This window comes from Salmo salar, unplaced genomic scaffold (genome assembly GCF_905237065.1).
Source record: "Salmo salar unplaced genomic scaffold, Ssal_v3.1, whole genome shotgun sequence".
Lineage (NCBI taxonomy): Eukaryota > Metazoa > Chordata > Actinopteri > Salmoniformes > Salmonidae > Salmo > Salmo salar.
This window is the reverse complement of record NW_025549375.1, coordinates 2,968-63,546: the sequence shown is the minus strand read 5'-3', so window position 1 is coordinate 63,546 and position 60,579 is coordinate 2,968. Positions and strand designations below refer to the sequence as shown.

The 60,579-nt window shown below is 38.8% G+C and overlaps 1 protein-coding gene and 1 pseudogene across 6 annotated transcripts; both read left to right on the top strand.

Annotated features, from left to right (window-relative positions):
- Positions 1-10,362: 10,362 nt before the first annotated feature.
- LOC123736416 (globoside alpha-1,3-N-acetylgalactosaminyltransferase 1-like) lies at positions 10,363-21,062 on the top strand (annotated as a pseudogene).
- Positions 21,063-25,211: 4,149 nt separating this feature from the next.
- LOC123723771 (uncharacterized) lies at positions 25,212-49,785 on the top strand. Of its 6 annotated transcripts, none has more exons than XM_045713203.1 (13): positions 25,212-25,382; positions 25,780-25,841; positions 26,379-26,539; positions 26,734-26,862; positions 26,980-27,091; positions 27,175-27,241; positions 27,330-27,376; positions 40,480-40,661; positions 40,802-40,915; positions 46,930-47,216; positions 47,348-47,446; positions 49,097-49,168; positions 49,541-49,785. In XM_045713203.1, the coding sequence occupies exons 2-13, from the start codon at positions 25,793-25,795 to the stop codon at positions 49,542-49,544; spliced, it is 1,323 nt and encodes a 440-aa protein (XP_045569159.1). In that variant the 5' UTR covers positions 25,212-25,382; positions 25,780-25,792; the 3' UTR covers positions 49,545-49,785. The 6 variants fall into 6 exon arrangements, with proteins under 6 accessions (XP_045569159.1, XP_045569157.1, XP_045569162.1 ...); XM_045713201.1 differs by having other exon boundaries at positions 25,218-25,413; XM_045713204.1 differs by having other exon boundaries at positions 25,234-25,382; positions 26,391-26,539.
- Positions 49,786-60,579: the final 10,794 nt, after the last annotated feature.

Below are 60,579 nucleotides of genomic sequence, written 5' to 3'. Positions count from 1 at the left end.
GAAGCATACTGTACCAGTCAAAAGTTTGGACACACCGGCTCATTCAAGGGTTTTTCTTTATTTGTACTATTTTCTACATTGTAGAATAATAGTGAAGATGTCAAAACTATGAAATAACACATATGGAATCATGTAGTAACCAAAAGTGTTAAACAAATCAAAATATATTTTAGATTCTTCAAAGTAGCCACCTTATGCCTTGATGACAGCTTTGCACACTCTTGGCATTCTCTCAACCAGCTTAACCTGGAATGCTTTTCCAACAGTCTTGAAGGAGTTCCCACATATGCTGAGCACTTGTTGGCTGCTTTTCCTTCACTCTGCGGTCCAACTCATCCCAAACCATCTCAATTGGGTTGAGGTCGGGTGATTGTGGAGGCCAGTTCATCTGATGCAACACTCCATCACTCTCCTTCTTGGTCAAATAGCCCTTACACAGCCTGGAGGTGTGTTGGGTCATTGTCCTGTTGAAAAACAAATGATAGTCCCACTAAACCCAAACCAGATGGGATGGCGTATCACTGCAGTATGCTTTGGTAGCCATGCTGGTTAAGTGTGCCTTGAATTCAAAATAAATCACAGACTGCAAAGCATCCCAACACAATTACACTTCCTCCTCCATGCTTCACAGTGGGAACCACACATGCAGAGATCATCCAGTCACCTACTCTGGTCTCACAAAGACAAGGTGGTTGGAACTAAAAATCTCAAATTTGGACTCATCAGACCAAAGGACAGATGAGCATGTTTTGAAACTGATCATGAACGTTTATGATGTGTTGGCTATGCTCTTTTGCACACCAGTATTTCTACTTGCACATTATCATCTGCACATCTATCACTCCAGTGTTAATTTACTAAATTGTAATTACTTGCTACTATGGCCTATTTATTGCGTTACCTCCTCACGCCATTTGCACCCACTGTATATAGACTTTCTTTTTTTTCCTATTGTGTTATTGACTGTACGCTTGTTTATTCCATGTGTAACTCTGTGTTGTTGTTTGTGTCGCACTGCTTTGCTTTATCTTGGCCAGGTCGCAGTTGTAAATGAGAACTTGTTCTCAACTAGCCTACCTGGTTAAATAAAGTTTAAATAAAAATGTGATTGGTATTAAACCATGACCAATGAAGCTTTTTGATAATCGGGTTGGTTGTTTAGAAACTATGTGGCTAAGTTCAACATAGTGATTGTTATTTTAGTCCAAGGGCCACAAATACATCGGTAACGTATGTTTCTTCAGGTATTGCAAGGACGGACACCGAACGCACAAATCGTTCTGTGTGCAACAAAAGTAACCAAGGTAAAACGACAACGCCGGAACGTTGTTAAGGAAATAACCCAAGATGCACTATGATTTCCATGCCGCAAATCTCCGCTGTTGAAAACTAAATTGTAGTCTAAAAGAAATGTGAGATAATGTCTAGATGCTTTTTATAGTGGAGATCAAGTTTATAAATTGCCTGGCTGGGTTGATGAGACAGTGGATTGATTGTGCAGTCAGATCTTTATTTAGTATATATTTTTTTAAATAGATTTTTCATATATATTTTTTATTATAACATTTCAAATTACAATACAAACGTAGGACATCAATACATGTATATTTTCTCTGAAGAAACATAAAATGACATTAAAAGTAAGAAATAAAAAAAAAACACAAAAATGTACTTTCAAAAGTTAAAGTTAATATAATCAAATAAAGGCCAGGGGTTACAGTTGTACAAACATATGATAGAGTTGTAAGAATACAGTGTTTTTTTTGTTATTGATGAATTCTAGAAATTTTATTAAATATTGGATTTCAACTAAAAAATGTATTGCATTTGGGGACAGATTTCAAATATTTGTTTTTGTGTATATTAAATTTACCAGAGAGAATGAGGAATGAATGACTAATTCAGTGGTTTTGTTTTCATTTGAATAATAACATTACATTTTTCATTGTAAATACCTGGGTCTTATTGATTAAATAAAAAATGTACATACTTAACTCGCTCCAAAATAACTTCACAGAGTCACACTCATAAAAAAAATTGTAAAACAGTTTCCCCTTCTTTATCACAGAAAAGGCATATTTCTTGTAAGTCCATGAGTAGACAAGATATTGCAAGGGTATATTTTGTGCAAGATTTTAAAGTGAATTTCTTTTACTTTATTTGATTTGAACAAAAAAAATGTGTGCGGGAGCAACCAAGCTTTCTTCCATTAAATTTCAGTAATATATGCGTTCCAGAAGATTTTCCATCAAGGAGGGATCTTGTTGTTGGAGTGAAAAAGTATTATTACATTTCCTATCCAGCAGGGGGCAACCTTCTAACATAAATTGTGCATCTATCTTGACGTGTTTTCCAAAACACAAATCAGATTTAATTAATTGAGTAAATCCTGAAGGTATTGCTTTGCATATAGAATTTAAATAATTTATAATGTATTGGTAAGTTATATGTTTCTAAGACCTTCCTATAAGATAGTATATTCCCTTCTTTATCAAAAAAATCAAGCACAAATATAATATTTATTACAAACCACTTAAGAACAAAGACTTGGTTTTTTAACAACAATATCTTTGTTGTTCCACAGAAGTGCCTTGTGTGGTTGAAGAGTTGTAGACAACATAGTTTCCAGGATAGAAGAGCCAGTTCATGAAATTTGGACAGTTTGATGGTAATTCTGCTGGAGAATAATTGCACATCCACAAAAAATTGAAGACCTCCCCATTTCATAAAAATATGACAGGGAATGAAGAACCATATAGATTCAGAGCGAAGCATACAGCTTTTTATCCAGTTTACCTTTAAAAAGGTATTGTTGATATCAATGAATTCTAGTACATCAAGCCCACCATAAGCTCTATGGTTTGATATTACAGACTTATTAAGTTTGCGTCGTTTATTTTTCCATATAAAGTCTAGGAAAGTTTTGTTGATATCCTTGCTGGTTTGATCAGATAGGGATAGAGCATGGTAGACAAACCGTGACAGACCATCTGCTTTGGACAGTAAAACCCTTCCAATAATAGAGAGAGAAATTGAGATGTTGACGGACAATATGATTTTTCGCCATGTGCACCCCTAAATATTTCACATTACCTTTCACTGGAATATTCTCAACAGATTGGTAATTTGAGTTATTATGGGACAATATTTCGCATTTATTTAAGTTAAGTTCCAGACCAGAAGCAGAAGATAATGATTTGATAATATTAAGTCCAATTGCAACTTGATTCTTGTCTTTTAGAAGCAGAGCTGTATCGTCTCCTAATTGAGATATTTGTATTTATTTTCCAAAAATTGAAATACCTTGTAATTCAAGGGTTGTTTAAAATGCTAATAAATAGTAATTCTACAACTAAAAGGAATAAGAAAGCTGAAAAAGGGCAACCCTGGCGTACACTATGGTGAATATTAAATATTTTAGATGTTCTATTATGATTCATCTTAACACAATTAATATCGTTATAAAAACAGATCGATCACAGAGAAAAGCTAGTACCGAAACCAAACGTGTGCTACGAATGTATTAGGGACTTGTGTTCTATTGTATAAAATGCTTTACAAAAGTTGAGGAATATTATAATACTGTCGGAGTCAACTGAATCAGCGCGAACAATCAAGTCTAAAACTAAACTAACGTTACAGCTGATGTGGCGACATTTCATGAAACCAATTTGGGTTTCATTAATAAGGTGGTTTTTGGCCCATTTTAAGTCTATTAGCTTATGCTAAAATTATCAGTTTATAAACTGTATTAAATAATCTAATAGGTCTCCAATTATCTATGAAAATGGGATCTTTATCAGGTTTTGGTATTAAGGAAATAATCCCTTGTTTAATGATAGTAACCAGCTCACCCTTAGCTAGGCATTCTTGGAACATGTTGAATACGGGTCCCTCTAAATGTTCCCAAAAGTGTAAATGAAATTCCACAGAAAGACTATCTGTTCCAGATGCTTTGCCCTTCTTCACAGATTTAAGAGCATAAAAAGGCATTTTAACGTGATAGATTTAGCCGGTGGTAATTTGTGAAATAGACAAATTCTCAGTAAAAGCGGCTGGAATGCGCTTTTAACCAATCAGCATTCAGGATTAGACCCACCCGTTGTATAAATTCATAACATTATCTCGGTGATGTTGTTGACCTTTTGCAGTTTTGTTACTTGGGTCAAGGAACAACACATTTTTGGTGAGTGTCCCTTGGACTGTTTAAAGTGGAACTGACAGCGTTTTAACTACTTTGCAGTCAAAAATATCAAATTCTCAGTTTATGCTCAGAAACCAGGTTTTACAAATAGGTTATATTTGACGCAACATTCCATGACACACATGAAGGCATTGTTTTTGGTCGGCCAAAACATATTGCTATCACAATGTAAATTACAGCTGCCCTGGTACATTGTTCCTTCCTCCATTCGATATATACTGTTTCACTTTCAACGACTCAATATTTTGGACAGAATTTGACGAATGTAACTAAGGCTGGGAATGTCAATACAATCAAACTAGTAAGGCCAAGGCCAGTGGTCACAAGTCAGTTAAAATGAGGCTGATAGGCTAGCGTATCTATTTATGTAGCAAGCTAAAACACAGAGACTGAACTTAGCTAGATAGCTAGCTGCTAGGAGGATGTCATCGGAGGAGTGGGTGAGTGACTGAATTTACCGGTGGCTACAGAGATGGGGATGCAGGTGTCATTTGGTTAGCTAGCAAGACATGTTAATCGTTTAGCTATTCTGAAATTGAACGACTGTTATCCAGTTAGCATATCTCTTGCGTTTTGCAAATTCACTCTTGACTATCTACTTCGATTTCACAGCACTCTCACCAGAGCGCAAAATAACTGATGAATTTACCAATGCAACACCTGCTGAATATGACTGGTGTCAGTAAATGTAGGCAATGAAAGTAAGTTAGTCACAAACATGCTAAATAACATGCAAACAGCCTAACAAGGGTGTTTGCATTCTGGGGTGAGTCAAAAGGTCAGAGTGAGGTGTTCTCTCATTTGTGTAGCTAGCTAGCCAACTTTTATTTTTTGTTTAACCTTTATTTGACTAGGCAAGTCAGTTAAGAACAAATTCTTATTTACAAGGACGTCCTAGGAACAGTTTGTTAACTGCCTTGTTCAGGGGCAGATTTTTACCTTGTCAACAGATTTTTAACCTTGTCAGCTCAGGGACTTGATCCACCAACCTTTCGGTTACTGGCCCAACACTCTAACCACTAGGTTACCTGCCGCCCAACTTTGGCCAGTTAGCCTGGGTGCTTGGTTGGGACAAGCAGCAGAAGGACGAGGAGGCTACAATTCCCCGTCGCTTATCAGTGCAGTTTTGACGACCAACTTGCTGAAACAGTTTGAGAGGGTTTATCTAATGTTCCTCCATTAGATTTGAGATAATCTTGCTCTGACTAGCATTAGTTGTTGATCTTGTTGTCGATGTGCATATAGGAAAAGATAGCCTACCTTGTCTTGATTGTTTGATCAACAGGACTATAAAAGTTCCCAAATGTAAGAGGACTCCCATGGTATTTACATATTAACAGAAATCCATTCAGGTGTATTTTGTGGCTTTTGGTGAATGTGTTCTATTGATCTAAAGTCGCTCTGTTGCTACTTCCTGTAAACACACAATCCAGTTCATAGTGAATAATGACAGGTCCTACTTCCTGTTAACACACAGTCCAGTTCAAAGTGAATGATGGCAGGCCCTACGCCTGTTAAAACACAGTCCAGTTCATAGTGAATGATGGCAGGCCCTACTGCCTGTAAACACAGTCCAGTTCATAGTGAATGATGACAGGCCTGTGTGCAAATGGCATGTTTGTATATAGTCCTACTGTAGTTCTGATTGGCTATGGTGCACCAGTCTGCATAGACTCTGGTCCTGGTCAAGAAAGATGGTTTATTTACTGCAGTGTCTATTAAATTGTTCAAACGCAAGGCCACTTTCCCACTCTATATTGTAATGGAATTTTCACAAATGACTTACTATACATAATTCCCAAACATTCTATGAATTTATGAAACCGTGAAAATTACCAAATCTAAGTGCTCTCTTGTCAGAAATTCCTGGGTTGTAAATGAACAGATTTTAATATGATTTCATGTTTCTAAAACGCAGTCAGTTCCATTTTAAACCCAGGAAGCAGCCTTTTAATTTGACATTCACCAGCTTTTAAAGCTTAATACTGTCAAAATATATATGGGAATTAGCTTCCAAAGAATGGAGTTTCTCTGAGCAACTATCGTCATTACTGCCGTCACGACCTTTATGTACTTCCAAATAAGGTCTGAATAAAAAGATGCAAGCAACTAAAAAAATGCCTTGTCTGGAAAGAATCTATATTACGTTCTGGGTAGAGCAGGTGGAATGTTATTACGTTCTGGGTAGGGCAGGTGGAATATTATTACGTTCTGGGTAGGGCAGGTGGAATATTATTACGTTCTGGGTAGGGCAGGTGGAATATTATTACGTTCTGGGTAGAGCAGGTGGAATATTATTACGTTCTGGGTAGGGCAGGTGGAATATTATTACGTTCTGGGTAGGGTAGGTGGAATATTATTACGTTCTGGGTAGGGCAGGTGGAATATTATTACGTTCTGGGTAGGCCAGGTGAATTAACTGATTAGATGTTATGTTCCTACACTGTTGTAGGTGATAAAACTGAGATCTTCTTTAATTACGAGATGCTCATGCCTCTGCTCTACCATTAGGAATCGTTGTCACAAAGGCGACAAGCTTAGGTCCAATATAAGCCAATAGAAACGATATCTGGCCATCCAGAAATACGACAATACAGATTTATTTCCCCATTGAAGCGAGCGTGTGGTTTTCGTGACGTTGTCAACTAACCCTAACTATTTGACCGATGTTTGCTGCTCCTCTTTCCTCTTGTATTTCAGCTAGCTATGGCCAGCCTGTCCAACTACGCTGTGCGTATGACACGTCTCAGCGCACGTATGTGATAAAGGAATTTATATGTTTAAAGATAATGACTAAAGTATTCCACCCTGAAACCATATAACTGTTGTGTAAATGTGAGACTGTTTCTGCTTGGAATAGATTAGCACGTTGTGAAAAAAGTGCCCAAAGGTGGCAGGAGCTAAAATATTTCTTGATTATTATGTCCACGATAATACATTTAACATAACCCCAATGATAGGTTTCAGTCCGTGAATGTAGGACTTGTAAGATGTGTTGTTTTTGACTATGTTCCCCGCTGGTGTGCACTCAGAATGGTGTGTCGTTGGGTCAAAGGAGAGATGAGGAGATGCAGCCCTTGTACACTGAACAAAAATATAAACGCAACATGTAAGGTGTTGGTTCCATGAGCTGAAATAAAAGATCCCAGAAATGTTCCATATGCACAAAAAGCTTATTTCTCTCCAATGCTAGACTCAAATGTGGTTACATCCCTGTTAGTGAGCAGTTCTCCTTTACCGAGATTACACATCTACCTGACAGGAGTGGCATATCAAGAAGCTGATTAAACAGAATGATCGTTACACAGGTGCACCTTGTGCTGGGGACAATAAATGGCCACTATAAATTGTGCAGTTTTGTTACACAACACAATGCCACAGATGTCTCAAGTTTTGAGGGGGCGTGCAATTGGCATGTTGACTGCTGGAATGTCCACCAGAGCAGTTGCCAGAGAATTTAATGTTTATTTCTCTTCCATAAGCCACCAACTGGCCTCACTACCGCGCAACAATGTGTATGGTGTTATGTGTGCAAGCGGTTTGCTGATGTCAACGTTGTTAACAAAGTGCCCAAAGGTGGCAGTTGGGTTATGGTATGTGTAGGTATAAGCTACGGACAGTGAAAACAATTGCATTTCATCAAAGGCAATTTAAATGCACAGAGGTTCCCTGACAAAATCCTGAGGCCCATTGTTGTGCCATTCAGCCGCCGCCATCACCTCATGTTTCAGCATGATAATGCACGGCCCCATGTCACAAGGATCTGTACACAATTCCTGGAAGCTGAAATTGTCCCAGTTCATCCATGGCCTGCATACTCACCAGACATGTCACCCGTTGAGCATGTTTGGGATGCTCTGGATTGACATGTGTAACAGATGTTAAACGTACTCTCCTTGTGTTGTGTTTTGTTCAAATAAATCACCCCAGCCAGTGGTCCCAGTTGAGCATTATTTATTATCTGTTGTTAAATAGGAAACAGCATGTTAGTTGTGCCGGGCTTAATGATGTTGATGGCTGTCGATGGTAAAATCTGTAGCATGAAAACAACTGTGTTAGCAGTGGGCTTATGTGACCATTACATCGGTGCATGCTAGCATGCTAGCTAACACACTTATATACAGCAATCATATACCAAAGAACATCCCAGAAAGCCCCTCAATCCCTAACAGGTACCATATACCCACACATGTATAAATCAGCAATGTACAGCAACCTTGTAAACAAAATGTTAAAATGCACCAATAGAAAACCAGTATTCAGAACGTGACCCCTTGCATCACATTTTCATACTGGCGAGACCTGACGTTCGCTATCTCCCCTAATCTGCAAGTGGGGCCAATAACAACACGCCTTATTGTCATCGGAATTGAACCAACCAATAAGAATGCTTGAACATTAAATACACCTTTCTTTAAAGGCAAGTGGCAACACAACCAGCCCTGTTACACGTCACCCATTGAGCATTTTTGGGATGCTCTGGATCAATGTGTACGACAGCATGTTCCAGTTCCCACCACTATCCAGCGTCTTCGCACAGCCATTGATTAGGGACAAATTTCTTTCTTTCAATTGACTGATGTCCTTATATGAACTGCAATGTAATGTAGATATTCTTGCATGTTGCGTTTTATATTTTTGTTCTGTGAAATTGTGGATCCTAATAAATAATATAAATATTTATTATTAAATATGAGGCTATCATATTTGACCTTACTTGACTCCATAAAGTCACAGGGTCTAAATACTTTCCAAATGCACTGTACTGCTCTGTTCTGTGCTAGCTCTGGTCATGGGCAAAGCTAGCTAGGTTTGGCTCACACTAGCTCTGGTCCTGGGCATAGCTAGCTGGGTCTGGCTCACACTACCTCTGGTCCTGTGCATCGCTATCTAGGTTTGGCTCACACTAGCTCTGGTCCTGGGCGTAGCTAGCTGGGTCTGGCTCACACTAGCTCTGGTCCTGGGCGTAGCTAGCTAGGTCTGGCTCACACTAGCTCTGGTCTGCGCTATAAATTATAAGTACATAAATGTGCATAAATCAGCATATATTACCTAGCAACAATAATTGTAACTCTTGAACTGTTCAAGTTAGATACACCAAAACAACGTTCACAGGTTCAGGCTATCCTAACTTTAAATTCTTTAAAACTTGTATCAAACATAACTATATACATTACCAATCAAGTTTGGACACACCTACTCAAATCAAATCAAAACCTAGGAAGAAACCAAGAGAGGAACCAGGCTATGAGGGGTGGCCAGTCTTCTTCTGGCTGTATGAATGAATGTATACTCATTCAAGGGTTTTCCCTTGTCAAGAGTGAGCAAAGCTGTCATCAAGGCAAACACTGGTGCGCTTTAAAGTGGCTACTTTAAAACATCTCAAACTTCTACCATTACCACAAAATACTTTTAGAGTTAAAGCAAGTCTCATAAATTGTACTTCATGTACATTTTACCATCTATTTACTATTATTATTATTATTACTGCTGTTGAACAAATGTCCAAAAGGTTTTGTCTTTGAGAAGTTAGGAGGGATGTGATGTTCATGTTAAATGGGTGTCTGCCCCCTTTAAGAGCCCCTGAGACTGGGATAAGGGAGAGATGACCAGATAGAGAAACCTGTATTTGCAAACAAAGGACAGAATGTACATTTGATATCTGACTTTTTAACTTAAAACAAATAACTTTAACTAGGACCTAAGTTCTCGCCAAGGATTTACTTACTGGTGAAAGAGTTATTTAATATTACACTTGTTGCCAATCCATGGGAGCATCTGCTAAATGACTACATTGTAATGTAAATGTAGTGCTATGTATATTATGTAGGTTATGTATTTGTTGTGTTGTTTCCTGTTTGGTCCCCGAGAAGAGTAGATCATTAGGAATCCTAATTAATGCTAAATATGAGGCCTTATTTGACCTTATTTGGTCATATTTGACCTTATTTGACTCTACTTTCTTATTTGGATGGATACTACATGTACAAGTGGTTAGGGTTGGTTGGTAAAGGACTCTATTTTCAGGTTATTTCTGGTTGGGGTGTGGGTTACCGTGGTGATGTGTGTATATGTCCATGGAGGTACAGTTCAAAGGGCTGAGGCTCCTCCTCCTCATTTGACTAGGCGTGCTGATTAGATCCACTAGTTTCATTTGAGATATCTTCATTTGATTGGACATTGCTTCTAGTGTAGGATAAACTAAATATTTGCTGACACTATTGGAAGAACAATGTGTTTCAGTTCAAATGTAAAGCAGTTTGTTCTCCTTATCATTGTTGGAATCTTCTTGCTTCTGGGGTATGTGTTTTTCTATATTTTATGTAATTACTATGCATGTACTATGTGTGTATGTAAATGGTGTTATTTTGGAACAGCTAAATCTGTACTAAATAAATTGAAGTTGAATTAAAGTGATGTTATAGTACAATTTCATGTCAACTAAGTGTACTGAGTAAAGTATACTGACCCACCTAAAAGTGTTTGTAATACCCACCTTATCTACCCACCTTAAACTGTACTTGAAAGATTTTATTTGAGTGTTCTCTATATACATTCGGTGAATTTGTAGTGGCACTGAAAGATAATTGCAAATAGTAATGTCGCTAGCATATCCCATGTACACTAAAGGTGCACTTTATCTGGCTTTGGTGTACTATGTCAGTATACTTTTCATGGTTGTATTTTTATATACTATGCATGTATTTAATGTTACTTAAATGGTGTTACTTTGGGACACCTACATTTAAAGTAGAATTCAAGTAGTGTTTTTGTACTATTTCATGTCAACTAAGTGTACTTTGCGTGCTAATTTGTCCCACCTTAAAGTATACTTGCAATACCCACCTCATAGAGGATCTGAACCAGAAAAACAACTTCACTGGTTGAAATCATCCTGTGGCATCAATATTAGTCAAACACTGATTCAAGGGCCAAAGTTGACTACAAAGTGTAAATAGCATAATTCTGGTCTTAATAAAGATAGTATCTTCCAAAGATTTGCAATATTTAGGGAAAACTATGATGTTCCTAAATCCTTGCATAATGTCAGTCTCTGTAATAGCGTGTGGTTTCATAGCGTAGTGGGCTGAAATGCTTCCATGACAGACTTGAACTGATTCTCTCCTCTCTCCCCAAAGGTATATGGTCTTCAACCACTTCAATGAAAGGCAAAACATGTAAGCTCAAGTTTCTGTTAATTTATTACACCCTAATGAAGCTATAATGTGATGTGGATTTTCTGATTGATTCTTATTCACAGGGTTTGGTTTGACACTTCCAAAATACATATCCCAGTTGATGAGGACCAGAGGAACACCAGGTTAGTTGATATAAACTGAGAAATTCTGGCAACAAGTCATGGTACTTGATACTTTTAATAAACACTCCTTTCTTTTTCCTTAATGTTACCCGTTAGATCATTTTCAGAGATGACATCACTTCTATGGGCTAGGTGGGACGGTAGCGTCCCACCTGCGGGACACGCCAGTGAAATATCAGGGCGGCAAATTGAAAAACAACAAAATGTCATTCAGCTTTCTCAAACATACGACTATTTTAAACCATTTTAAAGATACACGTCTCCTTGATGTAACCACATTGTCCGATTTTAAAAAGGCTTTACAGCGAAAGCAAAACATTAGATTATGTTAGGAGAGTACATAGACAAAAATAATCACACAGCCATTTTCCAAGCAAGGACATGTGTCAATAAAACCCAAAACACAGCTAAATGAAACACTAACCTTTGACGATCTTCATCAGATGACACTCCTAGGACATTATGTTACACAATACATGTATGTTTTGTTCCATAAAGTTCATATTTATATCCAAAAACAGCATTTTACATTGGCGCCTGACGTTCAGAAAATATTTTGCCTCCAATACTGCCGGTGAATCAGCACAGCAATTTACAAAAATTCTCATCATAAACGTTGATAAAATATTAAACTGTTATTCAAAGAATTATAGATGAACATCTCCTTTATGCAACCGCTGTGACAGATTTCAAAAAGGCTTCACGGGGAAAGCACACTTTGCAATAATCTGAGTACTGCGCTCAGAAAAATACACCAGGCTATACAGATACCCGCCATTTTGGAGTCATTTAAAATCATAAATAGCATTAGAAATATTCACTTACCTTTGATCTTCATCAGAAGGCACTTCCAGGAATTCCCAGGTCCACAATAAATGTTGTTTTGTTCGATAAAGTCCATAATTTATGTCCAAATAACTCCTTGTTGTTTGTGCGTTCAGTAAGCTATTCCAAATGTAGGAAGCGCACAGAAAATTTCACAACAAAAAGTTATATTTACGTTCGTTGAAACATGTCAAACGTTGTAAAACATCAATCTTTAGGGCCTTTTTAACCTGTTAGGGCTAGGGGGCAGTATTGACACGGCTGGATAAAAAAACGTACCCGATTTAATCTGGTTACTACTCCTGCCCAGTAACTAGAATATGCATATTGGCTTTGGATAGAAAACACTCCAAAGTTTCTAAAACTGTTTGTATGGTGTCTGTGAGTATAACAGAACTCAAATGGCAGGTCAAAACCTGAGAGATTCCTTTACAGGAAGTGGCCTGTCTGACCATTTATTGTCTTTCTTTGACATCTCATTCCATTACAAAGGATCTCTGCGGTAACGTGACACTTCCCACGGCTCCAATAGGCTCTCAGAGCCCGGGAAAAACCTGAATGTCGTCATTCCAGCCCCAGGCTGAAACACATTATCGCCTTTCTCAAGTGGCCGATCAAGGGACTGTGGGCTTAGGCGCGTGCACTGGCCGCCCCGTCTTTGTGTTTTTTCCTCTGTTTGCCGAAAAGGAGATTCCCGGTCGGAATATTATCGCTTTTTTACGAGATAAATTGCATAAAAATTGATTTTAAACAGCGGTTGACATGCTTCGAAGTACGGTAATGGAATATTTAGAATTTTTTTGTCACGAAATGCGCCATGCGCACGACCCTGATTTACCATTTCGGATAGTTTCTGGAACGCATACGAACAAAACGCCGCTATTCGGATATAACGATGGATTATTTTGGACCAAACCAACATTTGCTATTGAAGTAGAAGTCCTGGGAGTGCATTCTGACGAAGACAACAAAAGGTAATCAAACTTTTGTAATAGTAAATCTGATTTTGGTGAAGGCTAAACTTGCCGGGTGTCTAAATAGCTAGCCCATGATGGCTGGGCTATGTACTTAGAATATTGCAAAATGTGCTTTCACCAAAAAGCTATTTCAAAATCGGACATATCGAGTGCATAGAGGAGTTCTGTATCTATAATACTTAAAATAATTGTTATGCTTTTTGTGAACGTTTATCGTGAGTAATTTAGTAAATTGTTAGTAAATTCCCCGGAAGTTTGCGGGGGTATGCTAGTTCTGAACGTCACATGCTAATGTAAAAAGCTGTTTTTGATATAAATATGAACTTGATTGAACAAAACATGCATGTATTGTATAACATAATGTCCTAGGGTTGTCATCTGATGAAGATCATCAAAGGTTAGTGCTGCATTTAGCTGTCTTCTGGGTTTTTGTGACATTATATGCTAGCTTGAAAAATGGGTGTCTGATTATTTCTGGCTGGGTACTCTGCTGACATAATCTAATGTTTTGCTTTCGTTGTAAAGCCTTTTTGAAATCGGACAGTGTGGTTAGATTAACGAGAGTCTTGTCTTTAAAATGCTGTAAAATAGTCATATGTTTGAGAAATTGAAGTAATAGGATTTTTAAGGTATTTGAAAATCGCACCACTGGATTACACTGGCTGTTACGTAGGTGGGACGATTACGTCCCGCCTAGCCCATAGAGGTTAACTTAGAACTTCAATAATATTCCAACCGGACGATTCCAGTGTCTTGAAAAACGTTTTGGAACACAGCTACCTCCTCACGTGAATGAGCGTAATTGTGGCCTGTCATTCTCTCGGTCATCAGACTCCAGGAGGTCTTGATCGCTCTCTGTTGACTGCAAAAGCCTGAAAGACGTTCTAAAGACTGTTGACATCTAGTGGAAGCCTTAGGAAGTGCAAACTGAACCCTAAGTCACTGTATACTGAATAGGCCCAGTCTTGAAAAACTACAATCCACTTCCTGGTAGGTTTTTTTTTCAGGTTTTTGCCTGCCATATGAGTTCTGTTATACTCACAGACACCATTCAAACAGTATTAGAAACTTCAGAGTGTTTTCTATCCAAATCTACTAATAATATGCATATTCTAGTCTCTGAGCCAGAGTAGTAACCTGTTTAAATTGGGTACGTTTTTCATCCGGCCGTGAAAATACTGCCCCCTAGCCCAGACAGGATAACAGAGATGTACTGTACACAGTTACTAATGGTGAGCACCAATAAGGATGTGAACAAGTCACATTGTGATATTGGTTCATCGTTGCTGTTACCCTACACTATTATGAAAGAGAGCAAACATGACTGTTCCTGGAGGAACAAAACCATCTCATAGGCCTTCAACGTAGCATACTTAACGGCCTGCTGATGGGCCATCAACAAGCTTCCCATTGCTTTCAAACTGGTTCAGAGGTTCAACTGGATAAAACCAACAAATTATAGTCCCACTAAGAGCAAACCAACAACCATTAGCTTTGGTTCCAACAAACCCAGACCCATCGGAAAATCCCAACCCCATGACCCAACTAGCAATTTGGATCAGTCTGTTGTTATCACAATGGCATGCATAAAAAGGGGCATTTTCTTACAGTTTGTTTGCTATAGTGAAATCAAGGTTTGATTATTTGTTCCATAGTATTTTTTTCCATTTGGTTTGGTTGTTTTCACATTGTGAAAAAATGGTTTAACAAACTACAATACTTAATGAAAACCATATGTGTGTATCAGACGTCACACTACTTGCTTAGTGAGTACCAGTTCTTCCTGACTTGGCTCACACTTGGAGCCTGTTGGACGTACTACCAAATTCTTTAAAACAACATTGGAGGCGGCTTATGTTAGAGAAATGAACATTCAATTCTCTGGCAGTAGCTCTGGTGGAGTCAGCATGCCAATTGCACACTCCCTCAAAACATGAGACATCTGTAGCATTGTGTTGTGTGACAAAACTACACATTTTAGAGTGGCCTTTTATTGTCCCCAGCAGAAGGTGCACCTGTGTAATGATCTTTAATCAGCTTCTTGATATGACACACCTGTCAGGTGGATGGATATCTTGGCAAATGAGAAATGCTCACCAACAGGGATGTAAACACATTTGTGCACAACATTTGAGAGAAATAACATTTCTGAGATGTTTTATTTCAGCTCATGAAACATGGGACCAACACTTTACATGCTGCGTTTACTCACTGAGTGTACAAAACATTAAGGACACTGTCTTTCCATGACATAAACTGACAGGTGAATCCAGGTGAAAGCTATGATCCCTTACTGATGTCACTTACTACATCCACTTCAATCAGTGTAGATGAAAGGGAGGAGACAGGTTAAAGAAGGATTTATGACTCGAGAGAATTGAGACATGGATTGCATATGTGTGCCATTCAAAGGGTGAATGGAAAAAACAAAAGATTTAAGTGTCTTTGAACGGGGTTTGGTAGTAGGTGAGAGGCTCACCGGTTTGTGTCAAGAATTGCAACGTTGCTGGGTTTTTCATGCTCAACAGTTTCCAATGTGTATTAAGGTTAAACCATCATGTATTGGTTCTCTCATTGTGTCTGTGAGTAGGCTATCCATGAACTATCCATTAACAATTATGTTTGTTGAAATAAAGTTATGCCGACAGAAAATTCCCAGTTGTCCTAATGGGAAATCAGCATGCAGTTGTCTGGACTTCATAAAATCGATATGACATTGATATCAGTTTGAAAAAAATGCAACTGACATCGATATAGAGTTTCCATATCGGTGCCCATCACTAAGAGCTACACAGATACTGTATGTGTATTATGTATACTGTACAGCCATAGCTGTCATTAATCATTGTACTATGTCTTTCTACTCATACAGCCTGAGTAAGCCCATATTCAGGAGCAGAGTACAGAACATCGTCTCTCCAGAAAGGTGTGTATCAGTATTTTACTGTCCCATCATTCACCATTTGGCTGGCAACCCAAACTCCATGCTCCTGGCCAAACTCTACGCCACGCCCATGGGCGTTAGTTTCTTCACCGCAATGAATCTGGCTCTGAGTACATCAGCAACAATTTCTAGAACAAAACAATTAGTGGAATTTAAATGTAGTTTTTTTTATCCACATGGATGAAAATCTCTTGCACATTTAACTGCCAACCCAGACCAAACCCCTTCCCCTCCCGAACACAAGGACACAGACAAACAGTTAAATATTCCACCAGACCAGCCATCAAACCGCAGACTCCAATCTCAAGCAGACAAAATCCATTTATCAACAAACAACATGCAAAAAAAAAACTCTAGATCACCGCTATTCTACACACAGAGACACATACAAAGCTCTTCCTCACCTTGCATTTGGCAAATCTGGCCATAACACCATCCTCTTAATTTCTGTTTATAAGCAAAAACTCAAACAGGATGTACCAGCGATACGGAAGTTGTCCATAGCAAACAGTAAGTTTCAGGACTGTTTTGCACTGATTGGATTATGCATCGACAACGTCGTCCCCACAGTGACCGTACGTACATATCCTAAACAACAGTCATGGATTAAAGGCAACATCTGCAGTAAGCTAAAGGCTAGAGCTACCGCTTTCAAAGAGTGGGACACTAATCCGTAAATCTCACAAAGCCCTCAGACGAACCATCAAACAGGCAAAGCATCAATACAGGATTAAGATTGAATCGTACTACACCGGCTCTGTTGCTCGTCAGATGTGTCAGGGCTTGGAAACTATTACGGATTACAAAGGGAAACCCAGACGCAAGCTGCACCAGTGACGCGAGCCTAACAACCAAGCTAAATGCCTTCTATGCTCGCTTCGAGGCAAGCAACACTGAACCATGAATGAGAGCACCAGCTGTTACGGACAACTGTGTGATTACACTCTCCATAGCCAATGTGAGTAAGACCTTTAAACAGGTTAACATTCACAAGGCTGCAGGACCGGGATGGATAACCACGACATGTACTCAGAGCATGCGCTGACCAGCTGGCAAGTATCTTCACTGACATTTTCAACCTCTCCATATTTATGTGTTCCCTGATGTGGAAGAGCCTGGAGGTCACTGTTAAGATCCTCTTTTTCCACAATGACTTTGACTTTGACTTTGGTTGCCATTTACTTCAAATTCCTTTTTCATGTTACACTTCGTCAATCTTGGAAAGATACATACATTTTGTGGCGACAGGTAGTGGTTAGAGCGTTGGGCCAGTAACCGAAAATGTTGCTAGATCTAATCCCTGAGCTGACAATGTAAAGTTTAGTCATTCTGCCCCTGAACAAGGCAGTTCCTAGGCTGTTCCTAGGCTGTTATTGTAAATAACAATTTGTTCTTAACTGACTTGCCCAGTTAAATAAAGGTTAAATAAAAAAAATAAAAAAATTGTCTTATGTGACATTAGATAGTGTGACAGCCATTTGCTCTGATCTGTCTATTCTGTCGAGATACATAATACAAATGTTGAGTTACGTAGAGTACCAGTTTGGACACACCTACTCATTCCAGGATTTTTCTTTATTTTTACTATTTTCTACATTGTAGAATAATAGTGAAGACATCACAACTATGAAATAACACATATGGAATCAGTTAAGAACAAATGATTATTTACAAGGACATCCTACTCCTTCTTCCCCGTCAGGGAATTGAACCCCGGTCTCCTGTCCGCACTACACAGGGTTTCTTTAGCTAAATAGCCCAGTACTGTACTGCCGACCGTCACGTTGTACAGCGCCACATTTTCCGTTCCATCCTAACAGAAACCCAGAGGTTTTTTCATTTTTCATGGAATAGAAAACACCGTAATATTAATCAAATGAATTACTAATTCAAAAGTTACCAACCCCAAGTCAGTCCTCCACAAACATTTCATCGTTTAATCGTCAAATGATTATAAATGACGTGGCACACGCCCGTAGTGTAGACTTTTTGTCTTCCACCAAAACCAATACCAAACCAATCAGGTGGTTGTTTTCGAAGCTTTGGACGTCATTGAACACATGTTTACGATAAAGCGATACAAGCATCGGCACACTGCTTCAAAATAAACTGCTTAGCGATTTCGATGCAGGTGTAACGGTCGTCGTATGAAAGGGACCAAGTCGCAGTGGGTTGAGTGCTCATGTTAACTTTACAAACCTCAATCACTCTAACTTAAAGGGTCTTAACGTAACTATATCTCACAGCCTCTGGAGAACACACCACTACCTAATTACCAACCCCCCAAATCAGTTCTCCACAAACCTCATGTTTACATCCAAGGGTGAAACCACGTGGATTAAAAAACTACACGGAAATTATACAAATGTTATTATCGCAACCACCCTTATACATTTTTTTTAAAAGCAACCTAGATTAGACTGGGTTGACTGGAACGAACTACAAAAATCTCTGAAACTGGAAACACTTATCTCCCTCACTGGCTTTAAGCACCAGCTGTCAGAGCAGCTCACAGATCACTGAACCTGTACATAGCCCATCTATAATTTAGCCCAAACAACTACCCCTTCCCCTACTGTAATTATTTATTTTATTTATTTTATTTTGCTCCTTTGCACCCAATTATTTATATTTCTACTTTGCACTTTCTTCTACTACAAATCTACCATTCCAGTGTTTTACTTGCTATATTGTATTTACTTTGCCACCATGGCCTTTTTTGCCTTTACCTCCCTTATCTCACCTCATTTTCTCACATTGTATATAGACTTATTTTCCTACTGTATTATTGACTGTATGTTTGTTTTACTCCATGTGTAACTCTGTGTTGTTGTATGTTGTCGAACTGCTTTGCTTTATCTTGGCCAGGTCGCAATTGTAAATGAGAACTTGTTCTCAACTTGCCTACCTGGTTAAATAAAGGTGAAACAAAATAAAATAAAAAAAATGAACTACTATCCTATTATAGCATTTTTTAATGAATTATTATCCAAAGAAAGAATAAAAAGGTTCTCCACAGCCCAAAAAAGGTTTCCCTTACAGTGAAGTTAAAACCCCTTTTTGGTACTAGCACCTTTTTATGAGAGAACAATAACATCAGCCCATATCTTCATTAACTAATGAATTACGTTTTCTTCTCCCAGGCTATTGTACAAGCAGCCCAGTGTCTTGGTGGGGTGAGTAGTGTTATCTTATGTTAGTTACTTATCATTGTTAACTTCCACATCAGCGTGTAGCCTAGTATACCACACACCTTTTCAAGGACCTTTATTTGCAAAACTATTGAGATCATAATCAGTACAACACATTCCAGCTTGATCTGTATATCTGTAAACATTGAGATCATAATCAGTACAACACAGTCAGGCTTGATCTTGTTCTGTTTCTTTAGTCGTACTGATGTGGTGGCAGTCACCCCATGGTTGGCACCCATCGTCTGGGAAGGAACCTTTGACCCTGACCTTGTCGACATAATCTACAAGTCCATGAACCTCACCATAGCAACCACAGTGTTTGACGTTGGAAAGTGAGTAGCCTACAACTTTTCCCAAATATTCAAAAGGGAAGTTAAACTATCATTATTTTTACAACATTGAAACTACAGTGAGTGTACAAACATTATGAACACGTGCTTTCTCCATAACAGATTGACTAGGTGATCCAGGTGAAAGCTATGATCCCTTATTGATGTCACTTGTTAAATCCACTTCAATCAGTGTAGAGGAAGGGGAGGAGACAGGTTAAAGAAGGATTGTTAAGCCTCGACACAATTGAGACATGGATTGTGTATGTGTGCCATTCCGATGGTGAATGGGCAAGACAACAAAAAACCACTCAGTGTATGAGAACATAACCAGCTAATGTCACATGGCAGGTAATACAATATCATGATGTCATGATTCACAGCTTGGCTAAGATTTGAGGTGGCTGGTGGTGGCCAAAGGTGGCTCGTGGTGGCCCAAGGTTGCGGGTGGTGGCCCAAGGTGGCTGGTGGTGGCCCAACTCTCTATTAAGTACCCTTTATGTTGATGTTTCCTATATTTTGTCAGTTACCTGTGTGTCTTTAAATTCTGACAGATACGTCCGCTTTCTCCAAGATTTCCTGGAGACAGCAGAGAAGCACTTCATGGTCGACTTCAACGTGCGCTACTACGTTTTCACTGATCGTCCCGATGATGTTCCATCAGTGAACCTGTCCCAGGGGAGACATTTGAGTGTGATCCAGGTCCCAGGTTCAAACCGCTGGCAGGAGATATCAGCCCGGAGGATGGAGAATATTCAGACAGCCATCGAACGTCAGATCAGCAGGGAGGCCGACTACATCTTCTGTCTGGACGTGGACAGCAAGTTCCACGCTCGCTGGGGGCCGAGTCTCTGGGCAGGCTGGTTGCTGTGATTCACCCATGGTTTTACCAGGCGACACGTGACCTCTTCACATATGAACGGCGCCCAGCCTCGACAGCCTACATCCCAATGGATGAGGGAGACTACTACTACGCCGGGGCTGTGTTCGGAGGGTCCGTGGAGGATGTGTACACACTAACGTCACATTGGGTATACAGATGTCTGGCGCCATTCATTTTCTGTTGGTGAAATACATACCCTTTGTTTTATACCCTGATGAAGACAGGGCTCCTAGAGTGTGCGGCTCTCCTTTATTTTCATGAAATATATACTCTAACATAAAACTACCATTTTTAATGTACTATATATATCAGTCACTGTTGTAGTTTAGGGATAATAACATTCTTCATTTATAGGAAAATATATATATTTTATAACCTCATTCATCCTGTATTCTGTAGACTAACTATTGTGTATGTTGATTATTGGGAAAAATCTCAAATGTTTTTTTTAAAAATACGATTATGTGTATTTTTCTTGAAATAAATATTTAACCGCTTTCAGAATGTTTGTGTTATTTCACTACTTGTTATATTTTCTATAGCCTAACTAAAAACAACATCTCCCCTGTTACAACGATATGCGGTGTATGAGTAACAAACCAGTGGTTTAGTGGAGAAATAGGGAATGTTAAATGGATTCCATCTATAGATTTGTACATCAGACAAGACACAGTGGTGGACTGAATTTCCATTAAGAAAAACTTCAGCATAATGTCAAAGTGGACCTGGCATTCCTGTCCAGAAACAACCCCTAACCACAATACATATACTGTAAACTGTAAGAAAACACAGAAAAATACCCTTTTAAAAAGGTAATATGGAGGATTCACTTCCTTGTGTAAAAACATCCTGCCAATGTCAAGGCAAAAGGGAAAATCCTTCAATTCAAGTCATACCATCTAATCAATGTTATGTGAGGGATAATCAACCAGGGGCTATGGGTTCAATGGAAAATAATGAACAACGTGGAAGGTGTGTTCCGTGACCCGCTAGAGGATTAGATTTAACAATGTAAAAACACAATACAACCACAGATGTATAAAATCCATTTAAAATGATTGAAGATGACAAGTTAAAATTGAAAATACATAAAAACAAATTATATACACCAAATTATAATATGAAAACAAATAGTTTCATTAATACTACATTGAACAGAAAATATCAACTCAACATGCAACAATTTAAAAGATTTTACTGAGTTAGTTCTTATAAGGAAACCAGTCAATGTAAATTCATTCATCAGGCCCTTATCTATGGATTCAACATGACTGCAAATACAGATATGCATCTGTTGGTCAAAGATAACTTTAAAAAGGTATGGGTGTGGATCAGAAAACTAGTCCGTATCTGGTGTAACCATCATTTGCCACAAACATCTCCTTCACCAAGAGTTGATCAGGCTGTTGATTGTGGCAGGTGGAATGCTGTTTTTTGGGGGGTTTGTTTTTTTCACCTTTATTTAACCAGGTAGGCCAGTTGAGAACAAGTTCTCATTTACAACTGTAACCTGGCCAAGTTAAAGCAAAGCAGTGTGACAAAAACAACAACACAGTTACACATGGGATAAACAAAAGTACTGTGAATAACAAAATAGAAAAATCTATATACAGTGTGTGCAAATGGAGTAAGGAGGTAAAGCAATAAATGGGCCATAGTAAGTAAACTTTTAGTACAATAGCTGTGTGTTTGTGCGCATAGTGCAGTTTAGTGCAGATGTATTGGAGGAGCTGTTTAATCTCACTCAATCCTACAGAGTTCTCCTGTCCTCTGAGGACTTCCGTGTAGCTGCGTTGGTCCTTGTGGAGTGGACAGGGGCCAGGTCTGGGCCAGGGGGCTTCCTCTCTGGTCTGGTAGAGGTGGTGGTCTGCTGCAGGGTAATAGGCTGGGCCCGGTCCAGTCTGGCTAAGCTGATGGAGGTGATGATACTCTGGTGGTGGGTGGGGACTGTGGGGTGCGCTGGGTCTGGTTGGGGGTCTCTGGGTGATCCTCTGTCCAGTGCGTCATGGGGTGTTTGTCTACCAAGTACCACGTCCTTTAGAGACTTGGTAAATATCCCAACTGTCTGCTTCCTCAGGTGGGAGTGGTCATGCAGGTGCTCTCGGGTGACTGTTGGGTGGTGAGCAATGTGCACGTTCGGGAGTAGGCCACACCCTCTGGTGATGTCAGCGTTGACTTTCTGAATGGTACGGGGATGAAAGTCTTTGCGGGGCAGCAGAGTGGAGATGGTGATGTGGGAGTTGGGGAACCACTCAGAGGCCCTCTCTGCTACTCTGTTGACCAGGCTGCCTACTCTCTCCTTCTCCTCTCGCAGGTTGTTGGTGCAAGTGTGATTAATAATGTGGCCTGGTGTGCCAAAGTCAGGCTGGGACAGGATGTGGAGTGCATCCTGCGTTTTTGGGCACCATATTTTGGACACCTTGTGGTGGGGGAAGAGTTTCTCCTCTTGGATGAATTTCCCATTTGAGTCAAGGAGGATGGCCACCTCAGTGGGTTTTACCAGAGTAGTTGGTTTACGGTCTGGGGCTGGGCTACACAGGGCTTGTGTTTAAGGAGGGGTGTGTGGGGGTGTGTCAGGGGGGGCCAGAGAGCTTCTCTCTGTAGTAGGTGTCCCCATGTGAGCCTCCTTCTTGACTGGGGTGTGTGTAAAGGGTGGTCGGTATGGGATGGTTGTGGGTAAAGGTAAAGGCTGCACTATCTCTCTCCTCATGGTGGCCTTTACCTCCTCCAGAGCTGTGGTAAGGCTCTCTCCTCATGGTGGCCTTTACCTCCTCAAGCGCTGTGGTAAGGCTCTCTCCTCATGGTGGCCTTTACCTCCTCAAGTGCTGTGGTAAGGCTCTCTCCTCATGGTGGCCTTTACCTCCTCAAGCGCTGTGGTAAGGCTCTCTCCTCATGGTGGCCTTTACCTCCTCAAGCGCTGTGGTAAGGCTCTCTCCTCATGGTGGCCTTTACCTCCTCAAGAGCTGTGGTAAGGCTCTCTCCTCATGGTGGCCTTTACCTCCTCAAGCGCTGTGGTAAGGCTCTCTCCTCATGGTGGCCTTCGCCTCCTCAAGTGCTGTGGTAAGGCTCTCTCCTCATGGTGGCCTTTACCTCCTCAAGCGCTGTGGTAAGGCTCTCTCTCAGCTCCTGGACAGAGTTCTTCAGCTGGGTCCTGCACTGGTTGATCTGGTCCTGTAGAAGCTCTGTGTCTAAGCTGGAGGTGGTGTAGCTGGGGGGCTGATCCTTTAGCTCTCTCTCTCCATCTCTCTGTATCTCTGTCTCTCTCTCCTCCCTCTCTGTCTCTCTGTCTCTCTCTCTGTCTCTCTCTCCTCCTCTCTCTCTCTGTCTCTCTGTCTCTCTGTCTCTCTCTCTCTCTCTGTCATTCTCTCACTCTCTCTCTCCCTCCATCTGTACATGTGATTATGCAGCACATGAGCTATTTGTTTTTAAAGTGGGGTGGGAGTGTGGGGAGGTTTTAATGAAATGAAATGAGAATGTATCAGTAAAGAAAGTCTCCCTCTCTCTCCCTCTCTTTATTTCTCTCTCTCCCTCTCTTTCTCTCTCTCCCTCTTCTCTCTCTCACTCACGCAATGTTTTACTTAAAAACTGCACTGTTGGTTAGGGCCTGTAAGTAAGCGTTTCACTGTAAGGTGTACTACAACTGTTGTATTCGGCGCAGGTGACAAATACGATTTGATTTGATTTGACTTTCACTCTCTCTCTCCTCTTGTCCCTTTACATCAGGGTGGGTTTAATAGTAATTTTGGCTTAAGGGCCACATGGGGATTTTGAAAGAGAGAGACCGTTTTTGGACTGATTTGTTTGTCAAAATCAATTTGCAGGTCCATCATCATTTGTCAAACGATCCATCTGGTTTTAGACATTCAAGTGTAGCCCGAAGTCCTTTTTCAATCCTAAATAATAATTTGTTGAGATGCAAAGATGTTTTTTTTTTGCAACCAAGTTTCTTTGTACATTAACATGCACTATAATATGTAAGTGTGATACAGCGAGAGAGCGAGTGTGTGACCTTACTTAAGGTTAGTGCGTGTCTGAGGGGTTTGCTCTGTGTCTTCTGTCAGAACAGGAGATGTGTTGTTAGAACTAGCAGGATGTTGATGTGATTCTAGTCTGTCAGAACAGGAGATGTGTTGTTAGAACTAGCAGGATGTTGATGTGATTCTAGTCTGTCAGAACAGGAGATGTGTTGTTAGAACTAGCAGGATGTTGATGTGATTCTAGTCTGTCAGAACAGGAGATGTGTTGTTAGAACTAGCAGGATGTTGATGTGATTCTAGTCTGTCAGAACAGGAGATGTGTTGTTAGAACTAGCAGGATGTTGATGTGATTCTAGTCTGTCAGAACAGGAGATGTGTTGTTAGAACTAGCAGGATGTTGATGTGATTCTAGTCTGTCAGAACAGGAGATGTGTTGTTAGAACTAGCAGGATGTTGATGTGATTCTAGTCTGACTGATAATGAGAGTGGGCAGGGCTGAGGCTTTTAGGACACAACCACTAGTGTAGAGAGGACGATATGGGCTGGTTGCTGTTCTGCAGTACCATATCATTTCCTCATCTCTTCTCCTCACGTCATCTGAATTCACTCCTCCTCCTCCTCAACAGTGACTAATCCAAGCCAGAAGCAGGTAGAAAAGAGCAGATGCTCTGAGCTATCCTACCAGGACCAAGCTACTACTACTGTCACAGTGTTACTGGCTAGCTCAGGTACTCTCAACATTCTCTGATCTATGTACAGGTAATGTACTATGTTACAGATGGAGCTGCTCTCTTATGTCATGTTAACTTATGTCACTTAAAAGTTGTGTTATGTTTTGTCATGTTATGCAATGTCATTTTAAATTAAGTTATGTTAAATGCATAATGTACGATTCTAGCGCAATGACTGGAAGTCTACAGGTACATTTGCAATGCTACCGTACCTGGAGACTTCCAGTCATTGTACTAATGCTAGATAGCATTTGCTCGTGAAACAACCACTACCTTCCTTCATAATGCACACAGAGACGTTAAAATGGTTTTCATGATCCCTTTAACACTATTAAAGGTTATTAAATGTAAAGCTAAGTTGTTATGTAATATAATATCATTGTTTCCTCTGTAGATCGGTTGGTAGAATGTCTCTGCTGCTTTGTTGGGCAGTGATGGCTCTGCACCTCGCAACAGGCAAATATAAAAGTTGAAACTTGAAATGAAACAGTGTGTGTGTAAATAGTTTAATTCAATGATAAAGAACACCCTCTGTGTTCTGTAATTAAAAAACCATGTAACCTTTATTTAACTAGGCAGGTCAGGTAACTCTTTATCCACAATATAGCAGGTGGTGTAAAGCCATAACACATACGTTTTTCCAGTATCAGACTTTGATTGATAATGTCAAAGGCCACACTGAAGTCTAACAAAACAGCTCCCACAATCTTTTTATCATGATTTTCACTCAGCCAATCATCAACCATTTTTGTAAGCGTCGTACATGTTCAATGTCCACCTCTATAAGCATGCTGAAAGTCTGTTGTCAATTTGTTAACTGTAAAATTGCATTGTATCTGGTCAAACACAACTCTAAATGCTATAAAGTATTTGAGGTGCTACTTGATCTAGTTTATTTTGCACTTTTGGGATTATTCCATTAATTGCTTTAATGTACCAGGTAAACTAAGTCAACCACAGCTCTTTAACAGTACATACTGTCGGTGTGTGTAGTTGTTGTTCCAGGGGTGGATGCTGCCTCGGGGGTGGTGAACACTACAGAGGAGGAGGTGGAAGGGGTGGACTCCCAGTCACCATGCCCAGCCGGGTGGCATCAGAATGAGCATCGCTGCTTCTCCTTCTACCCCGTCTGGGCCACCTGGGCCACTGCAGAGGTAACACTTGTAACAGGGAGAGACAATTACTAATTACTACTACTATTTCACAACCATTGATACTTCAAGACTAGCAAGCACACATTTACATCAGGAAATGTCCATTTCTAGCCTGCATTGATCTTTGCTCCCTGAGGTACTGCCTGGGCTTTAGCTCAGCGGGCTAACACAGTGTTTTCTGGGTGTCCCTCTAGTCGTACTGCTCCCAGCACAGAGGGAACCTGGTGTCGGTTCACAGCCCTGGTCAACAGATGTTTGTCCAGGATCTGGTCAGGAGACACACATACCAGCCGGTCTGGATAGGAGGCTACGACGCAGCTCAGGTAAACTGGGTCAATAATTCATCAGTCAGTCAGTCTGTCAATCAATCTGTCAAATGTCTACAGGTTTAAAAAAAAAATAATCAATTAATCAACCAATCAATGTTTTTCTGTGATAAGGAGGGGATGTGGCTGTGGAGTGACGGCTCAGCTGTTGACGGTTTTTACTGGGAGGAGGATGAGCCCAGTAACTCTGGACAGGGGGAGAACTGTATGGAGCTACACACTGGAGGTACACACACACACACACACACACACACACATCGGAGCACATTGAAATAACTGAAGTGTGATTTGTTGTTGCCTTGACAACAGGTGGGCAGGGTTGGAATGACGTGTCCTGTGGAGAGCTGAGGTTCTATGTGTGTTCTATGGAGACAAGGTAGCAGGATAACACTGTCTTGTATCTGGACATGTTCTTACAGAGACCATATTAACACTAAATTACATTCATGTATTTTTTCTTTTAGATCTAGTTTAGCAGCATTGCCAAGTCAGAAGGAAGCAGACGAGAGAGGTAGGATTGTCTTGGCCCATTGCCTAGGCTAGACAAAACGTTTATTTTGTTACAGGTACAGTTCCTTGTTGAATGGCACTCTGACATGTAGAAGATGACAGCTGTCTGATGATTAATGACGCTTGCGAATGCTATGCCATTTCAAACTTTAAAACATGTTGATCTGGCTAGAATTGTTTTTAAATTATGACACTTTTTGTCCTCCTATAAAATCTCTTCCTCTTTAATGGGATATCTTCAACATTATAAAGCTCCCTTTATTTAAATCTCCCACTTTAAATCTGACTTCCAACATTCTGTTCACTCTAAACAATGTGCCTTTGACACGAATCAGCTATTTTGACCCCTTACCCAGTAGCTTCGACAAAAACGTAGAGCATATTATTAGTCTACTCTGCTATTCAAATCTAAAATTAGAACAGAAATAACTTTTACCAGTCAAACTATACAGCTGTTTTGGTAACTGCATCAACTAGTTTAATGTAGCTAACTTCCTACTGTTGAATTAACTGCTATAGAACTAGTTTAATGTAGCTAACTTCCCACTGTTGAATTAACTGCTATAGAACTAGTTTAATGTAGCTAACTTCCTACTGTTGAATTAACTGCTATAGAACTAGTTTAATGTAGCTAACTTCCTACTGTTGAATTAACTGCTATAGAACTAGTTTAATGTAGCTAACATCCCACTGTTGAATTAACTGCTATAGAACTAGTTTAATGTAGCTAACTTCCCACTGATGAATTAACTGCATCAACTAGTTTAATGTAGCTAACTTCCCACTGTTGAATTAACTGCTATAGAACTAGTTTAATGTAGCTAACTTCCCACTGTTGAATTAACTGCTATAGAACTAGTTTAATGTAGCTAACTTCCCACTGTTGAATTAACTGCTATAGAACTAGTTTAATGTAGCTAACTTCCCACTGTTGAATTAACTGCTATAGAACTAGTTTAATGTAGCTAACTTCCTACTGTTGAATTAACTGCTATATAACTAGTTTAATGTAGCTAACTTCCCACTGTTGAATTAACTGCTATAGAACTAGTTTAATGTAGCTAACTTCCCACTGTTGAATTAACTGCTATAGAACTAGTTTAATGTAGCTAACTTCCCACTGTTGAATTAACTGCTATAGAACTAGTTTAATGTAGCTAACTTCCCACTGTTGAATTAACTGCTATAGAACTAGTTTAATGTAGCTAACTTCCCACTGTTGAATTAACTGCTATCGAACTAGTTTAATGTAGCTAACTTCCCACTGTTGAATTAACTGCTATCGAACTAGTTTAATGTAGCTAACTTCCCACTGTTGAATTAACTGCTATAGAACTAGTTTAATGTAGCTAACTTCCCACTGTTGAATTAACTGCTATAGAACTAGTTTAATGTAGCTAACTTCCCACTGTTGAATTAACTGCTATAGAACTAGTTTAATGTAGCTAACTTCCCACTGTTGAATTAACTGCTATAGAACTAGTTTAATGTAGCTAACTTCCCACTGTTGAATTAACTGCTATAGAACTAGTTTAATGTAGCTAACTTCCCACTGTTGAATTAACTGCTATAGAACTAGTTTAATGTAGCTAACTTCCTACTGTTGAATTAACTGCTATAGAACTAGTTTAATGTAGCTAACTTCCCACTGTTGAATTAACTGCTATAGAACTAGTTTAATGTAGCTAACTTCCCACTGTTGAATTAACTGCTATAGAACTAGTTTAATGTAGCTAACTTCCCACTGTTGAATTAACTGCTATAGAACTAGTTTAATGTAGCTAACTTCCTACTGTTGAATTAACTGCTATAGAACTAGTTTAATGTAGCTAACTTCCCACTGTTGAATTAACTGCTATCGAACTAGTTTAATGTAGCTAACTTCCCACTGTTGAATTAACTGCTATAGAACTAGTTTAATGTAGCTAACTTCCCACTGTTGAATTAACTGCTATAGAACTAGTTTAATGTAGCTAACTTCCCACTGTTGAATTAACTGCTATAGAACTAGTTTAATGTAGCTAACTTCCCACTGTTGAATTAACTGCTATAGAACTAGTTTAATGTAGCTAACTTCCCACTGTTGAATTAACTGCTATAGAACTAGTTTAATGTAGCTAACTTCCCACTGTTGAATTAACTGCTATAGAACTAGTTTAATGTAGCTAACTTCCCACTGTTGAATTAACTGCTATAGAACTAGTTTAATGTAGCTAACTTCCCACTGTTGAATTAACTGCTATAGAACTAGTTTAATGTAGCTAACTTCCCACTGTTGAATTAACTGCTATAGAACTAGTTTAATGTAGCTAACTTCCCACTGTTGAATTAACTGCTATAGAACTAGTTTAATGTAGCTAACTTCCCACTGTTGAATTAACTGCTATAGAACTAGTTTAATGTAGCTAACTTCCCACTGTTGAATTAACTGCTATAGAACTAGTTTAATGTAGCTAACTTCCCACTGTTGAATTAACTGCTATAGAACTAGTTTAATGTAGCTAACTTCCCACTGTTGAATTAACTGCTATAGAACTAGTTTAATGTAGCTAACTTCCCACTGTTGAATTAACTGCTATAGAACTAGTTTAATGTAGCTAACTTCCCACTGTTGAATTAACTGCTATAGAACTAGTTTAATGTAGCTAACTTCCCACTGTTGAATTAACTGCTATAGAACTAGTTTAATGTAGCTAACTTCCCACTGTTGAATTAACTGCTATAGAACTAGTTTAATGTAGCTAACTTCCCACTGTTGAATTAACTGCTATAGAACTAGTTTAATGTAGCTAACTTCCCACTGTTGAATTAACTGCTATAGAACTAGTTTAATGTAGCTAACTTCCCACTGTTGAATTAACTGCTATAGAACTAGTTTAATGTAGCTAACTTCCCACTGTTGAATTAACTGCTATAGAACTAGTTTAATGTAGCTAACTTCCCACTGTTGAATTAACTGCTATAGAACTAGTTTAATGTAGCTAACTTCCCACTGTTGAATTAACTGCTATAGAACTAGTTTAATGTAGCTAACTTCCCACTGTTGAATTAACTGCTATAGAACTAGTTTAATGTAGCTAACTTCCCACTGTTGAATTAACTGCTATAGAACTAGTTTAATGTAGCTAACTTCCCACTGTTGAATTAACTGCTATAGAACTAGTTTAATGTAGCTAACTTCCCACTGTTGAATTAACTGCTATAGAACTAGTTTAATGTAGCTAACTTCCCACTGTTGAATTAACTGCTATAGAACTAGTTTAATGTAGCTAACTTCCCACTGTTGAATTAACTGCTATAGAACTAGTTTAATGTAGCTAACTTCCCACTGTTGAATTAACTGCTATAGAACTAGTTTAATGTAGCTAACTTCCCACTGTTGAATTAACTGCTATAGAACTAGTTTAATGTAGCTAACTTCCCACTGTTGAATTAACTGCTATATAACTAGTTTAATGTAGCTAACTTCCCACTGTTGAATTAACTGCTATAGAACTAGTTTAATGTAGCTAACTTCCCACTGTTGAATTAACTGCTATAGAACTAGTTTAATGTAGCTAACTTCCCACTGTTGAATTAACTGCTATAGAACTAGTTTAATGTAGCTAACTTCCCACTGTTGAATTAACTGCTATAGAACTAGTTTAATGTAGCTAACTTCCCACTGTTGAATTAACTGCTATAGAACTAGTTTAATGTAGCTAACTTCCCACTGTTGAATTAACTGCTATAGAACTAGTTTAATGTAGCTAACTTCCCACTGTTGAATTAACTGCTATAGAACTAGTTTAATGTAGCTAACTTCCCACTGTTGAATTAACTGCTATAGAACTAGTTTAATGTAGCTAACTTCCCACTGTTGAATTAACTGCTATAGAACTAGTTTAATGTAGCTAACTTCCCACTGTTGAATTAACTGCTATAGAACTAGTTTAATGTAGCTAACTTCCCACTGTTGAATTAACTGCTATAGAACTAGTTTAATGTAGCTAACTTCCCACTGTTGAATTAACTGCTATAGAACTAGTTTAATGTAGCTAACTTCCCACTGTTGAATTAACTGCTATAGAACTAGTTTAATGTAGCTAACTTCCCACTGTTGAATTAACTGCTATAGAACTAGTTTAATGTAGCTAACTTCCCACTGTTGAATTAACTGCTATAGAACTAGTTTAATGTAGCTAACTTCCCACTGTTGAATTAACTGCTATAGAACTAGTTTAATGTAGCTAACTTCCCACTGTTGAATTAACTGCTATAGAACTAGTTTAATGTAGCTAACTTCCCACTGTTGAATTAACTGCTATAGAACTAGTTTAATGTAGCTAACTTCCCACTGTTGAATTAACTGCTATAGAACTAGTTTAATGTAGCTAACTTCCCACTGTTGAATTAACTGCTATAGAACTAGTTTAATGTAGCTAACTTCCCACTGTTGAATTAACTGCTATAGAACTAGTTTAATGTAGCTAACTTCCCACTGTTGAATTAACTGCTATAGAACTAGTTTAATGTAGCTAACTTCCCACTGTTGAATTAACTGCTATAGAACTAGTTTAATGTAGCTAACTTCCCACTGTTGAATTAACTGCTATAGAACTAGTTTAATGTAGCTAACTTCCCACTGTTGAATTAACTGCTATAGAACTAGTTTAATGTAGCTAACTTCCTACTGTTGAATTAACTGCTATATAACTAGTTTAATGTAGCTAACTTCCCACTGTTGAATTAACTGCTATAGAACTAGTTTAATGTAGCTAACTTCCCACTGTTGAATTAACTGCTATAGAACTAGTTTAATGTAGCTAACTTCCCACTGTTGAATTAACTGCTATAGAACTAGTTTAATGTAGCTAACTTCCCACTGTTGAATTAACTGCTATAGAACTAGTTTAATGTAGCTAACTTCCCACTGTTGAATTAACTGCTATAGAACTAGTTTAATGTAGCTAACTTCCCACTGTTGAATTAACTGCTATAGAACTAGTTTAATGTAGCTAACTTCCCACTGTTGAATTAACTGCTATAGAACTAGTTTAATGTAGCTAACTTCCCACTGTTGAATTAACTGCTATAGAACTAGTTTAATGTAGCTAACTTCCCACTGTTGAATTAACTGCTATAGAACTAGTTTAATGTAGCTAACTTCCCACTGTTGAATTAACTGCTATAGAACTAGTTTAATGTAGCTAACTTCCCACTGTTGAATTAACTGCTATAGAACTAGTTTAATGTAGCTAACTTCCCACTGTTGAATTAACTGCTATAGAACTAGTTTAATGTAGCTAACTTCCCACTGTTGAATTAACTGCTATAGAACTAGTTTAATGTAGCTAACTTCCCACTGTTGAATTAACTGCTATAGAACTAGTTTAATGTAGCTAACTTCCCACTGTTGAATTAACTGCTATAGAACTAGTTTAATGTAGCTAACTTCCCACTGTTGAATTAACTGCTATAGAACTAGTTTAATGTAGCTAACTTCCCACTGTTGAATTAACTGCTATAGAACTAGTTTAATGTAGCTAACTTCCCACTGTTGAATTAACTGCTATAGAACTAGTTTAATGTAGCTAACTTCCCACTGTTGAATTAACTGCTATAGAACTAGTTTAATGTAGCTAACTTCCCACTGTTGAATTAACTGCTATAGAACTAGTTTAATGTAGCTAACTTCCCACTGTTGAATTAACTGCTATAGAACTAGTTTAATGTAGCTAACTTCCCACTGTTGAATTAACTGCTATAGAACTAGTTTAATGTAGCTAACTTCCCACTGTTGAATTAACTGCTATAGAACTAGTTTAATGTAGCTAACTTCCCACTGTTGAATTAACTGCTATAGAACTAGTTTAATGTAGCTAACTTCCCACTGTTGAATTAACTGCTATAGAACTAGTTTAATGTAGCTAACTTCCCACTGTTGAATTAACTGCTATAGAACTAGTTTAATGTAGCTAACTTCCCACTGTTGAATTAACTGCTATAGAACTAGTTTAATGTAGCTAACTTCCCACTGTTGAATTAACTGCTATAGAACTAGTTTAATGTAGCTAACTTCCCACTGTTGAATTAACTGCTATAGAACTAGTTTAATGTAGCTAACTTCCCACTGTTGAATTAACTGCTATAGAACTAGTTTAATGTAGCTAACTTCCCACTGTTGAATTAACTGCTATAGAACTAGTTTAATGTAGCTAACTTCCCACTGTTGAATTAACTGCTATAGAACTAGTTTAATGTAGCTAACTTCCCACTGTTGAATTAACTGCTATAGAACTAGTTTAATGTAGCTAACTTCCCACTGTTGAATTAACTGCTATAGAACTAGTTTAATGTAGCTAACTTCCCACTGTTGAATTAACTGCTATAGAACTAGTTTAATGTAGCTAACTTCCCACTGTTGAATTAACTGCTATAGAACTAGTTTAATGTAGCTAACTTCCCACTGTTGAATTAACTGCTATAGAACTAGTTTAATGTAGCTAACTTCCCACTGTTGAATTAACTGCTATAGAACTAGTTTAATGTAGCTAACTTCCCACTGTTGAATTAACTGCTATAGAACTAGTTTAATGTAGCTAACTTCCCACTGTTGAATTAACTGCTATAGAACTAGTTTAATGTAGCTAACTTCCCACTGTTGAATTAACTGCTATAGAACTAGTTTAATGTAGCTAACTTCCCACTGTTGAATTAACTGCTATAGAACTAGTTTAATGTAGCTAACTTCCCACTGTTGAATTAACTGCTATAGAACTAGTTTAATGTAGCTAACTTCCTACTGTTGAATTAACTGCTATAGAACTAGTTTAATGTAGCTAACTTCCCACTGTTGAATTAACTGCTATATAACTAGTTTAATGTAGCTAACTTCCCACTGTTGAATTAACTGCTATATAACTAGTTTAATGTAGCTAACTTCCCACTGTTGAATTAACTGCTATAGAACTAGTTTAATGTAGCTAACTTCCCACTGTTGAATTAACTGCTATAGAACTAGTTTAATGTAGCTAACTTCCCACTGTTGAATTAACTGCTATAGAACTAGTTTAATGTAGCTAACTTCCCACTGTTGAATTAACTGCTATAGAACTAGTTTAATGTAGCTAACTTCCCACTGTTGAATTAACTGCTATAGAACTAGTTTAATGTAGCTAACTTCCCACTGTTGAATTAACTGCTATAGAACTAGTTTAATGTAGCTAACTTCCCACTGTTGAATTAACTGCTATAGAACTAGTTTAATGTAGCTAACTTCCCACTGTTGAATTAACTGCTATATAACTAGTTTAATGTAGCTAACTTCCCACTGTTGAATTAACTGCTATAGAACTAGTTTAATGTAGCTAACTTCCCACTGTTGAATTAACTGCTATAGAACTAGTTTAATGTAGCTAACTTCCCACTGTTGAATTAACTGCTATAGAACTAGTTTAATGTAGCTAACTTCCCACTGTTGAATTAACTGCTATATAACTAGTTTAATGTAGCTAACTTCCCACTGTTGAATTAACTGCTATAGAACTAGTTTAATGTAGCTAACTTCCCACTGTTGAATTAACTGCTATAGAACTAGTTTAATGTAGCTAACTTCCCACTGTTGAATTAACTGCTATAGAACTAGTTTAATGTAGCTAACTTCCCACTGTTGAATTAACTGCTATAGAACTAGTTTAATGTAGCTAACTTCCCACTGTTGAATTAACTGCTATAGAACTAGTTTAATGTAGCTAACTTCCCACTGTTGAATTAACTGCTATAGAACTAGTTTAATGTAGCTAACTTCCCACTGTTGAATTAACTGCTATAGAACTAGTTTAATGTAGCTAACTTCCCACTGTTGAATTAACTGCTATAGAACTAGTTTAATGTAGCTAACTTCCCACTGTTGAATTAACTGCTATAGAACTAGTTTAATGTAGCTAACTTCCCACTGTTGAATTAACTGCTATAGAACTAGTTTAATGTAGCTAACTTCCCACTGTTGAATTAACTGCTATAGAACTAGTTTAATGTAGCTAACTTCCCACTGTTGAATTAACTGCTATAGAACTAGTTTAATGTAGCTAACTTCCCACTGTTGAATTAACTGCTATAGAACTAGTTTAATGTAGCTAACTTCCCACTGTTGAATTAACTGCTATAGAACTAGTTTAATGTAGCTAACTTCCCACTGTTGAATTAACTGCTATAGAACTAGTTTAATGTAGCTAACTTCCCACTGTTGAATTAACTGCTATAGAACTAGTTTAATGTAGCTAACTTCCCACTGTTGAATTAACTGCTATAGAACTAGTTTAATGTAGCTAACTTCCCACTGTTGAATTAACTGCTATAGAACTAGTTTAATGTAGCTAACTTCCCACTGTTGAATTAACTGCTATAGAACTAGTTTAATGTAGCTAACTTCCCACTGTTGAATTAACTGCTATAGAACTAGTTTAATGTAGCTAACTTCCCACTGTTGAATTAACTGCTATAGAACTAGTTTAATGTAGCTAACTTCCCACTGTTGAATTAACTGCTATAGAACTAGTTTAATGTAGCTAACTTCCCACTGTTGAATTAACTGCTATAGAACTAGTTTAATGTAGCTAACTTCCCACTGTTGAATTAACTGCTATAGAACTAGTTTAATGTAGCTAACTTCCCACTGTTGAATTAACTGCTATATAACTAGTTTAATGTAGCTAACTTCCCACTGTTGAATTAACTGCTATAGAACTAGTTTAATGTAGCTAACTTCCCACTGTTGAATTAACTGCTATAGAACTAGTTTAATGTAGCTAACTTCCCACTGTTGAATTAACTGCTATAGAACTAGTTTAATGTAGCTAACTTCCCACTGTTGAATTAACTGCTATAGAACTAGTTTAATGTAGCTAACTTCCCACTGTTGAATTAACTGCTATAGAACTAGTTTAATGTAGCTAACTTCCCACTGTTGAATTAACTGCTATATAACTAGTTTAATGTAGCTAACTTCCCACTGTTGAATTAACTGCTATAGAACTAGTTTAATGTAGCTAACTTCCCACTGTTGAATTAACTGCTATAGAACTAGTTTAATGTAGCTAACTTCCCACTGTTGAATTAACTGCTATAGAACTAGTTTAATGTAGCTAACTTCCCACTGTTGAATTAACTGCTATAGAACTAGTTTAATGTAGCTAACTTCCCACTGTTGAATTAACTGCTATAGAACTAGTTTAATGTAGCTAACTTCCCACTGTTGAATTAACTGCTATAGAACTAGTTTAATGTAGCTAACTTCCCACTGTTGAATTAACTGCTATAGAACTAGTTTAATGTAGCTAACTTCCCACTGTTGAATTAACTGCTATAGAACTAGTTTAATGTAGCTAACTTCCCACTGTTGAATTAACTGCTATAGAACTAGTTTAATGTAGCTAACTTCCCACTGTTGAATTAACTGCTATAGAACTAGTTTAATGTAGCTAACTTCCCACTGTTGAATTAACTGCTATAGAACTAGTTTAATGTAGCTAACTTCCCACTGTTGAATTAACTGCTATAGAACTAGTTTAATGTAGCTAACTTCCCACTGTTGAATTAACTGCTATAGAACTAGTTTAATGTAGCTAACTTCCCACTGTTGAATTAACTGCTATAGAACTAGTTTAATGTAGCTAACTTCCCACTGTTGAATTAACTGCTATAGAACTAGTTTAATGTAGCTAACTTCCCACTGTTGAATTAACTGCTATAGAACTAGTTTAATGTAGCTAACTTCCCACTGTTGAATTAACTGCTATAGAACTAGTTTAATGTAGCTAACTTCCCACTGTTGAATTAACTGCTATAGAACTAGTTTAATGTAGCTAACTTCCCACTGTTGAATTAACTGCTATAGAACTAGTTTAATGTAGCTAACTTCCCACTGTTGAATTAACTGCTATCGAACTAGTTTAATGTAGCTAACTTCCCACTGTTGAATTAACTGCTATAGAACTAGTTTAATGTAGCTAACTTCCCACTGTTGAATTAACTGCTATAGAACTAGTTTAATGTAGCTAACTTCCCACTGTTGAATTAACTGCTATAGAACTAGTTTAATGTAGCTAACTTCCCACTGTTGAATTAACTGCTATAGAACTAGTTTAATGTAGCTAACTTCCCACTGTTGAATTAACTGCTATAGAACTAGTTTAATGTAGCTAACTTCCCACTGTTGAATTAACTGCTATAGAACTAGTTTAATGTAGCTAACTTCCCACTGTTGAATTAACTGCTATAGAACTAGTTTAATGTAGCTAACTTCCCACTGTTGAATTAACTGCTATAGAACTAGTTTAATGTAGCTAACTTCCCACTGTTGAATTAACTGCTATAGAACTAGTTTAATGTAGCTAACTTCCCACTGTTGAATTAACTGCTATAGAACTAGTTTAATGTAGCTAACTTCCCACTGTTGAATTAACTGCTATAGAACTAGTTTAATGTAGCTAACTTCCCACTGTTGAATTAACTGCTATAGAACTAGTTTAATGTAGCTAACTTCCCACTGTTGAATTAACTGCTATAGAACTAGTTTAATGTAGCTAACTTCCCACTGTTGAATTAACTGCTATAGAACTAGTTTAATGTAGCTAACTTCCCACTGTTGAATTAACTGCTATAGAACTAGTTTAATGTAGCTAACTTCCCACTGTTGAATTAACTGCTATAGAACTAGTTTAATGTAGCTAACTTCCCACTGTTGAATTAACTGCTATAGAACTAGTTTAATGTAGCTAACTTCCCACTGTTGAATTAACTGCTATAGAACTAGTTTAATGTAGCTAACTTCCCACTGTTGAATTAACTGCTATAGAACTAGTTTAATGTAGCTAACTTCCCACTGTTGAATTAACTGCTATAGAACTAGTTTAATGTAGCTAACTTCCCACTGTTGAATTAACTGCTATAGAACTAGTTTAATGTAGCTAACTTCCCACTGTTGAATTAACTGCTATAGAACTAGTTTAATGTAGCTAACTTCCCACTGTTGAATTAACTGCTATAGAACTAGTTTAATGTAGCTAACTTCCCACTGTTGAATTAACTGCTATAGAACTAGTTTAATGTAGCTAACTTCCCACTGTTGAATTAACTGCTATAGAACTAGTTTAATGTAGCTAACTTCCCACTGTTGAATTAACTGCTATAGAACTAGTTTAATGTAGCTAACTTCCCACTGTTGAATTAACTGCTATAGAACTAGTTTAATGTAGCTAACTTCCCACTGTTGAATTAACTGCTATAGAACTAGTTTAATGTAGCTAACTTCCCACTGTTGAATTAACTGCTATAGAACTAGTTTAATGTAGCTAACTTCCCACTGTTGAATTAACTGCTATAGAACTAGTTTAATGTAGCTAACTTCCCACTGTTGAATTAACTGCTATAGAACTAGTTTAATGTAGCTAACTTCCCACTGTTGAATTAACTGCTATAGAACTAGTTTAATGTAGCTAACTTCCCACTGTTGAATTAACTGCTATAGAACTAGTTTAATGTAGCTAACTTCCCACTGTTGAATTAACTGCTATAGAACTAGTTTAATGTAGCTAACTTCCCACTGTTGAATTAACTGCTATAGAACTAGTTTAATGTAGCTAACTTCCCACTGTTGAATTAACTGCTATAGAACTAGTTTAATGTAGCTAACTTCCCACTGTTGAATTAACTGCTATAGAACTAGTTTAATGTAGCTAACTTCCCACTGTTGAATTAACTGCTATAGAACTAGTTTAATGTAGCTAACTTCCCACTGTTGAATTAACTGCTATAGAACTAGTTTAATGTAGCTAACTTCCTACTGTTGAATTAACTGCTATAGAACTAGTTTAATGTAGCTAACTTCCCACTGTTGAATTAACTGCTATAGAACTAGTTTAATGTAGCTAACTTCCCACTGTTGAATTAACTGCTATAGAACTAGTTTAATGTAGCTAACTTCCCACTGTTGAATTAACTGCTATAGAACTAGTTTAATGTAGCTAACTTCCCACTGTTGAATTAACTGCTATAGAACTAGTTTAATGTAGCTAACATCCCACTGTTGAATTAACTGCTATAGAACTAGTTTAATGTAGCTAACTTCCTACTGTTGAATTAACTGCTATAGAACTAGTTTAATGTAGCTAACTTCCCACTGTTGAATTAACTGCTATAGAACTAGTTTAATGTAGCTAACTTCCCACTGTTGAATTAACTGCTATAGAACTAGTTTAATGTAGCTAACTTCCCACTGTTGAATCAACTGCTATAGAACTAGTTTAATGTAGCTAACTTCCTACTGTTGAATTAACTGCTATAGAACTAGTTTAATGTAGCTAACATCCCACTGTTGAATTAACTGCATCAACTAGTTTAATGTAGCTAACATCCCACTGTTGAATTAACTGCTATAGAACTAGTTTAATGTAGCTAACTTCCCACTGTTGAATTAACTGCTATAGAACTAGTTTAATGTAGCTAACATCCCACTGTTGAATTAACTGCTATAGAACTAGTTTAATGTAGCTAACTTCCCACTGTTGAATTAACTGCTATAGAACTAGTTTAATGTAGCTAACTTCCCACTGTTGAATTAACTGCTATAGAACTAGTTTAATGTAGCTAACTTCCCACTGTTGAATTAACTGCTATATAACTAGTTTAATGTAGCTAACTTCCCACTGTTGAATTAACTGCTATAGAACTAGTTTAATGTAGCTAACTTCCCACTGTTGAATTAACTGCTATAGAACTAGTTTAATGTAGCTAACTTCCCACTGTTGAATTAACTGCTATAGAACTAGTTTAATGTAGCTAACTTCCCACTGATGAATTAACTGCTATAGAACTAGCAATGTGAAACATGTATTTCTAGATGAAACACTGATTAAGTTTGGTGAATAAGTGACTGTATGATTGTATGTGTTGTAATAGTCAATTAAAAAATGTGCTTAGAGTTTTGAAACAACTGTCTTTTTGATTAACGGTTTTGAGTTTTGTACAAAGCATTGCTAAAATTTACCACATACTTGTGAAAACTGCACCAAAGCAATACAAACACAAATATATATCTTTCTCTCTCCTCCCTCCCTCCCCCAGAGCTGGTTGAAGAGGTGAGTATTTATGACGTCCTGTGGGAGACCAGTAAGAGAGTAGCAGATGAGACCCTCTACTCAGCCTTCCTCAGAGGGATGTATTCCAGACGTCTGCCTGCCCGCTGCTATGCTGACTTCTGCCACCAGGAGATGCTATACCTGGACAGAGTCATCACCATGCTGCAGGTGAAAAGAAAATACATTAAATAAAACAAATACCGTAACGTTTTACTTACTATGACTGTGATACGTGGTTGTCATCCCTAGCTATCTTAAGATAAGTTGCTCTGTGTGTGTAAATGTGTGTATGCGTGTGTGTGAGCCAGGTGCTGATCAGAACAGTCCAGGGTCCTCCAGACATCATGCAGTTTCTCCAGAGAACACATCAACGCTACCAGGAGTCTCTGAAGGAGGCCCAGAACCAAACTCCACCACACCTGGTAAGAAGCTGTTATAACAATCACCCTTAATATACCATTTAAGATAATATATCTTAATATACAATTTAAGATAATATTTCTTAATATACAATTTAAGATAATATATCTTAATATACAGTATATTACGCAGTAGCTAAAGCTTAATAATAGCCACACCATACCAAACCTTCACAAACGTTTCTTAACTTTATTAGGGTAATATCTCAAGTAAATCAAGTCATTGTTTATAGGGAAAATACAAGCAGAAGAGTGAATGTAAACCTGGGAAAAAATGCACTTCCCTCCACTGTGCCCAATAAAATACCATACAACCCTCCCCAAAGCAAAAAAACATTGACAACCCTGCCCTATTTTGGACCCCCCCTCCCAACCTGTAAATGTAGATCTGTCCCGTAGACTATAGAAAAGTAGGTAGTCTTTGAATTTGTAGTCTCACTCAACCCTCACACTTTCACCACTGCATTTCAAATACAAATTCTGTAGCTAAGTCTCCCTCTTTTTCTCAGAGAAAATGGCTTGATTCTACTGTTCAAAAGACATGACCCATAACACCGGTGGTACGGTTTTTTCTTTTTATCATGATTTGGCAGGCCGCATTTTACATTCATAAAGCATATCGCGGGCCGTTCTAAAACTAGGCTACTTGTGGACTGTTAACCATTTGTTTAGGCTACACCTTGATCAGTCATGTTACCTCATTAGCTAGCAATAGTTAACTACCTAGGGGTGTGTTCAGCAGGATCAAGAATAAACATCCCTCTCTGACTGTTGAAAAAGGAATAATGGTGGTAATATTCATAGAATTTCTATCTGCAACGTTCCAGAACGTTTTTCAACTGATAAATTTACCAGTAGCCTATATTGTTGTCTTAGGTCTCTCTTTATGTAGTGTCGTGTTGTCTGTCTTGTTGTGGTGTGTGTGTGTGTGCATATATATACACATATATACAGTTGAAGTCGGAAGTTTACATACACTTAGGTTTCTTGTTAACAAACTATAGTTTTTGCAAGACGGTTAGGACATCTACTTTGGGCATGACACAAGTCATTTTTCCAACAATTGTTTACAGACAGATTATTTCACTTATAACTCACTGTATCACAATTCCAGTGGGTCAGAAGTTTACATAAACTAAGTTGACTATGACTTTAAACAGCTTGGAAAATTCCAGAAAATGATGTCATGGCTTTAGAAGCTTCTGATAGGCTAATTGACATCATTTGAGTCAATTGGAGGTGTACCTGTGGATGTATTTAAAGGCCTACCTTCAAACTTAGTGCCTCTTTGCTTGACATCATGGGAAAATCAAGAGAAATCAGTCAAGACCTCAGAAACAAATTGTAGACCTCCACAAGTCTGGTTCATCCTTGGGAGCAATTTCCAAACGCCTGAAGGTACGCATCCGTCATACTGCTCAGGAAGGAGATGCGTTCTGTCTCCTAGAGATGAATTTAATTTGGTGCGAGAAGTGCAAATCAATTCCAGAACAACAGCAAAGGACCTAGTGAAGATGCTGGAGAAAACAGGTAGAAAAGTATCTATGTCCATAGTAAAACGAGTCCTATATCGACATAACCTGAAAGGCCGCTCAGCAAGAAAGAAGCCCCTGCTCCAAAACCGCCATAAAAAAATGCCAGACTATGGTTTGCAACTCCACATGGGGACAAAGATTGTACTTTTTGGAGAAATGTCCTCTTGTCTGATGAAACAAAAATAGAACTGTTTGGCCATAATGACCATCGTTATGTTTGGAGGAAAAAGGGGAGGCTTGCAAGCCGAAGAACACCATACCAACCGTGAAACACGGGAATGGCAGCATGATGTTGTGGGGGTGCTTTGCTGCAGGAGAGACTGGTGCACTTCACAAAATAGATGGCATCATGAGGGAGGAAAATTATGTGGATATATTGAAGCAACATCTCAAGACATCAGTCAGGAAGTTAAACCTTGGTCGCAAATGGGTCTTCCAAATGGACAATGACCCAAGCATACTTGCAAAGTTGTGGCAAAATGACTTAAGGTTAAAAAAGTCAAGGTATTGGAGTGGCCATCACAAATCCCTGACCTCAATCCCATAGAAAATGTGTGGGCAGAACTGAAAAAGTGTGTGCGAGCGAGGAGGCCTACAAACCTGACTCAGTTACACCAGCTCTGTCAGGAGTAAAGGGCCAAAATTCACCCAACTTATTGTGGGAAGTTTGTAGAAGGCTACACGAAACATTTGACCCAAGTTAAACATTTTGAAGGCAATGCTACCAAATACTAATTGAGTTTATGTAAACTTCTGACCCACTGGGAATGTGATGAAAGAAATAAAAGCTGAAATATATAAATCTCTCTACTATTATTCTGACATTTCACATTCTTAAAATAAAGTTGTGATCCTAACTGACCTAAAACTGGGAATTTGTACTGGGATTAAATGTCAGGAATTGTGAAAAACTGAGTTTAAATGTATTTGGCTAAGGTGTATGTAAACTTCTGACTTCAACTGCATGTACATGAAGGCAGGGTAAAGTGACAAGGCATCAGGATAGATGTCAAGCAAAGAGGCACTGAGTTTGTAGGCCTTGAAATACATCCACAAGTACATCTCCAATTGACTCAAATGATGTAAATTAGCCTATCAGTCCACAGTTATCTTCTGGGTGACTGTCAAAAAACTTGGCTTGACCACAAACCCAAGGGCTCTTTTAAATGTAACCAGTGCAACCATTGCAGAAATATTGCACAGAAAAAGTGTTTTGTTGACACAGCTTCCAAAATGGAGTATAACGCCAAGCATTTCATTAACTGCAAAACCACTCATGTCATCTATAGATTGGAATGTCCACAGTGCAAGGTGTTCTAAATTGGATGGACAAAGAGACGCCTTCAAGACTGCTTAGCGGAACACAAGTATGCCATACGGGTAGGCAATAAAGACTACCCCATGGCAAGGCACTACAAGTCCTTACACCATGGCAACCCTGCCTCCCTACAAGCTATGGGTATTGATCATGTTCCGGCCTCTATTAGAAAAGGGGACCGTCTAAAACAGTTAAACTAAAGGGAAAGTTTTTGGATTTATAAACTACAGGCCACTAAGTACCCTGGTTTAAATGAAGATATGGATTTCTCACCCTTCCTGTAGGGTCGTGATAGGTCCATTTGCTGTCATCTAGTGGACATTTTGCTCAATTGCCCTCAGCTATGTTTAGACTGTTGTTGTTCATGTTTGGCTGTGGTCTAGTGTACTATGGAATACATTGCTTTCTTATTCTTCACACTTCTCCCAGTCATATTTAAGGTTAGAACTACCTTTCTAAGTGTTCTGATACTTCTAGCTTGGAGTTGTATTTTTATGATAACATAGCTACAGTATTTCACTTTTTAATGTGTATAGTATTGCTTACTAGGTGTGTCCAATCAATTTTGTAACCACTCCCTCTTCAAATTAGGGCTAATAGGAAAAGCTGTTCAAAAGAGGACATTGTATTATTTCTTTGTACTCCCTGACGAAGGCCATGCAGGCGAAACACGTCGGATTTTTAAAACTTTTTCTATTGAACATGCCATACAAATAAAGGTATTTTAATTAATTATATGAAGAGTGCCTTGGTCCTCCTTTCTTTTTGATGACCAATTCACCCCTTTTGCCAAAGAGCACCTTCTGTCTACCAAAATGTACTATTGTGTACCTTAGTAGCGCTTCCCTTCCTCATCTTTCTACTAGCCTATCAGAAGCTTCCAAAGCCATGACATCATTTTCTGGAATTTTCCCAACTGTTTAAAGGCACAGTCAACTTAGTGTATGTAAACTTCTGACCCACTGGAATTGTGATACAGTGAGATATAAGTGAAAAATATCTGGCTGTTAACAATTGTTGGAAAAATTACTTGTGTCATGTACAAAGTAGATGTCCTAACCGACTTGACAAAACTATAGTTTGTTGACAAGAAATTTGTGGAGTGGTTGAAAAACAAGTTTTAATGACTCCAACCTAAGTGTATGTAAACTTCTGACTTCTACTTCAAATACCTTACTAATATCTATCCTGATGCATAGTCACTTTACCCTGCCTTCATGTACATACTGTATCAACATCAAATGCCTTATAACTATGAACATTGATCTGGTACTGGTACTTCCTGTATATAGCTCCACATTGATCTGGTACTGGTACTCCCTGTATATAGCTCCACATTGATCTGGTACTGGTACTTCCTGTATATAGCTCCACATTGATCTGGTACTGGTACTTCCTGTATATAGCTCCACATTGATCTGGTACTGGTGTTCCCTGTATATAGCTCCACATTGATCTGGTACTGGTACTCCCTGTATATAGCTCCACATTGATCTGGTACTGGTACTCCCTGTATATAGCTCCACATTGATCTGGTACTGGTACTTCCTGTATATAGCTCCACATTGATCTGGTACTGGTATTCCCTGTATATAGCTCCACATTGATCTGGTACTGTTTCCCTGTATATAGCTCCACATTGATCTGGTACTTTTTCCCTGTATATAGCTCCACATTGATCTGGTACTGTTGTTCCCTGTATATAGCTCCACATTGATCTGGTACTGGTACTTCCTGTATATAGCTCCACATTGATCTGGTACTGGTACTTCCTGTATATAGCTCCACATTGATCTGGTACTGGTATTCCCTGTATATAGCTCCACATTGATCTGGTACTGGTACTTCCTGTATATAGCTCCACATTGATCTGGTACTGGTACTTCCTGTATATAGCTCCACATTGATCTGGTACTGGTACTTCCTGTATATAGCTCCACATTGATCTGGTACTTCCTGTATATAGCTCCACATTGATCTGGTACTGGTATTCCCTGTATATAGCTCCACATTGATCTGGTACTGTTGTTCCCTGTATATAGCTCCACATTGATCTGGTACTGGTACTTCCTGTATATAGCTCCACATTGATCTGATACTGGTGTTCCCTGTATATAGCTCCACATTGATCTGGTACTGGTACTTCCTGTATATAGCTCCACATTGATCTGGTACTGGTATTCCCTGTATATAGCTCCACATTGATCTGGTACTGGTACTTCCTGTATATAGCTCCACATTGATCTGGTACTGGTATTCCCTGTATATAGCTCCACATTGATCTGGTACTGGTATTCCGTGATAATACCTCTACATTGATATGGTACTGGTACTACCTGTATATAGCTCCACATTGATCTGGTACTGGTACTTCCTGTATATAGCTCCACATTGATCTGGTACTGGTACTTCCTGTATATAGCTCCACATTGATCTGGTACTGGTACTTCCTGTATATAGCTCCACATTGATCTGGTACTGGTACTACCTGTATATAGCTCCACATTGATCTGGTACTGGTACTTCCTGTATATAGCTCCACATTGATCTGGTACTGGTATTCCCTGTATATAGCTCCACATTGATCTGGTACTGGTATTCCGTGATAATACCTCTACATTGATCTGGTACTCCCTGTATATAGCTCCACATTGATCTGGTACTGGTACTTCCTGTATATAGCTCCACATTGATCTGGTACTGGTACTCCCTGTATATAGCTGAATATTGATCTGGTACTACTTCCTGTATATAGCTCCACATTGATCTGGTACTGGTACTTCCTGTATATAGCTCCATATTGATCTACTACTGTTACTTCCTGTATATAGCTCCACATTGATCTGGTACTGGTACTTCCTGTATATAGCTCCACATTTATTTTATTCCTCCTGTTACTTTTATTTGTGTTATTATTTTTTAACTCTGCATCGTTGGGAAGGGCTCGTAAGCATTTCACAGTAAAGTCTACACCAGTTGTATTCAGCACATGTGACAAATAAATGTAATTCGATTTTCCTCATCCTCCGCCTGCCTACAGAACCGGTCCTCCATCCAGCCCTCTGCAGCTGTGTTTCAGTACCTTCACACCTTCCATAACCACATAGTAAACTCCCTGTCTCTCTTCCTCCTCCATCTCCTCCTCCTCCTCCTCCTGCCTACAGAACCTGTCCTCCATCCAGCCCTCTGCAGCCGTGCGTCAGTACCTCCAGAGCTTCCATGACATTGTGAATGAGGAGCCCATCTACTGGCTGGTGTCTCTGCTGCCCAGAGCCCTGCTCAGACCTTACCTGGCAAAGAACCTGCCCCTGGGAGAGAGGACCAGACCAGGCCCCAGGCCCTGCCTCTACCCCTGGCTAAGCCTCTTCCCCTGCCCCTGCTACCAGTGGGGGGGAGAGGACATGAAGTCAGACCAGAGGAACCAGAAAGACAAGTCAGGGGCATATTACAGGTATCTTGAAGTTTATAGCCTATGGAGGTTTATAGTGTCTCAACTCAACTCACAAAACATTGTTGTGTTTAATCTTGTCAAGTGTGGTGATATTGTGGAGTGACTCTTTTCTAACCTGTTTCTCTCTCCAGGCCTCTACTGGAGAAGTACCAGGATGTGATAGATGTCTATAAGGCTGTCAACATCTTCAGACTCCAGATGATCAACGAGAAGGCTCTCTTCACCTCCAGGTGCGGTTAGCCTGACTTAGGTCTACAGTTAGCCCGACTTAGGTCTACAGTTAGCCCGACTTAGGTCTACAGTTAGCCCGACTTAGGTCTACAGTTAGCCCGACTTAGGTCTACAGTTAGCCCGACTTAGGTCTACAGTTAGCCCGACTTAGGTCTACAGTTAGCTCGACTTAGGTCTACAGTTAGCCTGGTCCTGCTTTCTCATTCTACAGTTAGCCAGGTCCTGCTTACTAAGTATACAGTTAGCCAGGTCCTGCTTACTAAGTATACAGTTAGCTTGGTCCTGCTATTTAATTCTACAGTTAGCCAGGTCCTGCTTACTAAGTATACAGTTAGCTTGGTCCTGCTAAACAAGTCTTGCCAAGTCTCCCTCGCAAAACAGGCTCTCAACCCTACGGACCTCCATAGCCTGGGTGCCAGTCTAATTAGTGATATCATTCTATTCCTTGTCAACATAATTTGGCATATGACATAGAGTACAGGAAGTGGAATCCCAACCAGGGAATTTGGTTTGTTGAAGTTGTGGGAACGTACATTTTTGGTTTACCATTGGTTCTGGGGAGGAAGCAATAACTTTACTGAACGGTAAAACGGAATTCTGAAAACTTAGCCTGTTCTGGGAACGTTAAGTTTTAGGTTGCAGGGAGGTTTCTGAGAACATCTTACTATGGTTCCAGTGACGTTTCTGAGAACGTCTTACTATGGTTCCAGGGAGGTTCTGAGAACGTCTTACTATGGTTCCAGGGAGGTTTCTGAGAACGTCTTACTATGGTTCCAGTGACGTTTCTGAGAATGTCTTACTATGGTTCCAGGGAGGTTCTGAGAACGTCTTACTATGGTTCCAGGGAGGTTTCTGAGAACGTCTTACTATGGTTCCAGGGAGGTTCTGAGAATGTCTTACTATGGTTCCAGGGAGGTTCTGAGAACGTCTTACTATGGTTCCAGGGAGGTTCTGAGAATGTCTTACTATGGTTCCAGGGAGGTTCTGAGAACGTCTTACTATGGTTCCAGGGAGGTTTCTGAGAATGTCTTACTATGGTTCTAGGGAGGTTCTGAGAACGTCTTACTATGGTTCCAGGGAGGTTTCTGAGAATGTCTTACTATAGTTCCAAGGAGGTTCTGAGAACGTCTTACTATGGTTCCAGGGAGGTTCTGAGAACGTCTTACTATGGTTCCCCGAACATTTTCCTGGGAGGTTTTATTTTAACGCTCAGAGAAACGGAATTATTGGTTATTTGGAGTTATTTTTTTTTGTTCCTTAAAACGTTCACTGAATGTTTCAATAATACTTTTAACAAAAGTTTTAGCTTTTTTTGGCTTAACTTTTTTAAAGTCCAAGCACAAATAGGACAAGGGCCGCAACTTTATGAGCTAGCTGGGATGTTAGCACAAAACAGGTCTGGATTTCAGGGTCTCAGTGAAACACTACAGTAGAACACGTGTATCACATTAACCTGGTGATCTCTGTATTAATGTTAAATATCTCTGTGATGTTCATCTCTGTATTACTAGCTGGCAGCGTAATATAACTGAGGTCATATATAATGTTGTCTCTGGCTGGAGCGTCCTAATACTTTTAAATATCAAATCAATTCTATAAATCAATGAATATCTGATGTAATCTAATCCGTCTGTGTAATATTATCCTAGTTGGTTTCCCACTGGTGACGAGGAGGAAGTGGAAGACCAACCCAACCTGTGGAGTCTGGACCTGACGTTAGCGTGAGTGACGTATTTACTTATGACATGTTTATCTTGTATTGAAATCAGTCGAGGATTGTGTACAACTGATAATGTGACTGTTTTTCTTTTTAACTTTCACATTTATTTTCTAACACACGGTCCCCCCTCCCCCCCTTCCCCCCTCCCAAAACAGTTATTCTTTGCAAAACTCCCAATTTAGACCAGCCCACTGTGCTTAAAGATGGACCGGCCCATCTGGCCCCAAACTGTCTTATGGCCAGTTCGTTTCTGGTTTATAGTGACTCTAGGGACAGCTATGTCAGGAGAGCCTTTCAGATAAGATGTGTTATCGTTCATTGGTCTTGTTTGTCCTGTCCCTTAAATCTGGTTGTTTCTGTCTCTCTTCTCTAGGTGAAGCTGTAGCAGTGCAGCTGTATAATACAGGGAGCTGTGTGTGTTTGGCTGTGTGTGTTGGTTTTCACACTGGGCAGGACTGTTCCTCTTGTCAGACATATTCCAATATTCCACTTTTATGTTTGAAACTTCTCCCCAACAACTACTGTTTAAACTGTATTAATGCAATAACACAATGAATGTACACATCTAATAAATGTCAACAAAGGAGCTACAATAAAATAAAAAACATTTAGATAAAATCAATGAAACTGTGTGAACTGTAAAATGGTATTTTCTTATGGGTGTTGCAATATGAATATTATACAGCCAATCACATTGCTGTTCTCTTCCACAATCAGAAGAATTGCTCTGGCTAGCCAATAAACAGATGGTATTTCTTCCAAGAATTGACCAATCAGAAAAAGCTAAGGTTGCCCGACTGGCACTTGGCCAATATTTGAATTCTCCATTGTATAAACTGTTGTATTTTTCCTGTGTTCATGTTTTATATTCATGTTGGATCCACTGATTTCAAACAATTAGACAATAGTTGTCCTTATCACGCCTAATTTCTGTGTCTTTAATTATTTCCTGGATTTACAATCAAAACAACTTGGCTAACATTATGGTTTCTATGTAAACCTGTTCTTAAATGAATAGATCAAACCCTTTCTCTTTGGGAAATACCAAACGTAACTCCTGTTAACACTTTCACCCTTCTGGGTATAACGTGTGAAGTTCCAATCCTGACGAGTGGATTGAGAAAAATAGAGGGTTTTAAATCAGAATTTATGGTCTGGATGACAATGACAGATTTACATGGCGAGGAGCGAGGATGTGACGTTCGTCATTAAGGGTAGACGAAGGCGCTGCGCGAGTTGGGTTCATTATTTTATTTTCAATGTGAACCAGCAAAAACAAACAATACAACGAACGAAAAGCTATGCGTGTAAACACATGCAACACCAAGACAAGATCCCACAACTGACTGTGGGGAAAAAAAAACACTAAACAAGCAAAAGGAAGAGTTATCTATTCAAAACGTAGATCAAAAAAAGTCCAGTTGCCAAGACAACCAGTACAAATTCCATCTAGACACTGTTGCTCTAGAGCACACAAAAACTATACATACTTCGGCCTAAACATCAGCGCCACAAGTAACTTCCACAAAGCTGTTGTCATGGCTTTCTTCAGAATGAGAGGACCAAAGCGCAGCTTGGTAAGTGCTCATGATTTATTCCACTATGAAACACTTGAACAAAAAGAAAACAAGCCAACAGTTCTGTTATGTACAGAAAACTAAACAGAAAACTACCCACAAACACAGGTGGGGAAAAAGGCTGTTTAAGTATGATTCCCAATCAGAGACAACAATAGACAGCTGCCTCTGATTGGAAACCATACTAGGCCAATCAAAGAAAAAGACAACATAGAAATATAACACATAGAATGCCCACCCCATGTCACACCCTGACCTAACCAAACAGAGAAAAACGTCTCTCTCATGTCAGGGCGTGACAGAGGATAGTTAGAAGCCCGATGGTTTCTCCCATAAAATTTGCACGGTAAGAAAAAATAAGCAGAAAATCAATGGTTCTAGAGTGAATACAGCAGCTGATGTCAGGATTCCATACCAGGTCTGTGTCTGTGAGTGTGTCAATGTTGGTAGAACATGAGCCCCGAATTCGCTCCAATGATTAATTATTGGTAGCGCAACCACTACCTCCAAACGTGTGTGTGTGTGTGTGTGTGTGTGTGTGTGTGTGTGTGTGTGTGTGTGTGCGTGTGAGTGGCTCTACCAGTGACTTCTTACCTGCTCCTGTATTACTGAGTGGTAGATGGACAGTCCTCTCTGTTTCCCTATCTCTCTCTCTCTCTCTCTCTCTCTCTCTCTCTCTCTCCAAGACTGGTGATAGTAGGATTTAATATTTTTTCATAAAAACATGTTAACCTGTTATGGTATAGGGGTCAGTATTTTCACGCCCGGATAAAAAACGTACCCGAATTAATCTGGTTACTACTCCTGCCCAGAAACTAGAATATGCATATAATTAGTAGATTTGGATAGAAAACATTCTAAAGTTTCTAAAACTGTTTGAATGGTGTCTGTGAGTATAACAGAACTCATATGGCAGGCCAAAACCTGAGAAGATTCTATACAGGATGTGTCCTGTCTGTCAATTTGTTCTCCTTCTAGGGCATCTCTATCAAAAATACAGAATCTCTGCTGTAACGTGACATTTTCTAAGGCTTTCATTGGCTCTCAGAAGGCGCCTGAAAGTGGAATGAGAGCTCTCCAGTCTCAGGGCGAAAAACAGCAGGAGTTTTTGTGAGTGGTTCTGCTGAGAACAATGACAATGGAGCGCGCGTGCACGAGAGTACTCCATTTTTTTCTTTCAGTATTTGAACGAATACAACGTCGCCCGGTTGGAATATTATCGCTATTTTACGAGAAAAATAGCATACAAATTTATTTTAAACAGCGTTTAACATGATTCAAAATACGGTAATGGAATATTTTAAAAAATGTTGTCACGAAATGTGCAGGCGCGTCACCCTTCGGATAGTGACTTGAACGCACGAACAAAACGGAGCTATTTGGATATAACTATGGATTATTTCGAACCAAAACAACATTTGTTGTTGAAGTAGAAGTCCTGGGAGTGCATTCTGATGAAGAACAGCAAAGGTAATCCAATATTTCTCATAGTAAATCTGAGTTTGGTGAGGGCCAAACTTGGTGGGTGTCAAATTAGCTAGCCATGATGGCCGGGCTATGTACTCAGAATATTGCAAAATGTGCTTTCACCGAAAAGCTATTTTAAAATCTGACACCGCGATTGCATAAAGGAGTTCTGTATCTATAATTATTTTAAGAATTATGTTTTTGTCAACGTTTATCATGAGTAATTTAATAAATTCACCGGAAGTTTTCGGTGGGTATGCTAGTTCTGAACATCACATGCTAATGTAAAAAGCTGGTTTTTGATATAAGTATGAACTTGATTGAACAAAACATGCATGTATTGTATAACATAATGTCCTAGGAGTGTCATCTGATGAAGATCAAAGGTTAGTGCTGCATTTAACTGTGTTTTGTGTTTTATTGACACATGTCCTTGCTTGGAAAATGGCTTTGTGATTATTTTTGTCTATGTACTCTCCTAACATAATCTAATGTTTTGCTTTCGCTGTAACGCCTTTTTGAAATCGGACAATGTGGTTACATCAAGGAGAAGTGTATCTTTAAAATGGTGTAAAATAGTTGTATGTTTGAGAAAGTTGAATTATGACATTTTGTTGTTTTTGAATTTGCCGCCCTGATATTACACTGGCTGTGTCCCGCAGGTCTAGCGTCCCACCTAGCCCATAGAAGTTAAGGGGAAACATTTAAATGTCTTGGAATGGCCTAGTCAAAGCCCAGACCTCAATCCAATTGAGAATATGTGGTATGACTTAACCTGTTATGGCTAGGGGGCAGTATTTTCACGGCTGGATAAAAAACGTACCCGATTTAATCTGGTTACTACTCCTGCCCAGTAACTACAATATGCATATAATTATTGGCTTTGGATAGAAAACACTCCAAAGTTTCTAAAACTGTTTGAATGGTGTCTGTGAGTATAACAGAACTCATATGGCAGGCAAAAACCTGAGAAGATTTCATGCAGGAAGTGGCCTGTCTGACAAGGTGTCGTTCTTCTTGTCTCTGTTTATTGAAGAGTGAGGATCTTAGCTGTCCCGTGACACTTCCTACGGCTGCCATAGGCTCTCAGAAGGCAGCAAAATAATGAATCGTGGCTTTGCAGGCTCTGGCTGAAACAAAGTAGCGCGTTTGGGTAGTGGCTGGTTACAGTACTGTGAGACTCAGGCTCGTGCCCGCGTCGACCGAAAGCTTTGTTTACTTTCCTCTGTTTAGCTAAATGGACATTCCCGGTCGGAATATTATCGCTTTTTTTACGATAAAAATGGCATAAAAATGGATTTTAAACAGCGGTTGACATGCTTCGAGGTACGGTAATGGAATATTTAGATTTTTTTTTGTCACGAATTGCGCCATGCGCACGACCCTGATTTACCATTTTGGATAGTGTCTGGGACGCACGAACAAAACGACGCTATTCGGATATAACGATGGATTATTTTGGACCAAACCAACATTTGTTATTGAAGTAGCAGTCCTGGGAGTGCATTCTGACGAAGACAACAAAAGGTAATCAAACTTTTATAATAGTAAATCTGATATTGGTGAGTGCTAAACTTGCCGGGTGTCTAAATAGCTAGCCTGTGATGGCTGGGCTATGTACTTAGAATATTGCAAAATGTGCTTTCACCAAAAAGCTATTTTAAAATCGGACATATCGAGTGCATAGAGGAGTTCTGTATCTATAATTCTTAAAATAATTGTTATGCTTTTTGTGAACTTTTATCGTGAGTAATTTAGTAAATTGTTAGCGAATTCCTCCGGAAGTTTGCGGGGGGGTATGCTTGTTCTGAACGTCACATGCTAATGTAAAAAGCTGTTTTTTTTATATAAATATGAACTTGATTGAACAAAACATGCATGTATTGTATAACATAATGTCCTAGGTGTGTCATCTGATGAAGATCATCAAAGGTTAGTGCTGCATTTAGCTGTCTTCTGGGTTTTTGTGACATTATATGCTAGCTTGAAAAATGGGTGTCTGATTATTTCTGGCTTGGTACTCTGCTGACATAATCTAATGTTTTGCTTTCGCTGTAAAGCCTTTTTGAAATCGGACAGTGTGGTTAGATAAAGGAGAGTCTTGTCTTTAAAATGCTGTGAAATAGTCATATGTTTGAAAAATTGAAGTTTTTGTATTTTTGAGGAATTTGTAATTCGCGCCACGCCTATCATTGGATATTGGAGCAGGTGTTCCGCTAGCAGAACGTCTAGATGTAAGAGGTTAAAGATTGCTGTACCACAGCGGAACCTATCCTACTTGAAGGAGCTGGAGAAGTTTTTCCTTGAAGAATGGGCAAAAATCCCAGTGGCTAGATGTACCAAGCTTATAGAGACATACCCCAAGAGACTTGCAGCTGTAATTTCTGCAAAAGGAGGCTCAACAAAGTATTGACTTTTGGGGGGTGAATAGTTATGCACGCTCAAGTTCTGTCTGTCTTATTTCTTGTTTGTTTCACAATAAAAAATGTTTTGCATCTTCAAAGTGGTAGGCATGTTGTGTAAATCAAATGATACAAACTTTTAATTCCAGGATGTAAGGAAACAAAATAGGAAAAATGCCAAGGGGGGTGAATACTTTCGCAAGCCACTACAGCTGCTGCATATGCTGTAGTTAACCTCTCTAGGGTAGGAGGCAGTATTTTCACATCCGGATAAAAAACGTACCTGATTTAATCTGGTTATTACTCCTGCCCAGAAACTAGAATATGCATATAATTGTTTGATTTGGATAGAAAACACCCTAAAGTTTCTAAAACTGTTTGAATGGTGTCTGAGTATAACATAACTCATATGGCAGGCCAAAACCTGAGAAGATTCTATACAGGAAGTGCCCTCTCTGACCATTTCTTGGCCTTCTATAGCCTCTTTATCGAAAACAGAGGATCTCTGCTGTAACGTGACATTTTCTAAGGCTCCCATAGGCTCTCAGAAGGCGCCAGAACGGGGAATGATGACTCTGCAGTCCCTGGCTGAAAAACAGTAGCGCATTTGGAAAGTGGTCGATCTGAGAACAATGAAATACGCGCGTGCACATGAAGAGTCCATTTTCTTCTTTGAGTCTTTGAACGAAAACAACGTCTCCCGGTCGGAATATTATCGCTATTTTACGAGAAAAATCGCATAAAAATTGATTTTAAACAGGGTTTGACATGCTTCGAAGTACGGTAATGGAATATTTAGAATTTTTTTGTCACGACATGCGTCCGCACGTCACCGTTCGGATAGGGATCTGAACACACGAACAAAACAGAGGATATTTGAACATAACTATGGATTATTTTGAACCAAAACAACATTTGTGGTTGAAGTAGAAGTCCTGGGAGTGCAGTCTGACGAAGAACAGCAAAGGTAATCCAATTTTTCTTATAGTAAATCTGAGTTTAGTGAACGCCAAACTTGGTGGGTGTCAAATTAGCTAGCCAGTGATGACACCGTGATTGCATAAAGGAGTTCTGTATCTATAATTCTTAAAATAATTGTTATGTTTTTTTGTGAACGTTTATCGTGAGTTATTTAGTAAGTTTTCGGTATGTTTGCTAGTTCTGAAAGTCACATGCTAATGTAAAAAGCTGTTTTTTGATATAAATATGAACTTGATTGAACAAAACATGCATGATTGAACAAAACAGATGACACTCCTAGGACATAATGTCCTAGGAGTGTCATCTGATGAAGATCATCAAAGGTTAGTGTTGCATTTAGCTGTGGTTTTGTTTTTTTTACATTATATGCTAGCTTGAAAAATGGGTGTGTGATTATTTCTGGCTGGGTACTCTCCTGACATAATCTAATGTTTTGCTTTCGTTGTAAAGCCTTTTTGAAATCGGACAATGTGGTTAGATTAACGAGAGTCTTGTCTTTAAAATGGTGTAAAATAGTCATATGTTTGAGAAATTGAAGTTAGCATTTTTAACCTGTTAGGGGTAGGGGGCAGTATTGACACGGCTGGATAAAAAACATACCCGATTTAATCTGGTTACTACTCCTGCCCAGTAACTGGAATATGCATATAATTATTGGCTTTGGATAGAAAACACTCCAAAGTTTCTAAAACTGTTTGAATGGTGTCTGTGAGTATAACAGAACTCAAATGGCAGGTCAAAACCTGAGAAGATTCCTTTACAGGAAGTACCCTGTCTGACCATTTCTTGGCCTTATTTGTCATCTCTATCCAAAACAAAGGATCTCTGCTGTTACGTGATACTTCCTACGGCTCCAATGCGCTCTCAGAAGGCGGCAAAAAGCTGAATCATGACTTTGCAGGCTCTGGTTGAAAAAAAGTAGAGCGTTTGGGTAGTGGCTGGTTACATTACTGTGAGACTCAGGCGCATGCCAGCGTCGACCGAATGCTTGTTTTCTTTCCTCTGTTTACCTAAACGCAGATTCCCGGTCGGAATATTATCGCTTTTTTAACGAGAAAAATGGCATAAAAATGGATTTTAAACAGCGGTTGACATGCTTCGAAGTACGGTAATGGAATATTTAGAATTTTTTTGTCACGAATTGCGCCATGCTCGTCACCCTTATTTACACTTCGGATAGTGTCTTGGAACGCACGAACAAAACGTCGCTATTTGGATATAACGATGGATTATTTTGGACCAAACCAACATTTGTTATTGAAGTAGCAGTCCTGGGAGTGCAAATAAGCTATTTTAAAATCGGACATATCGAGTGCATAGAGGAGGTCTGTATCTATAATTCTTAAAATAATTGTTATGCTTTTTGTGAACGTTTATCGTGAGTAATTTAGTAAAATGTTAGCAAATTCCCCGGAAGTTTGCGGGGGTATGCTAGTTCTGAACGTCACATGCTAATGTAAAAAGCTGGTTTTTGATATAAATATGAACTTGATTGAACAAAACATGCATGTATTGTAACATAATGTCCTAGGGTTGTCATCTGATGAAGATCATCAAAGGTGAGTGCTGCATTTAGCTGTCTTCTGGGTTTTGGTGACATTATATGCTGGCTTGAAAAATGGGTGTCTGATTATTTCTGGCTTGGTACTATGCTGACATAATCTAATGTTTTGCTTTCGTTGTAAAGCCTTTTTGAAATCGGACAGTGTGGTTAGATTAACGAGAGTCTTGTCTTTAAATAGCTGTAAAATAGTCATATGTTTGAGAAATTGAAGTAATAGGATTTTTAAGGTTTTGAAAATCGCGCCACAGGCTTAAAGTGGCTGTTACGTAGGTGGGACAAATTCGTCCCGCCTAGCCCAGAGAGGTTAACTGCCTTGTTCAGGGGCAGAATGACAGATTTTGTGTCCAGAAACATCAAAATCCCGAAATCATAATGGATCACAATGCCACAAAAGGAGGGGTGGAAAATTTGGACAAGTTGGTGACTGGCTACATCTGCAAAAGAAGAACCCTACGCTGGCCACTTGTGATATTCTCCAACATCTTGGACATCTCGGTGAACAACACATTTGTCATCTGGATGGAGTTGAACCCATATTGGAACAGAGGGAAGCTCCAGAGGAGATGGCTCTTTCTCGAGGAGTTGGGCATGGCATTGGTAAGACCTCAAATCCAGAGGAGGCAACATATCCCAAGGACCCCAGCTTCTGCAGCCATCGTGAGGAGGATTCAGGAGGAAGATGCTGGTGTCACATCCGCCCAATCGATTATTAATGGATAATGATTTTACCATTATCCTTTACATGTGTTTAAATCAGTCATTTTGACTGTAAAAAGTCATGTTTTGTTAACCTCTACTCAACAGCCAGTGGAATCCCGTGGCGCGATATTGAAATACCTTAGAAATGATATTACTTCAATTTCTCAAACATATGACTATTTCACAGCATTTTAAAGACAAGACCCTCCTTTATCTAACCACACTGTCCGATTTCAAAAAGGCTTTACAACGAAAGCAAAACATTAGATTATGTCAGCAGAGTACCAAGCCAGAAATAATCAGACACCCATTTTTCAAGCTAGCATATAATGTCACATAAACCCAGAAGACAGCTAAATGCAGCACTAACCTTTGATGATCTTCATCAGATGACAACCCTAGGACATTATGTTATACAATACATGCATGTTTTGTTCAATCAAGTTCATATTTATATCATAAAACAGCTTTTTACATTAGCATGTGACGTTCAGAACTAGCATACCCCCCCCGCAAACTTCCTGGGAATTTGCTAACAATTTACTAAATTACTCACGATAAACGTTCACAAAAAGCATAACAATTATTTTAAGAATTATAGATACAGAACTCCTCTATGCACTCGATATGTCCGATTTTAAAATAGCTTTTTGGTGAAAGCACATTTTGCAATATTCTAAGTACATAGCCCAGCCATCACGGGCTAGCTATTTAGACACCCGGCAAGTTTAGCACTCACCAATATCAGATTTACTATTATAAAAGTTTGATTACCTTTTGTTGTCTTCGTCAGAATGCACTCCCAGGACTGCTACTTCAATAACAAATGTTGGTTTGGTCCAAAATAATCCATCGTTATATCCGAATAGCGGCGTTTTGTTCGTGCGTCCCAGACACTATCCGAAATGGTAAATCAGGGTCGTGCGCATGGCGCAATTCGTGACAAAAAAAAACCTAAATATTCAATTACCGTACTTCGAAGCATGTCAACCGCTGTTTAAAATCCATTTTTATGCCATTTTTCTCGTAAAAAAGGGATAATATTCCGACCGGGAATCTCCTTTTCGGCAAACAGAGGAAAAATCACAAAGACGGGGGCGGCCAGGTCACGCGCCTAAGCCCACAGTCCCTTGATCGGCCACTTGAGAAAGGCGATAATGTGTTTCAGCCTGGGGCTGGGATGACGACATTCTGTTTTTTCCCGGGCTCTGAGCGCCCATGGAAGACGTAGGAAGTGTCACGTTAGAGCAGAGATCCTTAGTAAAAGATAGAGATGGCAAAGAAGTTCAAGAAATGGTCAGACAGGCCACTTCCTGTAAAGGAATCTCTCAGGTTTTGACCTGCCATTTGAGTTCTGTTATACTCACAGACACCATTCAAACAGTTTTAGAAACTTTGGAGTGTTTTCTATCCAAAGCCAATAATTATATGCATATTCAAGTTACTGGGCAGGAGTAGTAACCAGATTAAATCGGGTACGTTTTTTTATCCAGCCGTGAAAATACTGCCCCCTAGCCATAACAGGTTAACCCACTGTATGCCATCATTGTAAAAAGGGTTTGTTCTTAAATAAAGGTTAAATACATTTTTTTACATAAAATTCTCCCACCCCTATGCAGCGTACTCACGAGTACCACATTTTTGCTTTTCTTTGGCGGTAGCACACTAGGGACATGTCGGCCGTGAACACAAACTTAGAGGAATTGATAGGCCTGTTCCATTTATTCAACTGCTGAGGTGGGAGCTCTGGCTTGTTTTTTCATACTGTTCCTACCATCGTCAGCTTCCTCTTGAGGAGCTCCTGTCCCATCTTTTGGGAAATAAAGAAGTTATTGCATGTGATGTTGGGGCCACTGTGTCCCTGTGTCACGTCCAGGACAACCTGCATGCCTTGGTTCTTCTCAGGGGCTCCTCCATCTGGCTTCCCTGTATACACTTGCAAGTTCCACGCATATGATGAAGCAGCATCACAGGCAGCCCAGATCTTGATTCCATATTTTGCGGGTTTAGACGGAATGAACTGTCTGAAGGGGCAGCGGACCCTAAATGGCATAAACTGCTCATCAACAGTAATGTTGGGCCCAGGGTTTTAAAACAGGGGAAAGCAGTCCACCTACTTGTCCCACACTGACCTGATTGCAGCTAGCTTGTCTCTCTGCCGCCGAGCTAGTCTGGTGTCTCGGTTATCGAAGCGGATAATCCTGGAAACAAAGTGGAAATTTTCCAGAGACATTGTTGCACAGAAAAGTTCTCTGTCAGTTTCTGAATCCCACAGGGATTCTGTAGATTCACATTGGATCTGAAAACACCAGCAAGGATAAGACCCCCAAAGTATGCATGTAAATGAGTTTGGTCCATCTCCTTCCATCTCTTTCCAAAAACACGCCTTCCCTCCAAGTTTGTGCAGTCCAGAATTATTTTTTTGGATGGTGTCTGGGATGAACAGTTCAAAAGAAGACTTTATGTTGTGTACATAAGGAACCTCCATCCACGTCGGCCCTGGTTACATCCTTATCACATTGGCAACCGTGGTGTCTTAAGCCTTGTCCAAGAAGACCATTCATTTTCAAACATTTTTAACATCCATATTTCTCCAGCCTGACGGGCTGGTCCTGGGGCTGGCGGCTGACGGGCTGGTCATGGGGCTGGCTGCTGACGGGCTGGTCCTGGGGCTGGCTGCTGATGGGCTGGTCCTGGGGCTGGCTGCTGACGGGCTGGTCCT

What these genes read in the sequence shown, in the direction of transcription:
- LOC123723771 (XM_045713201.1), top strand. An exon ending in TATGGAGCTACACACTGGAG is followed by an intron (nt 27,092 to 27,174) that starts GTACACACACAC and finishes CCTTGACAACAG; the next exon opens with GTGGGCAGGGTTGGAATGAC. An exon ending in AAGTCAGGGGCATATTACAG is followed by an intron (nt 47,217 to 47,347) that starts GTATCTTGAAGT and finishes TTCTCTCTCCAG; the next exon opens with GCCTCTACTGGAGAAGTACC.